Here is a 72,089-nt window from a genome sequence, read left to right on the forward strand (position 1 = left end):
TTATTCAATGATGATAATGGTCTAGTGAAGTGTTTCTTATCAACTTTGTTACTTACATGTAAAAATGACTTTTGTCAATCAACCACACAATTTATTATTCTTTAGTTTAAGACATAGTATTCAGTAATATGTACACCTCAATGAATTTTAAGCATATATATGTCTGTATACTCACCACTTACATCAAAGTACAGAAATGTCAAGCATCTGAAAGCCTGTCTCTTGTTGACTACAAGTTTTCGAAAACTTATGGTGAATACTCATATTGCTTATTTTGTACACTACAATTTGGGCATTTTTTATTGGTCTTTAAGTTCAATACTTTTATGACATATCTACTGCTCTTTAATATACTCATCAAAATTTAATTTCATATAATCAGATGTTGTGGTTATACAATATAGTTATTAAACGCTATAAAATGTGAACTTAAAAAGTTTTGTATTCCTAATTGTTTCTATTCTCCACATTTTCCTCTATTTTTTCCCTATTTGTTCTCTATTTTTCTATATTTAGATTTATTTAAATTTACCTTAACTATTTTGGAAATTTTTGTCTTCTGAGCTATTTGTTGGATCATATGTGGATCTATTATAACTTTTATTATTTCTCTTTGGATTACTGGTCATTTTCTCTTGACCCATTATTATAGCTCATACTTCTTGGCTGAATGCCAGATGTATAAAACATAGAAACTGCACATGATGTAAATTTTTCTAAGAGAAGATTTACTTTTCCCTCTAGGAAGCAGGTAGTTTAAATAGAGATGAGTTACTATTTGAATTAAGGCTGGTTCTTGTCTATTTTTTTTTTTTTTTTTTTGAGTCACTTTTTTTTGTTTCTACTTTTATTTTGATACTAATGTATTTGTGCAGATTCCTTACATGGTAATATTGCATGATGCTGAGGTTTGGAGTACAGAAAATGTCACCCAGGTAGTGAGCATAGTACCAACAGGTACTTTTTTAACTTACCACCCCTCACCTTCTTGAAGTCTACAGTGTCTGTTGTTCTCATACTTATGTCCATGTGTGTTCAATGTTTATCTCCTACTTATAAGTGAGAATATACACGTTTTGTTTTTTCATTCCTTCATTAATTTGCTTAGGATTATGGCCTCCAGCTCATCTCCATCCATGTTGCTGTGAAGGATATGATTCATTCATTTTTATGACTGCATAGTATTCTGTCTTGTATATGTACCACATTTTCTTTATCCAGTCTACCACTGATGGTTGCCTGGGTTGATTCCTTGTCTTTGTTTTTGTGAATAGTGCAGCAATGAACACAAAAGTTTGCGTGTCTTTTTGGTAGCATGACTTATTTTCTTCTGGGTGCATATTTAGTAATGGGATTGCTGGTTTGAATGGTAGGTCTGTTTTAAGTTGTTTGAGAAATATCCTCACTGCTTTCCACAGTGACTGGACTAATTAACATTGCCGCCAACAGCATATGAGCATTCCCTTTTCTCTGCAGCCTTTCCAGCATCTCTTGTTTCTTGACTTTTTAAATAACAGACCTTCCAGCTGGTGTGAGATGGTATCTCATTGTGGTTTTGATTAGCATTTCTCTGATGATTGGTGATGTTGAGCGTTTTTTTCCATATGTTTGTTGGCTGCTTGTATGTCTGTATGTCTGCTTGTAACTTTTCTTTTGAGAAGTGTCTGTTTATTTTCTTTGGCAATTTTTAAAATAGGGCTATTTGGTTTTTGCCTGCTGACATGTTTAAAGTTCCTATATGTTCTGGATATTAGACCTTTGTTGGATGCATAATTTGCAAACATCTTCTTCTGTAGGTTGTCTGTTCTGTCCATAGCTTCTCTTGTGGTTCAGAAGCTCTTCTGTTTAATTGGGTTCCACGTGTCTATTTTTGTTTTTGGTGCAATTGTTTTGGGAAATTAGCCAAAAATTATTTGCCAAGGCCAATGTCAATAAGAGTGTTTTCTAGTTGTCTTCCAGGATTTTTGTACTTTGAATTCTTAAATCTAAATTTTTAATCCATTTAAATCTTGAGGTCATTTTTGTATATGGTGAAACGTAGGGGTCCAGCGTCATACTTCGGCATATGGGTAGCCAGTTATTCCAGCAAAAGTTGTTGAATAGGGAGTCCTTTCCCCATTGCTTGTTTTTGTTAGCCTTGTCGAGGATGAGATAATTGTAGGTATGCAGCTTTATTTATGAGTTTTATATTCTGTTCATTTGTCTATGTGTCTGTTTTTTTGCCATTACCAGGCTGTTTTGTTCACTGTAACCTTATAGTATATTTTGAAGTTGAGTAATGTGATTCCTCTGACTTGTTCTTTTTGCTTAGGATTGCTTTGATTACTTGGGACCTTTTTTGGTTCTATAGAAATAGAACCTAATGTTGGATTGTTGATAGTTTTATAAAAATATCATTGAAAGTATAAATAGCTTTGAGCAATATGTCCATGTTTATGATATTGATTATTCCAATCCATGAGTATGGAATGCTTTTTTGTTCATTTGTGTTATCTTCAAATTTTTCCATGAGTGCATTGTAGTTCTCCTTGTAGAGGTAAAAAGAATAATTGAGGCTGGGCACAGTGACTCATGCCTGTAATCCCAGCACTTTGGGAGGATGAGGCAGGTAGATCACAAGGTCAGGAGATCGAGACCATCCTGGCTAACATGGTGAAACCCCATCTCTACTAAAAATACAAAAAATTAGCTCGGCATGGTGGCAGGCATCTGCAGACCCAGCTACTTGGGAGGCTGAGGCAGGAGAATGGTGTGAACCCAGGAGGCGGAGCTTGCAGTGAGCCGAGATTGTGCCACTGTACTCCAGCCTAGGCGACAGAGCGAGACTCCATCCCAAAATAAAAATAAATTAAAAAAATTAAAACTATACCTAGTACACACTTTGATCACAGCACCATAAAAATATAAATTGATACCAAGAACGCCTCTCAAAACTGCACAAATACATGCAAATTAAGTAATTTGCTCCCAAATAGCTCCTAGTCAAAATCATAATTTAAGCATAAATTTTATAAAAGACAATTGAAATTAATTAAAATAGGGGCACAACCTACCAAAATATCCAGGATGCAGTGAAGGAAATGTTAAGCGGGAAGTATATAGCCCTAAACACCTTTATTAAGAAATTAAAAAGGTCTCAAATTAACCTCCAGGCACTTCCATGCATTTTATGAAATCTAGGTGGAGATTCCCAAACCTCAACTCCTGAGTTCTGCACACCCTTCTGTTGAACCCACAGGCTCAATGCCACATGGTAGCTGCCAAGGTTTTGGGTTTGCACCCTCCGAAATCATGGGCAGAGCTGTACCTCTGCCCCTTTTAAAAATGACTGGAGCAACTGGGACACAAAGCACCAAGTCCCTAGGTTGAACACAGCATAGGAACCCTGGGCCCAACCCATGAAACCATTTTTTTCTCCTAGGGTTCCAGGTCTCTGATGACAGGAGCTACCATGTAGACCTATGACATGCCCTGGAGATATTTTTCCATTGTCTTGGGGATTAACATTTGGCTCCTTGTTACTTATGCAAATTTCTGCAGCCAGCTTGAATTTCTCCTCAGAAAATGCATTTTTCTTTTCTACTGCATCATCAGGCTGCAAATTTTCCAAACTTTTATGCTCTGTTTCCCTTTTAAAATAGAACAGTTTAACAGCACTCAAGTCATTTCTTGAATGCTTTGTTCCTTAGAAATTTCTTCCACCAGATACTCTAAATTATCTGTCTCAAGGTTGAAGTTCCACAGATCTCTGGGGCAGGGTTAAAATGCCACTAGTCCATTTGCTAAAATATAACAAGAGTCAACTTTGCTCCAGTTCCCGACAAGTTCCTCATCTTTATTTGAGACCATCTCAGCCTGGACCTTACTGTTCATATCATTATCAGTATTTTTGTCAAAGCCATTCAACAAATATCTAGGAGCTTCCAAACTTTCCCACACTTTCCTGTCTTCTTCTGAGCACTTTAAATTGTTCCAACCTCTGTCTGTTACCCAGTCCCAAAGCCACTTATATATTTTTGAGTATCTTTTCTGCAACACCCCACCCTACTGGTACCAATTTACTGTATTAATCCATTTTCACACTGCTGATAAAGACATGCCTGAGACTGGGAAGAAAAAGAGGTTTAATTGGACTTAAGGTTCCACGTGGCTGGGGAAAACTCAGAATTATGGTGGGAGGCAAAAGGCACTTTTTACATCGTGGTGGCAAGAGAAAAATGAGGAAGATGCAAAAGTGGAAACCTCTGATAAAACCATCATATCTCATGAGACTTATACACTATCACAAGAAGAATATAAGGGAAACTGCCCCCATGATTCAAATTATCTTGCACCAGTTCCCTCCCACAACATATGGGAATTATGGGAGTACAATTCAAAATGAGATTTGGGTGGGGACAAGAGTCAAACCGTATCATACACCTATTCCAAATGGAAGAAATTAGCCGAAACAAAGGGGCTATAGGCCCCATGCAAATCTGAAATACAATACAGCAGTCATTAAACCTTTAAGTTCAAAAATAATCTTTGACTCCTACTTCCAGGGCATGCTGATGCAAGAGTTCCATGGGCTCCCGTGGCCTTGGGCAGCTCCACCCTTGTGACTTTGTAGGATACAGCCCCCCTCCTGGATATTTTCATGGGCTGGCATTTAGTTTCTGTGGCTTTTCCAGGGACATGGTGCAAGCTATTGGTGGATCTACCATTCTGGGATCTGGAAAACAATGGACTTCTTCTCAAAGCTTCACCTGTCATTACCCCAGTGGCCCCATTAGAGACTCTGTTTGGGGGATCTGACCCTGCATTTGCCTTTTGCACTGTCATAACAGGTTCTCTATGGGGGCTCCACCCCTTTGATAATCTTCTGCCCGGACACCCAGGCATTTTCCTAAATCCTCTGAAATCTAGGCAGAGGTTGCCAAACCTCAATTCTCTCTCTCTCTCTTTTTTTTTTTTTTTTTTTTTTTTTTTTTGAGAGTCTCGATCTGTCACCCAGGCTGGAGTACAGTGGCATGATCTTGGCTCACTGCAACTTCTACCTCCTGGGTTCAGGAGATTCTCCTGATTCAGCCTTCTGAGTAGCTGGGACTACAGGCACACGCCACCACGTCCAGCTAATTTTTGTATTTTTAATAGAGATGGGGTTTCACCATGTTGGTCAGGCCAGTCTCGAACTCCTGACCTGTGATCTGCCCGCCTCAGCCTCCCAGAGTCCTGGGATTACAGGCATGAGCCGCTGCACCTGGCCCCAAACCTTGATTCTTAACTTATCTGCACCCACAGGCCCAACACCATGTGGAAGTTGCCAAGGCTTGGGGCTTGCACCCTCTGAAGCAATGGCCTAAAATGTACATTGACCCATTGTAGTCACAGTTAGAGCTGAATCAGCTGGAATGCAGGACACAATGTCCCAAGGCTGCATAGAGCAGGGGAGCCCTGGCCCGGCTCATGAAACCATTTGTCTCTCCTAGGCCTCCAGGCCTGTGATGGAAGGGATGGCTGTGAAGGTCTCTGACATGCCCTGTATACATTTTCCTTATTGTCTTGGTGAGTAACATTTGGCTGCTTATTACTTAATGCAAATTTCTGCAGCTTGCTTGAATTTCTACCCAGAAAATGGAGTTTTCTTTTCTATCACATCATCTGGGCTGCAAATTTTCCAAACTTTTGTGCTCTGCTTCTTCTTGAATGTTTTACCACTTAGAAATTTCTTCTGCCAGATACCCTAAATCATATCTCTCAAGTTCAGAGTTCCACAGATCTTTAGGGCAGAGGCAAAATTCCACCAGTCTCTTTGCTAAACCTTTGCTCTGGTTCCCAGTAAGTTCCACATCTCCATCTGAGACCACCACAGCCTGGACTGCATTGTCCATATCACTATCAGCATTTGCATCAAAGTCATTCAACAAATCTCTAGGAAGTTTCAAACTTTCCCACATCTTCCTGTCTTCTGAGCCCTCTGAGTCTTTGGGAAGTTCCAAACTTTCCCACATTTTTCTGTCTTCTTCTGATCCCTCCAAAGTGTTCCAACCTCTGCCTGTTACCGAGTTCCAAAGTCGCTTCCACATTTTCAGGTATCTTTATAGCTGCACCTTTCTCTCTGCAGTACAAATTTACTGTATTAGTCTGTTCTCAAGCTGCTACAAGGACATACGTGAGACTGGGTAATTTATAAAGGATAGAGGCTCAATTTACTTACAGTTCCATATGACTGGGGAGGCCTCAGGAAACTTACAATCATGGTAGAAAAAGAATCAAGGTGTGACATGTTCTAGGCTTTGACTTGGGTGGCCAAATATCTTAGGTTTATCTTATACAATAACTCCCCATTACAGCCAGAATAGCTAGCACATCTGAAAATCATTCTACATAACAAAATTGCGCATAACTAAAACCTACCTCAGGGATATACCCTCCCAATACTGGTACATACACCCACAACAAAAAGTCTAGGATTAGCAGTTTCTTATTTACTTGCGGTTAGTCATCTAACAAAATATATGAGCAACTCGATCTGAGAAAGCCTTTTAATTAATTAATTATTTTGTTTATTTATTGAGACAAAGTATCACTCTGTTGCTTAGGCTGGAGTGGTACAAACTTGGCTCAATGCAACCTCCACCTTCTGGGTCCATGCGATTCTCCTGCCTCAGCCTCCCAAGTAGCTGGGTCTACAGATGCACACCACCACACCCAGCTATTTTGTAATTTATTTTTAGTAGAGATGGTGTTTCACCATGTTGGCCAGGCTGGTCTCAAACTCCTGACCTTGAGAGATCCACCTGCCTCGGCCTCCCAAACTGCTGGGATTACAGGCATGAGCCACCATTCCCGGCCCAAGAAAGGCTTCTTAAGTGTTCATATTCAGGTGGAGATTACTCTAATAATTCAGGATCCAAGCAAATATGGCAAAGTCAGTGAAGTGTTAAATAGACTTTGATAAATGGATTACATACAGAGATATAATTAGCCTTTAGAAAACAAAGAAAGATGCTGAGCCGTGCAGAGACCAGTATTAGTGGGAAGACACGACTACCTGTACTAAGCTTAAAAGTTGAAGGAGGTAGAACTCTGTGTGAGCTGGTGCCATGATCAAGGGGCTCCTGACAAGGACCTATGGTCATTAATCAGTGGTTCTCAATCGTGGCACTGTTGCATTAGGATTGGCTAATTCTTCTCTCTCTCTCTCTCTCTCTCTCTCTCTCTCTCTCTCTGTGTGTGTGTGTTTGTGTGTATGTATGGTGTGTTATTTTGGGAGGGGAGTTGTTCTGTACGTTGTAAAATATTTATCAACATCCTTTGTGTCCTCTTACTAGATTTCTGTAGCATCATAGTTGTGACAATCAAAAAGGTCTCTAGCCATTGCCAAATGTCCTCTCTACTAGAGAACTACTTATCATAAAGGAATACATGCCAGCTATAACACAGTGCCAGAGAAAACAGAAAGGAAAGAAGGGTCTTGATCATGCTCTCTCTGGATGCTCAGAAGCCAGAGGGTAAGGGAGACTAGGTAATGTAGTCTCTAATTTTAACACCTTAAAATTGGACATTTTATTGTCGGTGGAGAGAGCAGAAAAGATGCTATAATTGTCTCCAAGTATGACATACAATCTACTAAATCCTATTTTAAGTCTAAATTACACCTTTTTTCTTTTATTATGTCAGTTTTTTCTATTTCTAATACCATACCTCCATATTCTTTTCATTTATTTATTTATTTTGAGATCAAGTCTCCCTCTGTCACCCATTCTTGATGTTCACATGTCTTCGTTAAGTCAACTTTGTCCTCAATTCCTTAAATTAATATTTAAGAAAGGGACTATGTTGGTCAAAATTTATTCCAAAATCCTACGAGTAGTTAATGATGAGACGTCATGCCCACACCACATGTCTACTGCTGATTGTCAGTGAACCCTGCCTATCACAACCACTCAAGGATCCAGGTTGGTGGAGAAGCCATCTCATCACATGCTCCTGTCATTACTGTTGAAAACGATGCAGATGCTTGAAGGCTTCTTCCTGGAGGTGACATGTGGCACTCCTGCCCATAGTTAATTAACTGATAGGTAGCATCTTAGTACCCAGCTTCAGTGCAGGTAGAGGTGTGTGATCACACCACATACCTAAGAAACAACTGAAACTATAGTCAAACAATTATAATAATTACCACAGAGAATGTGTTTTATTTGGCTTTTACTCTCCCTAGAAATAAATTATTTGACCATTTCCCCCCAATCCCCTCTCTAAAAAGTTTCTATAGACTGCAGGCAAACAGTGCTTTTAGTTCACCCAGGAAAGTTTTTGTTATGGTAAATGAGTCAATCACCTCATCTCTGCCCTGCATAAGTATATAGACCAAATATGGGGCTGAATTAAAATCCGCCATATGGCTACTGGACTTCCGTGTGTGCACATGACAAGAGCAGCAACGAATTGCGTTGTAGGAAACAAAAGGTCCTGCCAACTGCTCTCATGTCCGGTCTTGCTATTCAGACCCTTCCAAGTTAGGCAGTGTGATTAAGTTAGGAATTTTCTCTAAGTTTTCTTTAGAAGTAGTCAGGTCATGTTGAAAATTTCAGAAACAAAACAAAACAAAACAGAAGAACTAGATGATGACCACTCTCTTATTAATATAATTTTTTCTGTACTACGTTGTCTAAAATGTTGAAATTCCTTGTATATCAAAAGCATTTCTTGATAATTTCATTGGAAATCAGAAGGAGGGAGGAGTATTTAGGGAGAAAAGCTGATGTCACCCTGTTTCTATAGTTCCTGATTTTAGATACAGCAAGAGAGGTCAGAAGTGACAAGGGAAGGATATAGGTGATGATAAGAACCTGAATTAAGAAATAGCTGAAAACACGGTGAAACCCCGTCTCTACTAAAAAATACGAAAAACTAGCCGGGCGATGTGGCGGACGCCTGTAGTCCCAGCTACTCGGGAGGCTGAGGCAGGAGAATGGCGTGAACCCGGGAGGCAGAGCTTGCAGTGAGCTGAGATCCGGCCACTGCACTCCAGCCTGGGCGACAGAGCGAGACTCCATCTCAAAAAAAAAAAAAAAAAAAAAAAAAGAAATAGCTGAAAAAGGAAGAAGAGACTTTAAAATTGAAGTGCATCTTTAATTTTTCGTAAACATTTCTTTCTTTTCTTTTTTTTTTTTTTTGTTTTTGATAGGTTTGGGGTGTCGTGCAGTAAATAAGTGAGTGAAGAATGACTAACATAGCCATTGAAGGAAAATAGGGCATTAAGTTGCAAAATAGATGGAGATACACTTCCAGTAGAGAAAAAAGTTAATATGCTATACTTATATAAAAATTTGAGAAAAAATGGATGGGTTTTAATTAAAATGTGAAAACAACCACTACACACATATAAAAATGTACTAATGCTTATCATTAGTCAACTAAATGTAAAATATTTTAAATGACATTTTAAACCCATCATATTATACATAGTTAAATGGACTCAACAATGCCCAGTGTCAGCAAAGTTTCAGAGAAATGTTTCTGACTATACATATAAAGTCTTTTTTCTAAGATAATTGTGAGATTTGCATTGAAATTATAAATGCATAAGCCTTTCAACCAGAAATTTCAATTCTCTAATCCTGTCTTCCTAAGGTTATCTATAAAATTATATGCTTAATAATGAGCAATACTACCCAGAAACAACTTACTCTGCATTCCTAGGTAAGAGATAGGGGCATGTGATTTAAGATCAAAGAACTGTTTTAAAAGATGAGAAAGGGATATACTGAGACTAATCAATATCTAAAATTCTAGACGCCTGTGATGTGTATTTCTTGAGGAGAGAAGACTATGTTTCTTGGCATAGAAGCAACAGATGCCGCATGCATATTATGCTGATCGCTGTATTTCTTTCTCCCTTGTTGTCAAAGAAGATAAATGTACCTGGTTCAAATTTGTGAGCAAGTAAAGGTGCTTGTAAGCGTGAATATAAGTTCAATGCCATTTCAAGATGAGATGCGGCTGATCCATCTTCACATCATAAATTCCACTCTCCTGAACTTTCTATTCTTGAATTAAGGATGAATAAATTTGGGTCTTTGCATGACATCGTACATACAAGTCTCATACGGGCAATTCAATATGCTTATCACACAACTGAAAATACAGGTCAGTGGTGAAATATTTAGACAGTAAATTTATTTAATATTTAAGTTTAGGATTTAATGAAATGATAATATTTAGAATATTAGCTACTGATATAAAATTAAGGATCAAACCTAATGTAATTGTGATTTACCTATTTCAGTATTTTTTCCTGAGTGGACAACATCTATTATAATCATTCTTCAAAAGGTTTTTGTGTATTGGTGAAAAATTTTATTTCATGATAATTTTTCTTCTTTTTAAACTCATAACTAATTTAGGTATGAATTTGAGTATCTAGACTAAACACTTGCATAGGTTACAGTTTGGTAACTGAATTTTGGTTTAAAATGCAGCTTACATTATGTGATAACACAGCTTTCAGTTTATAATTATCTCTACTTCAGACATAGTAAATATTATAAAGTTCAAATATCTATCGTTAGGTATATGAATAAATGTATTTAAGCAGTCTACTAATTGATTATGAGGAAAGCATCTAAATATTATTTTTAATGTAAAAACAATTACTACTTTTCCAGAATGTCAGTGGATGTTATATGCTTTCACCATAAATTTTATTATTAATAAAACATGTCATTTTGATGACTATATCATGATAAATGTTTCAATCATCAATCATTGCCATAAAATAGAATGTCCCCTTTAGGGGAAAGGTAAATTGATTCTGAGTGAATAAACATCATGTCTGGTGGTTAGTCTTCATTTCATCAGACTCTTATCCACAATCTATATAATGTTTTGGCAGGATGAAAAATGTCATCTGGAATAAACAAAGAAATTCACCACGTCATCACTAACTCCTACATTGAGGAAGTGCTAATATTTACCTTAAGATGAGAGTAAACTTTATCATTTAATGAGCTTAATGTTATGCTTCATATATACCAAAAGAAGTTAATATACCAAAAGAAGTCCCATGCTTACTCACAAAATAAATTAATTCAGTGATACATTGAGTACCTCTTAATTGAAATCTACCATTTGCCAAGCCTCATAGTACTTGTTGGGTAAAATATTGAACATAATAAAGAAAAGTTCAGTTCATGGAGCTTGCAATCAAGGGAGGAAACACAATATATACGGTAAAAGCCACCTTTGGTGTACCATGCCATGTTCCCACCTGTTGTCAGGACAGCTCTGTTGGATGATTCTGTGCACTTGGTAGTATCCCCCAGCAAGCATGGACAGCTCTGTTGTGGTGCCCTGGGGCTCTTTCCAAAGCTACAGATAATCAGACTTCCTTGCATGGCATAAGTCAGATGCATGGAGATTCATACTCTCTGGGGCAACTAACTCTTAACTGGGGAGGTGTGGATGTCAGTGCATGAGTGTCCAGTGGAATGAGCCCAGCAGAGAGAATGATGGAAAGATTTATTTAAAACTAACCTAAGATGACAGTGTGTGAGGCAACATCTTACAATATTTGGGGCTCTACCCTATGGGGAGTAGTGACCAAACAGCCAATATGTGTTTCTGTGTTGCCAATAGCTTCAGGATCCAAAATGTAGAAAGGGAATTAGACCTTCTCACCATCACTCAGTTACTGACTTGCATAATATATGCTGCTTGTCTTCTGAAATTGAAGTTCCAGCTGGTGTTCTGGTTACTGGGGATGGGGCTGAAACATTTCTGCCGGAGGACACAGGAAGTGCTCTCCAGAAACTAAAGATAGGCCCGCTGGCTTGCTTTGGGCTTCTCATGGTTGTCATGTTTAGAGATGTTTAGGGGCACTCCTGGGTGCTTCACAATGGAAGCCAGAAACCTAGGTCTGGACCTCAGTGGATTAATCTTGTACTCAAGTAAATGAAGCCAGTCACAAAAGATTGTATATTGTTTGATTCCATGTATATGAAATGTATAAAATATGTAGATCTACAGAGACTGAAAGTAGAGTAGTGGTTGTCTAAAGCTTTAATGTAAAGTAACTACTAGTAGGTATGGGGTTTCATTCATATTTTCATGAAAATATTCTAAATTTGATTGTGGTGATGGCTGCACAATTCACCGTGTTTGAATGTAATAATTAGACACTTGAAACAGATAAAGTGTGTGGTAGGTGAATTTTATTTCCATAAACATGTCCAAAAAGGAAATATTTAAAATAAATCTATTTAAATATGAGCACAAAATCAATATTTTAAGATAACAATTATAAACGTTATTAAGACAAATTACAGAATACTTAAGTAAACAGAAGAATATACCATTTTGATGGGTTAGAACACTTGATATTGTAAAGGTGTCCATTCTTCCTAAAGTAATCTATAGATTTCACACTGTCCAAATTTAAATACCAGCTTGTTTTTTGGTAGAAATAGATAACTTTATTCTGAAATTCACATGGAAGAGCAGAGAGGCAAAAATAGGCAATACAAATGAAGAAAAATAAGATTTAAGCTGAAGGCCTTACAAAACAGACTTTAAGTTTTAAAAATAGTTGGAATAGTTAAGAGAGTGAGATATTAGACAAGACAAAGTTTCCAATATAACATAATGTTTTTTTGCTAGTTTGTTTCTGGCCACTGTAGACTAATTTTAAGAATAATAGTAGAGCTTTCACAAGAAAACACATAAAATATTTGTTAGAATAGACAGAAATATAAAGAATGCACAAAAGCACTAAGGACAAAGAAAACATAATAAACCTGACATATTTTACAACATGTTACAAATAAGAAATTCAGTATCAAAGTATACTAGAAGAGATTAAAATGGTAGTCCTCAGAGTACAATATAATATTTATAATACAGATATCTAACAACAGCAAGAAAAATAAACACCTTATGTGTAGACTACATAATGTTAAGAAAGGACAGTCACAACAATAGCAAATAGGCAATTCGACTTCAATAGACATTGCAAAAAAAAAAAAGTATCCAAGTGAGCAATATGTCATGAAAGATTGCTCAGTTTTACAAATCATCAACTGTAAATTGAAACTACAATAAACTTTCACCAAAATGGCTAAAATGAAAACTATGAAAAATGCAAGTGTTATCAAAAACTGTAGTCTTTGGCCCTCTCATATAGTTCTGGTTGGAATGTAAATTGAAATAGTCAATTTGTAAAATCATCACTATTTGTGAAATCTGATGTTATGAATACCATGTAATCAAACAATTCAACCAAACTAGGAACATATCCAACAGATAAATGTTCACAAACATCCGTTTGTTTCAATGTAGTAGGAACCCTATTCTTATTAGACAAAATCTAGGAATTGCCCAGTGGCCCTTCAGGGAAGAATAAATAAAGAAATTGTAACATTTAGTGAATGGATTACAATAGTATTGAATTATCTACACCTATTGACAACCACATGGATTAGTATCACAGATATAATGTTGAATGATGAGTCGTGTCAAACAAAAATGGGCAAATCTAATCCTTGTTTTTAGGCATCTGTATAGTCATTATTTTCAAGGACGTGCCTGGAAAAGTGCACAGATTCTGGATCTGGGGTGATGGCAATTTATTTTGTCGACATGGAGGTGCTGGCTACCTAGGTGTGTATAATGAGAGAGAAAGTGAGAAAGAAAGAGTGTGTGTGTGTATGTAGCCCAGGCCAACCCAAGACTGGTTGAATCAGTAAATCAGATCATCAGATCTTTTTGCAGTGTTGATTTAAGGGGTATGAGAATAATTTTGTTATGTGGATATATTGTATAGTGAAGTCTGGCATTTTAGTGTAACCATAACTGGAATAATGTACACTGTACCCATTAAGTAATTTCTCATGCTTCACACCCCTCCCACCCTTTCAGTCCCCAATGTCTATCATCCTACACTATGTCCATGTGTACACATTGTTTATCTCCTACTTATAAGTGAGAACATGCAGTATTTGTCTTTGTATTTTCGAGGTGTTTCACTTAAGAAAATGGCATCCAGTTCCATCCATGCTAAGCAAAGAATATGATTTGATTTCATTTTTTTATGACTGAATATTATCCCATTGAATGTGTATGTTTGTGTGTGTGTATAAGCATTTTCTTCATCCAATAATGCACTGATGAAGACTTTGATTGATTTCGTATCTTTGGTATTGTGAATAGCACTGTGATAGATGTATGAGAGCAGGTATCTTTTTGATATAATGGCTTATTTTCCCTTGGGTAGATACAAAGTAGTGGGATTCCTGGATCTAATGGTAGTTCTATTTTCAGTTATTCGAGAAATCTCCATACTGTTTTCCATAGAGGTTATACTAATTTACATTTCCACCAGCAGTGTATAAGCGTTCCATTTTCTCTGCATCCTCACCAACATCTGTTATTTTTCAGCTCTGCAAGAATTCTAATGGCAGAGAAAAGGTTGTATTCACTTCTCTACTATAAGGTGGAGATAAACGACAAAAATATCCCACAGCTGTAATTTTGAATCTTGAATAGCTACTATTTCAGTGTTTTCCTTGTACTTCGTATCCATGAATACCTTTAGCACTTATTTCAACCCAGAGAGACATATATTGTTGTTCCTATTAATACTGAGAACACTGAGGCACAGATTATATCTTATCACAAGGTCCAATAGCTAGTAGAGTTGTCAGTGTTACGTTTTAAATGCAATGTCCTTTATACTAAATTCTGTGTTTCACACTATCACTGCCTGCTCAACTTATATTTGAAAAAGCAAATGAAACAAGATGTAAAATTTGAAATTAACATGTTTTTATTTATCTTCAGAGGTCGAATATAAGAATGGCGTTGAATAGTATTTTACAAACCCTTCAAAACTATAAAGTCATTCCCCCTGCCTTTATTTATTGGTGTTGCATTTTGGGCTCCCTCTTGTTTTTCATAACAAATGTGAAAAGTAACATGTATGGTTAGTTTCAGCAAGATTCCTACCCCAGAGAGAGGAGGGCAATATACAGAAGCAGCATTTTACCATTCACTTCAAGTCATTATGCTTCTGTACACCTCTGCATTTGCTGAACTGCTCTTCTAATTTAAAACACTAAGCTTTAATCAGTTACACTGACAAGACTTTTCCTTACAAATAGGCATAGCTTAATAGATCATGGCTCAGTTTCCAAATCTAGTTTTCCTTTTGTTTACTGTCATATTGTAGTAAAATATGTTATCCTTTTAAGCATTCAATCTTCATGTTTGTGCAAGAGTTTAGAAAGGTCAAGACCAGTGGGGAGTGGAGAAAGTAGATTGTTACATTTGTTATTTACAATCTGACCCTTATTGATGGCTGTAAAACCCCTATAACACTTCTCCTCCCAACACACACACACACACACACACACACACACACACACACGCAGGCACACACTGAAAGTAGGGTCCACAGTTCTTATGATTGAGTTTTTGTTTTACCTATTCTCCAATTATGCTAAAATTATCTTTTATCAGTATGAGTTGTGACATATAAAGGACCCTGGGCTGGGAGGAAAGGACTGCTTGTTTGTATAAGTAAAACAGTTTTCAGGAAAGATAGCACATGTAACCCCAATATCCAGATACTCGGATCCTCATATAATTGTTATGACTTATTTTAAAAAGTCATTCTGTCTTCTAAAGAATTAAGTGAAAAACCCAGAAAAATATAGATGTATATATGCACGTATATTAAATATACATTATTGACATATATGTATACATATTTATATATAAACATATCTATCTGTATGTATGTATACATATTTCCCTAAATCAACAATTGTCTTAAAATTATACTTCTACATGAACATAGAAAAGCAGTTTATCTTCAGAAAAGAACAAAAACAAACTTGAATATTTCTTTATTGGTTATTTTTACTTTTTACATAGTCACATCTGTTTCTTTTGACAAAAGAATTATCCCATTATGTTCTTCCATAGACATGGTTAAGAGAACTACCAACCAAAAGCCTATTAAGGACATTAAGACTCCACAAAGAACCCTTTTCTTCAGTTTTATTTAAAAACTCTCTCAAAGATCTGACCTTTTCCTTTTATAAAAAATAGTCTTGTAAGTTGCCACAGCTGGTTCATGAAACAGGTTTGTTGAAACCAAAGTATTAGAAATTTAGCCTCTTATTCGCAAAATTTATATTTTGTTAGTAATTTGAATTGTTTTAATATCTCTCATCTTCATTATCTCTATCACATCCTCAGGTGGCACACAGATTGTCTAGAATTTATGATTTTATTTTCTGGAAGATTATCAGCCAGATGATCCTTGAAAAGCATTGTACTGTGATGACTAATGTCCACACTGTAATCACACATACAAAGATTGTAACTGTACATGTCCAATTACCTATTTGTACTCCCATTCATTCTCCTATGTGTAGGGCAGAAAAGGTATCTAGATCAATAAACTCAGGACATTCCATTAATTCACTCAGTCTTTTTCAGATGCCCTTGTCTTTCAGATTTTCTTTTGTCATCTGTCTCTCTCCAAGGGTACAGGAGTTGGCATTCCTGACCTTGAAAATATTCCTAATTCTCGACTTGCTGCCCTGGCTACAAGATTGCTGATATCCAGCTGCAGCGACCTCCCTGCTCAGCTTACCAGTCAGCACCATCTACAACCTCGTGGTCCTTTCACGGGGTTGGTGGAGGGAAGCTCTTGGACATGGTTGTAGCCACATAGAGCCCACAGGAAATTCTTGGGAACCAAAATGAAGTGCTTCTTCTGTCATATTAGATCAGGCTCAAGGCCAGTTTGATTTTCCTTTATCTGTCTTGGGTAGGTAGAAGGTAGAAAATGTACGTGTGTGAATGGGAGTGGCCTGAAGGGAACAGGGGACTCTTGGACTATCACTTCCTAATTTTTCTGTTTTTCTTCCAAACTCACCTGTACTTTGTCTAGGAACATTGCTTGAAGAGATAAGTTTGCATGCCTGCTGTTCCTGCCACTCTGAGTTTCCCCCTGACACCAGACTCTCTTCTGCTCAGCATGCCATACGCAGCTTCAAGGGGGTGTTTGCTCTCTTTCTTTGACACACCATGTGGAGTGACTGCCCAGGTATCTGCTTCACAATGGAAAGAAATAAAAATATCAGTTTAGTATTTTCAGAAAGTGATCTCTGAAACAGCATGTTGGATTAAATTTATTTTACATCATGGAGTGAGACTGAAATTCTCTCCTGTTATCAACCATGATTTGGGATACAAACACTTGTTCAGGATCAAACTCCACCATTCTAATCTAATTTTTCACAATTCTAGGATAGGGAACATCATCAGAAGCAACCGTATTGGCGTCTGAAATTATGTTTGATGATAGGAGTGGATTTCAGTCCTTCTGGGAGGTATTCTCCTTCCATGAGAAGAAAGAACAAGCTTTGTTTCTCTAAATTAACACCATGATGGGACAACTGACTTTAGCACTTTTTTCTTCTAGTCAGGGCAATTCTAACCTAAGTGCAGAACATCAGTGAATCATGTTACCTGGGAACTGAGAGATGTCTGTTCTAATTGAGTTCTGGTTAGAGTAGAAAAAACAATAAAAAGATTAAATTAAAGGAGGCTTTCCTTAGATCACCAGTACGTTGTAACATATCAAAATCAGAATTAATTGACTTGGTTATTTGAAGCTACACTTTTAATACATCATTTATTTGTGTAACTCAGCCTTTTTTTTTCTTATTTTTATTGTCAGTGACGTTGCTTGTCTTGACACATTAAGATGAAAGGTATCATTTGCTTTTTTCCTCCTCCAATAAACATATATTGATGAGCGTTCGCTTCAGATAAATAACATTCAAAATATTATGTAAAGTAAACAAGTAAAATCCTTAAATGCAATACCTTTAGAAAATTAGAAATCAACAGTTTAAACAAATAACATTTCCAGCACTCCACATTATTGGAAAGGGATGTTTTCTTTTCTTAATGAAATCCTGTAACTTAGAATTATCTGCTGTGAAAGTGACAACTTGTTAATAAAGGTTTACTTTTCCCCAGATTAAAAACACCTTTGAGGTTGTAAAATCAATACAATAAGCAAGTTGCTGTTATGTTCTTTTAAATTTATGGGAAACAAGCCAACGGAATGGAATAAAAATGGCATTTATTTACAGAGTCACAGAGACAGGGACCAATTCCATTTGCCACTGGCTATGCCAGATCTGTAGAGGATAAAACATTACCCTTTTGCGGAGGTGGGGTTCAAATTTTCCTTCAGATAAAATTATATTCAGAATCTTAATAGATTGAACTGGATGGAGTACAGCCCAGAACCTACAGTCCTGATACTCGTTCTCATCCTCATCCAGTGAAGGAAGCTGAAAGGGTTGACCAGATCCCTGGAACTCACAAAGCAGTTGGAAATCATTGATAGAAAAAGCAGTGCTCTACGTTCAGGTCAGCTGTGTAATTGTCTTCTGAGTTCTTTATTATTCTCCTCATATCACTTCAACTTTTCATTGAAGACACAGAAAAATATGGCATTATTTTGATAGTTGAAATGGATTTTTAAAATCTAAAAGTATACGAATTATGGAAAATCTGTTTGACTCTTGAACAACGTGGGAGTGAGGGTCGCTGACCACCTGCACAGTGGAAAATCCACGTATAACTTTTGACTCTCCCAAAACTTAATGATTAACAGACTACTGCTGATCAGAAGCCTTACTGTTAACCTAGTAAATTAACACATATTTTGTATGTTTTATATATTATAAATTGTTATTACTACAGTAAAGTAAGCTAGAGAAAAGAAAATGTTATTTTCAAAACCATAAGGAGAGAAAATATATTTATTATTCATTAAGTGGAAATGGATCATCATAAAGGCCTTCATCCTCATCATCTTCATGTCAAGTAGACTGAGAAGGAGGAGGGAGAGGAGGGGCTGGTCTTGCTTTCTCACGGGTAGCACAGGTGGAAGACGTGGAAGGGCCATACTCAGTGTAACATTGTGGAAGTACGTTGTAGTTTCCTTCTGACCTTTTCATTTCTCTAAAAATGTTTCTGTATGGTACCAATGCTCCTTCCACCATTTGCTTTGATTTCAGTGCCCATATCATAGAGGGGTCCATGTCATAAAAGAGACCAGAAGCTGTCTTGAATAATCGGAACTCTTCCACCAGATTGTCTAAAGACAAATTCTTTTCCTGCCACTGTTTCCTCTGTCTCCTTCCTCATCGCCTGGTGCTGGTTCTGAAACACTTATCTCCATCCGGTTGCCTTCTGTTAATTTCTCTAGTGTGGTGTTTATTAGCTTTTGAATTTACTCAATATCCATATCTCAGAACCCTTCACCCCACCTTTTTGCCATATCCACAGTCTCTTTCATAAGCTCTAGAGCAAATCCTGTCAAGTCACGCACATTATCTGGGCAGTTGCCTATGGCAGGAATTCACTCTTTAGAGCTTGATGGCTTTCACATCCTTTTTTATAACAATGATGGCATCTTCGATAGTATAATCCTCCCTGACTTTCATGATGTTCTCTCTACCAACGTTCTCTTCCATAGCATTGACCATTCTTTCCATATCTTTATAGGAGTTTTTGTTGGAAGTGATATAGACTTTTGTTATGAAGGATGAGATATGTTATTTAACTTAATATATGTTAGATCCTAGAGCTGATACTATGTGCAAAAATTATTTTACTTCAACTAGATACGGATACTTGGATGATATATTTAAGTTCATGGATATTGCTTTGGAAGCTGAGTGAGCAAATGAGCTGCCCTCATTCCTCCCAACTGTAAAGAGATGGCTTCTAACCTGAAAGTTAACATGAGATATATTCTTTGAAAATATTAAAAATTATTTTAATATCAATTAGATAATTCTGAAAATGTTCCAAAATTTATCCAGGCCAGTAAAGAAGCAGATAAGAATTGTGGTGGACTCAAATCATAACACCACCAGTGAAATTTTGCAGAATGTGTGAGTTTATATTTCAGCTTCGCTACTTGCTAGCCCTGTGATTTTAAAGTTCTGTAAATATGAATATGATCTCTTAAAAATAGAAAAATAATGCTGCTTTGACTAACTCACAGGATTATTGTGAAAAATCATTTAAAATATACATTAAAGAACTTTGGATCTGAATATAGATATTAAAAAGCACGTATCTCTGGCTTAGTGTGGGTTAAGCTCAATGAGTCTCTGCTTTATCACTTAAAACTTTAATTCATTGGATTTTTGCATCACTGAAATGTCTATTATTCACATACTGTAGGTCAGGTTGCCTCACTTCGTGAACCACACTCAGAACGCAAATGAATTTGAAAGCCATTCTCCCTCAAAGAGTATTCTTTTTCAACAGGTCTTTGTTCCAAAAATTCTGTCTGAAATGTGGACTTTTGATTCAGCCTATAGTGGGTAGTAATTTCCCCAGTAAAAAGTAAGAGTCAAATCAGGATTCTCTCCTTAAAAATATAAATGAAATATAATTTTTGAAATATAATTAGCAATTTAGAAAGTTAAAAAGAAGCAAGTTAGGCTGCAGATTGAAGGAATGTTATAAAAGGTTGAAGAATAGCAAGTAAAATATATGAGATTTGGTTATAATTAATGAAATTAACAATACAATAAAATTTGAAGAATTGAACAAGATTAGTTAATTTAGTTGGAACCCAATTGTGCCTATTTTCATGTAAAGTAATTCCCATAGGTCTGACTATAGGACTGAAATTATTTACTTACACATTCAATATGGTCACTGAGATTTTTTTAATGTTTTAAGCAGGGATATACAGAATTCTGGTGAAGGATTTCAAAAGGGTGTCATGAATATTTAAATGTACCATATGCAGCTGCTTGATGACCAAATGTAGGCATAACTTTAACACGTCATTCAGTAATACATTATAGGAAAATGCTATAGATCAGGAGTTAGGAAAGTATGACTCATGGGCCAAATGTCACCTGCCACCTGTTTTTTGGTAAATAACATTCTATTGGAAAACAGCCATGCTCATTTATTTCTGTGTTGTCTACAGTTTCTTTCACACTACAACAGCACAGTTGTGTAGTTGCCACAGAGACTGGATGGCTGGAAAATCCTGAAATATTTGCTCTCTGCACCTTTGTAGAAAAAACGTGGTGATTCTTTCTAGAGATCATTTCTTGTGTCAGGAGAAATCATCAATGATTTTAACATGAGCAAAAGATCATTGGTGTCTTTCAATAGAATGTTGATTTTTTTCTGAAAGATTCTTCTGGGTTGTCTTAAAAAGATAAAGGGAAACAATGTTATTTTTCTTTTTTAAAAAATGATATATCTTTTTATGGTTCAAAATATTTTAGACTACTTTGAGCCCTTCATATTTCCTTCTCTGTTAATTCTCTCTACACCTGGTTTTTTTGGCTCATTTTTATATTAAGTTTTGAATATTTTCCCCTTAACTTATAGATTCCCCTTATTTGTTAGAGAAGTTAATAATTTGTCATATAAAATGCCAATAGCTTCCCTACTGGAAACATACTAAATGTTGTGCAAAGATTGGAACGTACTTATTTTTATGTGGTATAAAGTAGAAGTATAGTTTTACTTTTTTTTTAATAACCTACCTGCTTTTCTCAAAAGCAGTTGGTTTGCATATGCAGTTATTTTCAGTTTACATATATTATTTTATGTTATAGATTATATTATGTACCTTATATTTTCTATTTAATAATGTAATTTAATGATTAAGCATATTGCCTAGGTCCACCTATTTTATTGTTTCTTCGCTAAATCTGATGACCAATGACAACCCATCTGTCCTTTGCTGATCCTTTCTGGATACAATGTAATGGACGCTTCCATTTCTCTTTCTCCTGTGTACATTCCATGTCAGTGATTCCCACTGGCAAACTCCAACCCAGGGCACTATGAAGAGAGAAGTTTGGAGGACATAATTCTTGACTTCTCCTATGGAATGAAAAAGACCTTAGAGATCTGAAATAAGATTAATTTCTGAGTCAAGATATAATAATAAAATTGAGTTTTCTTTCAGATTCATTTATTAGATATGTCCCAAACCATATGTTTTTCATAAAAGCATAACTTTTTCAATTAAATTATGAAAATTAGATGCTTATCTATTTACATTTTAACATATCTAAAAGTAGAATTAATTGTTTTTCAGAGTTTATTTGCCTATAGATAGTTTTCTCTTATGTGGGTTCACAAAATACTCTGGATATGAAGGGTAATAAAATGTAGTATATGTAATGCACATAGAAATGGACATGGAATGATTAGTAGTAATGGTTTCTATATCTTGATAAAAATGTTTAGTAGTATGTTCTAAGATTTATTTTGAGAGCTAGAGCAAGGTATTTTGAGATGCAATTTCCTCATCTCTGAAATTACAGAATATTGTGCAATACCTTTCCTCTCCCCACTTCGTTATCTCTTTTCAGCTGAAATACACTTTTGCAGGACAGAAATACACCTAAGTTTTAGCATTGGGTAGATTTATATGGAAGCTAATAGGAAAAAAATAACTACAGTGTCATGTCTTATTAAGTGACATTTGCAACTCTAGTGACTAATGGAATGCTGATAGAATTCTGCAAAAAACTCTGATGGGTTAGATAGTTTTTACAAACTTGCTGATTATGTTGTTTAGAAATTTATAAAACAACTTGCTACTAATACACACTTTTAGAAATCTTACACTAAAGACACTCAGTTGACCAGGAATCCCCTGTCACCCCACTATGACAGAAACCACCTCTCCGTGTCTTACCAGATATTCATCTTCCAAAGAAAAGTGTGGATCACAAATCTTGGGTTACAAATATGTGGTTCTTTAAAGCCTCAATTTTGGTAAATTTAATACAAGGATTCTGTAAAATTAGTACCTTCATTTTTATTCAACAAAGGCTCTGTCCAATATTGGCTTTAAGGAAGATCAAGAGTTGATGATGAACTAGGCACCGTGGTGAGATGACAAATGGAAGATAGCGCAGTGCAGAGAATGTCATGTTAGTGATGACAGATAGGGTTTAAAGCTTGAATATTTCCTATTCAGGAAGATGCTAATACCAGATTCCTACAATGATCTTCCCATAGCCAGGTTAACAGTCTGAATTTTGAGAACCCTTCCAAAGCTTTGAAAACCCAAAAGATGTTGTTACTCTCACTCAACACTTATACTGATAAGGATTAATAATCTTTAATCCCATTTAATGTGAATATTTATATGTTTCTAAGTAGATATAGTAATGTGATTGATTACAGGTGCCATCATAGCCTCTATAAGGGTATTATATATCATATAATTTACAATGAATGCACAATCTTACCTTACATTTGAAACACATCTGGCATTAGATAAGAAAATAAGTACATATATTAAGTATATATAAGGTTACTTATATTTTATTAAATAAAAGTTATATTAAAATTATATCTCTGTACATAATGTTGTATTTGTTAACTTGGGCTGTCATAATAAAATACCACAAACTGTGTGGATTAAATGACAGAAGTTATTTCCTCACAGTTTTGGAGGCTAGGTGTGCAAGTTTAAGATGTATGCAAGGTTGTTGCTTTTGAGGCCTCTTCCCTTGGCTTATAGATGACCATCTTTACATTGTGTCTTCATACCATCTTCCCTCTGTGCTTGTCTGTGTCCTAATTTCCCCTTCTTCTAAGGACACCTGCCATATTGGATTAAGGCCCACCATAATAACATCATTTTATAGTGATGGCCTCTTGAAAGACCTCAGCTCCAAAAGCAATAATATTTTTGGGTACTGACATTAGGACTTCAAGATATAAAATTTGGAGGGACACAGTTCAGCCCATAATAACTGTCTATGTGAAGTCTCTAATGTAATTGGAGCAAAGAACAATGACACAGAAATGAAAAAGGAGGTACAATAAACTCCTACAGAAGAGGAACCCAGGAAGGCCTACTTTCAGCTTATCGATAACAAAGGTTACATTATATTATATCAACAACTATCAATTTTAGCTCTCTTCAGATAAACTCCTTTTTTGGTGTAGAATAAAATGTTAAATAAGCAAAACTAATAGAAAAGGAACAATTACATGACATTCTTGAATTTAGTAAAATATAATCACAACACATATATTACCCTTGAAAAAATGGAAAATCGAGACAATTTAGATTATAAACTGGGTGTCTTTAACAGCTATTCCCCATTAGAATACTATCGTCTTTATCACTTTGTTTGAGAAAGTGATATAAACCATGTTACCTGAAATCTGAAATATTTCTGCTATTACCATTGAGCCTGGGAATATGGTTTGAATTTTTAAATTATTTAAAATGCTTTGAATCATGATACGGTTTGGCTGTGTCCCCACCCAAAATCTCATCTTGAATTGCAATCCCCATAATCCCCATGTGTCAAAGGAGAGACCAGGTGGAGGTGATTGAATCATGGGAGTGATTTCCTCCATGCTGTTCTCATCATAGTGATTGAGTTATCGTGAGATCTGATGGTTTTATAAATGTATGGCAGCTCCTCCTGCATTCAATTCTCCTTCTTGCTGCCTTGTGAAGAAGGTACCTTGCTTTCTCTTCACCGTCCACCATGATTGTAAGTTTCCTGAGGCCTCCACAGGCATGCGGAACTGTTAATCAATTAAACCTCTTTCCTTTATAAATTACTTAGTCCCATGCAGTTCTTTATAGCATTGTGAAAATTGACTAATACAAATCAGTTCATTTAGAATTATTACTTTTGTTATTTCTAAGGACACAGATATGTATTTTTATCTTTGAATATAATGACTCCTCAGGATATTTTAAATGGGCATATAACATCTACTCTTTTTGAACTACATGTTAATTTACTCTCAGGTGTCTCTGAAGTTGTAGTTGTAAAACTGTGTTTTAAGTATGAGTAAACTGAGGTTGTAATCTTAACTGGTTTTACATGACTCTTATGCTTTAGAGATGTATTTTCTCACTGAGGCCACTTTTGCAGGGTACACAGTAGGCCAGAAGTTTTGATGTTTTAAAAAATTCCCATTAAATTCAGAGAAAAATTTGATACCACCTCATTGTCAAATGTTTGTTGGATTCTTGTAATATTCTAAATCACCTTGAAGAGGTCCTTCACATCCCTTGTAAGTTGGATTCCTAGGTATTTTATTCTCTTTGAAGCAATTGTGAATGGGAATTCACTCATGATTTGGCTCTCTGTTTGTCTGTTATTGGTGTACAAGAATGCTTGTGATTTTTGCACATTGATTCTGTATCCTGAGACTTTGCTGAAGTTGCTTATCAGCTTAAGGAGATTTTGGGCTGAGACGATGGGGTTTTCTAAATATACAATCTTGTCATCTGATAACAGGGACAATCTGACTTCCTTTTTTCCTAATTGAATACTCTTTCTTTCTTTCTCCTGCCTGATTGCCCCGGCCAGAACTTCCAACACTATGTGGAATAGGAGTGGTGAGAGAGGGCATCTCTGTCTTGTACCAGTTTTCAAAGGGAATGCTTCCAGTTTTTGCTCATTCAATATGATATTGGCTGTGGGTTTGTCATAAATAGTTCTTATTATTTTGAGATACGTTCCATCAATACCTAGTTTGTTGAGAATTTTTATCATGAAGGGCTGTTGAATTTTGTCAGAGGCCTTTTCTGCATCTATTGAGATAATCATGTGGTTTTTGTGTTTGATTCTGTTTATATGCTGGATTACGTTTATTGATTTGCATATATTGAACCAGCCTTGCATCCCAGGAATGAAGCCAACTTGATCATTTTGGATAAACTTTTTGATGCGCTGCTGGATTCAGTTTGCCAGTATTTTATTGAGGATTTTTGCAAGGGATGTGAAGGACCTCTTCAAGGAGAACTAAAAACCACTGCTCAACGAAATAAAAGAGGACACAAACAAATGGAAGAACATTCCATGCTCATGGATAGGAAGAATCAATACTGTGAAAATGGCCATACTGCACATTTACGCTGTTGGTAGGACTGTAAACTAGTTCAACCATTGTGGAAGACAGTGTGGTGATTCCTCAAGGATCTAGAACTAGAAATACCATTTGACCCAGCAATCCCATTACTGAGTATATACCAAAAGGATTATAAATCATGCTGCTGTAAAGACACATGCACACGAATGTTTACTGTAGCACTATTTTTACGATAGCAAAGACTTGGAACCAACCCAAATGTCCATCAATGGTAGATTGGATTAAGAAAATGTGGCACATGTACACCATGAAATACTATGCAGCCATGAAAAAGGATGAGTTCTTGTCCTTTGTAGGGACATGGATGAAGCTGGAAACCATCATTCTCAGCAAACTATCGCAAAGACAAAAAACCAAACACTGCATGTTCTCACTCATAGGTGGCAATGGAACAATGAGAACACTTGGACACCGGAAAGGGAACATCATACATTGGGGCCTGTCGTGGGGTTGGGGGAGGGGGCAGGGATAGCATTAGGAAATGTACCTAATGTAAATGATGAGTTAATAGGTGCAGCACACCAACATGGCACAGGTATACATATGTAACAAACCTGCACATTGTGCACATGTACCCTAGAACTTAAAGTATATAAAAAAATTCTAAATCATTATTATAATTCAATTTGTTAGTATAGAATGACATTTATTTTTTTGATAGAGTTTTAGCAAAAAGAAAAACTCCTCTAATTTGGGATAAGGAAAACCTGGCACAATATTATCAGAGTTGATTGATATATTTTAACCTTTTTTCTGTTTCAAAATAAGTGGGGAATACATTAGAACTACAAGTTGTATTTCATTTTAGTATTTATGGCAGAGAATAAGAAAGAAAACTGGTTATTGTTTCCAGGGTATAAAGAAGGAGTCACATTATATATCACTATGTCCACAGGGGACATGATTAGACAAAATCCTGGAAACAGAGGAATATATGTTTTAAATGTCTTACTGTGAATTTCATGTAAAAGTAGCTTTCTATATTATATTGTTGTCTTAGTTTTAACTTGGGACCAATATTTCTTTCTCCTAGATTTTGTGGCTCATGTAAACAGCCATTTACCTTTGAAAACTTATAAAGCAAATTTTTCTTTAATAAGCATGATGGTGGAAATGGTAGGGTAGGCTGAATTTTCTTCTTTCTTATGCAAAAGTTATATATCATTATATACTCCAAATGATTATTTCTTTAGAATTGCTGATAGTCTGTTAACCACTCCAAACATAAATTCAATAAAATACATAACTCTTTATGTGTGAGTCCATAGGTTAAAAAACAAGCAAACAATAAAATTCCAATGAAAGAAATAAGTTGAAGCAAAGGAAATAAGGATAAAATGTAGTACATTGGGTAATGGTTGTAAAAAAGTAACTGCCAGAAATATGGAAATTAAAAGCCTGTTCAATTGTATGGAAAAGAAGGCATTGTTCCATTTCTGAGGGAGGAATCCATAGTAGAACTAGTAAAGATATCATCAAATACAGTTTCATAACAAACATAGAGGTGAAATAGACTATTTCCAAACCACTATCATATATGCTGCTTACCATTAATAAGTATGAAATTTTACATTATAAAATCTAACTTTGAAAAAAATTAGTTAAATTTATTTTTGCTTTTCAGAGGTACATATGATGTTTTCAAACATTGTCGATATATTAAAAGTTATTTAAAGTATGCATAATGACACATGTTCTTATTTCCTGAAAAGTATATGTTTTGAAATCATTAGAATGTTATTTGTTTTTGTAGAAGATATACTGTGAAGTTTGATAAGTCTACAATGAGACAGTTTTATAGATAGTGCCTGCTTTTAGAATAATCATGAATGTTCTAGTAAAGATGATCACGGATGGGATGAACACATTTTTCATCATTGATATAGGACCTTGAAAAATTAAAACGCACAAAACCTGCTTATTGACTGAATCCGTGTCTCAACAAATAATGTAAACTTCAGGAACACTTTATATGGTATCCATTTTCTGAAAAATAAATACCAAAGCAATGTAAATGAATTTATAAATGTAAAATAGTCATAATGTTTTATGTGATGTAGTGTATTTTAATAAAATAATAAAAATATTTAAATCAGAGGTGAAGGAGTTTGTATAAAAAAGTAGAAATCAAGTTGTTAAAATGATGTCTCTTATTTTTGACATAATTTTACTGGCCACTATTACATTTCTTCTCCCTATTTCCATGTGAAACAAGAATTATTCTATAAAGTATTATAAAAGGTTATTTTTTAAACTCAGTCAACATTTACTGGTATGTTTCAACAAGAAGACTCGGTGATCACAAAATTGCCCTTCTACTACCCTTAAACTATTTTCACATGAATCTTGTGTTATATAGTATGTGATAAAATAATAAATATAAGGGGTTGGAATAGACATCTAGTCTAATTACCTACCTTATGATCAAACATACTTAACTACCTTTGGTATATTTCCACAGTAATCTTATTTGCTGGAATCTCCGTTATAAAGTCCCACAGTATGAACTAAAGTCTGTTTTGTTAGTCCCTTGTATCTGCACAATTGAATCTGATGGTCTTATGTACTACACTTGTTTTAACTACTTCCAAGCATATATCATAGTGAGTAATTTTGTTTTCTCTGTAATGCCCCTGAAGATTTCAACAAAACTACTATTCCATAAATACACATCTCCTCCTACCCTGCTTGCCCTTTCTAATAGTGAGAATAATGTGGTCCCTGTACCTATTTTCTCATTCTTTTTTGGTAACTGAGCCCTAAATTTATTCAAAACACCATTTTACAAAACTTAAAGACTATTTTGTAAGCTATTTGCAACTAGCAGTGCCCAGTAACATGTGGCGTTGCTTGGGAATTTTAGAGAACTGTCTTTAAAACTGGCTGGTTCAGTTGAGAGGTGCACCTGTTTTCCTAGCCGACTTCTCCCTCGTGCTGCCAGGGACATGAGCAAGCTGGATATCACAATATTGTGATATCCTCAATGTGATGTTTTAGACATAACAATAACTTGACTACACTGAAGGCATTTTGTATACATATTTTCTTGTTCATCTGAATTTATTTAAAAATCATAGAAATGAATTAAAACCTGGTATTGCATGTTCTCAATTTTTCACATTCTAGATTATCTTCTCTGTCCATTTGCAAAACATCAATCAGGAAATAAATCTTACTGTTATTTCATTACATCATACTTTATTATTGAATATGTATATTTTAAATTTTTACTTAGCTCTTCATAAAGTGAGAATTCAGGAATACTATTATTTTAGTAGACTAATGGAAGAATTAGCCACTAATATAAGAAATGTTGTAGATATTTGATAAGAATTCTCTAGTGTTACATGCATTTGTAACAACTACCTCTCATTAACTAAAGTTAAATGTAAAAGTAACTACCAATAAGTAAAGGTAAATATACAAATTTTAAACATGATGCTGAATGAATAGTATATTTTAATATATCAATGAATAATAACTACAATGTTTTATTTGGCAAGGAAGCATCTTGGTGGATGACATTTTTATTTCTACCACGTGTCAAATATTAATACATTCTTGCTGTTCTTCACCTTACAGAGAAAACAGATGGAGTGAGGTTGTTCACATATGAAACATCTGAAGAATAAATTGGTGTTTGTTAATCAGATGCCTTTCTTATGTTGCTTATGGATAGCCATGCAAAACAGAATTTCCCAGGGAAGTGCAGATGTGTGAAAGCAAAGGAGGAATCTGAAAAAACTCAAGTGGTTGATGAACACTATATATCGTGCCTTATCCACCTCATGCAGTGTGCCAATCTGGGCTTAATGTTTTTTTCTTTCTTTTCCTTTTTTTTTTCTGTCACTGGATTCTGGATGTTGTTGTGCCCAGAAATGATGGCTTATGCTCTAAGTGCTCTGTGAATGACCCAACATTAACACTTAAAATGCATAACCACTGCATAAGTCCATTTGGCAGACACTGAGGTTTGATATCCAAATGCTATTCCCCAGCAATTTCTCTTTGGTCTGCCTCCACTTTAGAGACTAAAATACCTAAATAATTGCTTTCTCATGCTCCTTACTAGGTAGTGACATGATATGACAGAACTATAGGCAATGGGTCATGATATACTTTCTACTATTTTGTAGATAAAAGAGATGAATGTGGTTTATTTTGATATGCTCTTCGTCTTGCATGATAGCCTGATCGACAGTAAGTCATTCTCACCATGAGGCAGGTGACTGTCTCAACAGTGAGAATGGTAGAATTTAATGCTAGAAGTGTCTTGAATATTGATTTCTTCAGTGAGTTGCTGCACAACATTTAGTTGCTGCTGGTCTCCAAAACATATTTTTAAGTGAGCAAAATAAATGTAAGCCATTAGCATTCACATATTCTGTTACTTGTGGCTAAAAAACATTTTAAGCTGCTACTTCCCAATATTTTATCTCAGATATGTTAGTTTCCTGGGGTTACTGCAGTGTAGTACCACAGACAGAGTGGCTTCAAAAGAAATTTATTGTTTTATGGTTATGGAAATTGAGGTGCCAATAGAGGTTTTTTTGTTTTTTGTCTTTCTGAAGGTTGTGAGGAATATTCTGTTCTTCTCCCTTAGCTTCCGGTAACCTTGGACATTTCTTGGATCCCATATGGTATTCCTTCCGGGTCTTCACATTTTGTCTATCCCTATGTACACATTTTCCCCTTTTATGAGTACACCAGTGATATTGGATTAGGGTCCACTCTAGTGGACTCATTTTAATTTCAACATCTGCAAAGACTATTTGCAGTAAGGTTGATTTACAGGTACTAAGGTTACAACTTCAACATCTTTTGGGGAAACAATTTCACCCATAACAACAGAGTTCAGCATACAAATATGTTTCATATTGTGGACTGAGTTTAGATTAGCAAATTCAATTTCTCTGTGTGTAATCTATCTTTCCCTCTCTGCATGAACACAGGCTCCGGGGTTTAGTGGCTCTGGAAGGTGATGGCCTATGCCAATAAGTACTCAAAGATTCTACTTTTATTTACCTTGGAAGTTTTCCTCTCTTAATTGGTCGTTAAATGGCTATCTTTTCTAGATTGACATTTAGATTCTCTTAGAAGGGTTTGGATCTTAATATCTAAAGAGACAATTCCAAATGCCATACTTCCAAATGCTGAAATCCCAAAAGGTTAAATTCCTAAAGTCTAAAATTTCTAATGTCTAAAATCCAAGAAATTACAATCACAAGATAGTTGCATCATGTTGGTGAAGAGATTACTTTGTTATTGTTTCTATGTAGAAAAAAATGGATTTCAACGGAATCTCCAAACCATAATGACAAATTTAGAATCAGATGCAATCAGGGCTTCCAAAAGTGAATTTCAAGGTGTTATCAATGAAGTTTCTTTCCTTTTATTTTTATTTTTATTTTTATTTTTTTCCCATTCAGTCCAGTGCATGTGGCAAAAATCTCAGGTGAATGGATTGGTCATACAATATGACAACAATGAAAACTTTTGTTAAAAAGTGTGCGATTTGCCTGCATTGACATTCTTTCCAGCTGTTTAATGAATTAAAGCTACCTTTGCCTGAAGAAGCTAGCTAAATTACTAAATAGCTTAAAAATAATTATGTGCATTGTAGGATAAGGAGACACGTATGCAAAGGTGTAGCAGTTTGATCACCAGTATTGTGGTCTATATATGTGTTCATGCAGAATGGACTTCCGCATAGTTGTTAATGTACACAGTATTTATCCTTGCAAAAATATGCATGTTATTTTATTGTGTATAGTGACCTGTGAAGTGCTCTGTTATGTTTTTATATGTTTCTCCGGCAAATCACCTTTAAGAATGTAAACCAGTATCTTATAGAGCCTTAAAAATTATTTTTCTAGAATTTTACTTTTGAGATTTCGATCTTTCAGGATTGCGATTTTAAGGGTTTTAGACTAGAAATTTTGATCATTCAGAATTTCTACATTTGGGAATATGGTGTTTGGGGTTTTATCTGTTGGAATTTTGATTGACTTTCCTCTAAAATTTTCATATATGTTAGGTCTCATTGCTGTTTTACTGACAGGTTTTCCAGCGTGATCTTTTTGTTTTTCGGGCATTATTTCTTATATGTATATCTACAAAAATAAAATTAGGTGCTGTGGAAAAATAATCAGCATTCAGACACCTGGGCCAAAATTCCCATCAATAAGTTGATGATCATATTTGATAATAAATAATATTTAAATCAATACTATTCTGTATTAAAGAAAACAATATTTTACATGTCCTTTAAGTGAAATCCAAAGTGATTTTCAGGTACACCAACAATTCTACATTTTAAGTCATTGCATTCAAATATGTCTCTTATATTTAGTGAGCATACGGGCCAGATATTATGTATAATATGAGGAAATAAAAATAATAGAAGACCTTTTTAAAGAGTTGGAGATCATTCCGTTTTTTTTCCTATGCGTGCAATAAAATATCTTGCACATCATATATTGGTACGTATGTCTTTTTGAACTCTATTAACCCATTTATGCCAGAGGTTGCAAATTTTTTTTTGTGGAAAATCAGACCTTGTTGATGACCTTGAGCAGTAGGATATAAATAACTCCCACAAGCTTAGCGTTCCAATAATGGAACACTAGGCATAACTGGGTTAACACTTAAATTTTGTCTTCTTATATAAATCTCATTGCTTATAATTATGAAGTATCATTCAATGTGTTTAAAATATCCACAGTGGTTACATTTCTCTAAGTTGGAGGATTATAGCCCTTGCTTTCATCCAATCACTGTGGAGTTAGTTTTTTGAATAAACAAGCTCAAGGATCAATCAACATTGATATTATTAATTATCTCTTTTTGGACTAGAATTAGCACTCTGGAAGAATAAGGATACTTATTTTCTATGTTTACCAATATTTTAATGTATTATACTTTATCACATTTGTTAATTCAGACTTACAAAAATATTTTGCTTTATCTATATAAATGTATATTTACAATGGTGGTTTGCACATTTTAAAGAAAGAGAGAAGTAAAGCTTGCCAAACAGATTTATTTCATAAATATAAGATTGATTTAATATTTGTTATTAATTCAATTTATTAGATTAACATAATTTAAAAGATCATATATCATAACTCAGAAAAATATTATCATAATCAATACAAATTTATAAGACATCTGAGAAAAATAGAGATATATTAGAACTTATTCAAAATGGTTTAAAAATAAAGAAAATCTATGCCAACCCCAAACAAAATTATGCTTAAGCAAACAGTTCAAGATTAAATGCTTTTCCAACAGCACCTGAAAAAGGAAAGGATGTCCACACGTATTCCTTCTATATACCATTGTACTAATGATCCCAGCTAGTGCAGAACATGGTGTTAATATACAATAATCAGATGTAGTGTTATATAACAAGGGAGAATTGAAATAAAGAATACCATTATATTAGAGCAAAAATCCTCAAAATATTTAAAGTTACATTTATAAAAATATGTGCAAGATCTGTACATACAAACTATTGACATTTACTGAGAGTAAGTAAAGATAATCATAAATGGCACAAAATGCCATGTGATGGGTTGGGAGACACAGTGTTGTCAAAATGTCTATTTTCCTCAAATTGACCTATAGATTTATGGTAGTCTTGATAAAAAAACCTCAACAGAATTTTTTTTTAATAGATACTGGCAAGCAAATTCTCATAGACCTAGATTAGGTGCCTGGTACTGAATGTAACGGCTATGACTGTACACCTTGTCACTGAGGAGGGAGATAAGCATAAAGTACATCTGTGAAATGACTGGGGACACTAGAAGATTTAAGTGAGTAAAAACTTTATTACTTGATGTTCAGAAGGCCACCCTGATGAAGAAAATATTTTGATTTCAGGTAAGAGCATTAGCTTGGGCCCAGTGTCCAATAATTCCTATGAAATTTGTACTTTTCCCTTTTTTTCTTTATAGCTGCCCCATATCGAGTATCTGGCTGCTGGTACTCTTGGGGAAATTTAGTTGGGCACATTCTTGTAATGTATTATGAAATTCATCTGCAATTTTTCTTCACTTTTATTCAGTGAGCTCTGGGATTTGCAATTGATGCAAGTATGGGAGTTTATTTAAATCCAATAAATCTTTATTTTGGACAGTCAAGTCTCCAATTAGATTTTAATTCACCAGACCTAGATATCTTTATTGTCTAATAGTCATTAAGCAAGACTTTGCATGACAGGTCATTTATTTTCTTCCAAGAACCTGACAATGTATTTGCTGTTGTCAAAGGCCACTGTGGGTCAGGTTGCTCTAATTAGCAGTTTAGACCTTGTGCCTATCATAATGACCATTGTCACTCATGTTTTCTCTGGCAGGCACTGTTGCAACTTGACCTCTTCCACCCTAGAATACAATTATCTTCATTAAAATAAGTGAGCCCATTTCAAAGCCACTACATCCAAACCAAATTTCTAGTTGAAAACAGAATAACTGCCACAATGACCTTTTAGATATACTGGTTCTCCCCTCCCCAAAGTATTCCTCAATTCATCATCGAAAGAAGAAACTCTAGGAACCTAAAAGAGGAAAGATATGGGTGATGGGCAAGTGAGTTACAAGTAATTAGTTTTGTGCAACGTTTTCATTGGATGCTCTTCTAATGCATTATTCTAATACTTATATTATTCGAATTAATTGCTATCATTTTAACTTGATTTAGTGAGTGAAATGTTAAGTCCAGATTTTAGACAATTAACCTAAGAAATAATACTATATACAGTTTATTAAGCAAGGATGATTAATTTATAATCTCTGGCGTTTGGACTCTCAGTGATAAATTCAACAGAATCCAGATTTTTCTCCCTTCCTCTTCTCTCACAGAATCAATTTCCATATATATGACCTATGTTTTGTTTTGGTTTTTGGCAAATACAAATTAGCAAAATCTTACAATTCTTGTTTGTGAAAGCTTTTCCTTTTCATATTTGACTTTATGATTTTTTCTTTTGAGATGTGCTTAAATATGGATCTGATTAGATATCAAATGTATCCCTTATTCAGCACACACTTTCTCTTCCATCATGGCAGACCTGGTCGAGAATACCGTGGGCTGCAACCAGTTTAGGGAAGCTCTTCCCCTCAGGTTTTAACACTTATTTTGGAGAGTAAGATCTACAAAATCTACAGAATTCACCATTGGTATATTTTGCCCTACTATAATTTGATTGTATATTTGAGGATAAACTCTTGATTTAAATACATGTTATTAAAATATTATATGGGAAAATGACTAATAATACATACAATGAAGATAGTCAAAGATTACAGAATTTTGTGCACGTTTCTAAAATAACAAAGATTGCTCTACTATCATTAACTTCCCGTTTTAAAGTGGTAGAGTAATAACTGTACCTTACCCTTCTTTTATAGGAATGATGGGAAAGTAAGTATAAGGAAAATACATGTACATACCAAATTCAAGGAAACTAAGAAATTATTTAATATGTGATATATGAAGAAGAAAACCAGTGAAGATCAATAAGGTATAGGAATATCTTCTAAAGGGACTATAGGTTTGGGGTCACATTTATTACTTAAACCCAAATATGTGGGTGTGTGTAACTGTGCGCAACTGTCCATCAGGTAGGAGAATCTATCACTCATGATAAATTAACAGTGTTTCTTTCAAATTATTCTTATCAATGAATTTCTGTCACTTCAATCTGAAGTATTCAGGACAATATTTACTATATCTACTTCAACCTGCTTTTCTTTTAAGTTTTTATTTATTGTAGTAGTCTAGAAGCACTGAAAGTCCTTTTGGTTTGTTATTTAAAAATGCAAAGGAAAAGACAAAAAAGTTAATTCTGATCAACTAGATTTAGCCACATTCACACAATAAAGTCCATGTTTAAATTTGACAAGGCTGGGCGCAGTGGCTCACGACTGTAATCCCAGCACTTTGGGAGGCCAAGGCAAGTGGATCATTTGAGGTCAGGAGTTCGAGACCAACCAGGCCAACATGGTGCAACCCATCTCTACTAAAAATAAAAAAATTATCCAGCCCTGGTGGCGCATGCCTGTAATCCCAGCTACTGGGGAGACTAAGGCAGGAGAATGGCTTGAATCTGGGAGGCAGAGTTGCAGTGAGCCAAGATCGTGCCACTGCACTCCAGCCTGGATGACAGAACGAGACTCAGTCTGGAAAAAAAAAAAAATTGACAACCTTTTCTGGATATTTCTGGGATGCATCTCACAGGAATAACATAGAGCTGTACTAAGTTAGCATTCTTTCATTCTCTGCTCACAACCTCCTGCCCCTTTCAACCCACACTCAAGGTGGGTTTTAATAATGGAGAAGCAAAAACAGGAGAGTGTAAAGGAGATGCGTAACACACACTGGTATATTTTAATTTACCTACTAGTACATTTACTAGGTATTCAAAACTTGCTGAAAAATGTGATTGACAGAAAGAAAAAGTATAGCAACTATTTCAAAAAGGCTTACAGCCTGCATAAAGATGAACTCAAAATGGATCAAAACCTAAATGCAAAACCATAACACTTTTAGAAGACAACATAGAAAATATAGATGATCCTGTGTTTGGCAATGACTTTTTAGATAGAACACGAAAGGCATGGTCCATGGAAGAAGTGGTTGATAAGCTCTACTTAATTAGAAATAAAAACTTCTGCTCTGTGGAAAACAGTGTGAAGAGAATGAGATGAGAAGCCACACACTGGGAGAAGATACTTGCAAAAGACATATCTGATAAAGGACTCATTCAAAATATACAAAGAATGCTTAAAACTCAACAATAAGAAAATGAACATTCAATTTAAAAATAAGCAAAGACCTGAACATGCACCCATCAAAGAAGATTTACAGATGACAAATAAGCACATGGAAGCAGACACTTGTCAAAAGAAGACATAAATGCAGCTAACAAACATGAAGAAAAGATCAACATCACTAATCATTAGAGGAATGCAAATCAAAACCACAATGAGATACCATCTCATGCCAGTCAGAATGGTGATTATTAAAACGTCAAGAAACAAGATGCTGACAAGGTTACGGAGAGATAGGAACACTCTTACACTGTTAGTGGGAATGGAAATTAGTTCATCCATTGTGGAAGACAGTGTGGTAATTCCTCTGATTTAGAACTAGAAACACCATTTGACCCAGCAATCCCATTATTGGGTATATACCCAAAGGAATACATATCATTATAAGTATACACACAGACATATGTTCATTGAAGCACTCTTCACAATAGCAAAGACATGGAATCAACCGAAATGCTCATCAACGATAGACTAGAGAAAGAAAATGTGATACATATACACCATGGAATACTATGCAGCCATAAAAAGGAACAAGATCAAGTCCTTTGCAGGGACATGAATGAGGCTAGAAGTCATTATCCTCAGCAAACTGACACAGGAACAGAAAACCAAACACAGTATGTTCTCACTTATAAGAACTGAACAATGAGAACCCATGGACACAGGGAGGAGAACAACATACACTGGGGCATGTCAAGGGAGTGTGGGGGAGAAAAAAGTATCAAGAAAAACAACTAATGCACACCAGGCTTAATACCTAGGTGATGGGTTGATAGGTGCAGCAAACCACCATGGCACATGTTAACTATGTAACATACCTGCACATCTGCACATGTACCCCAGAACCTAAAATAAAATAAAGTAAAAATGCAATACCTGAGAAGTGCAATAAAGCATAGCACGATAAAAGGAGATAGATTGTAAAAAAAAAAAAAAAAAAAAAAAATGCTCAATGTGATATACCATGAGGGAATTGTAAATTTGAACAATGATGGGATTGAATTCCACCTACTAGAACAGCCGAAATTCAAAACACCGACAGTAGGAAGTGCTGGTGAGGATGTAGAGCCAAAGAAACTCTCTTGCATTGCTGATGGAAATGCAAAATAGTGCAATCGCTTTGGAAAATGCCTTAGTGTTTTATTACAAAACTAAAGGGACTCTTGTAATATGATCCACCAATAATGCTAGCTGGTATTTCCCAAACGAACTGAAAAATTATGTCTCCATAAAAAGCTGCATACAGATGTGTGTGTAAGCTTTATTTATAATTGCCAAAGGTTAGAAGCAACTAGGATGTCCTTTAGTAAGCAAATGGATAAACTGTACTACATCCAGACAATGAAATATTATTAATCACTAAAAAGACATGAGCTATCAAACCATGAGTAGACATGAAAGAACCTTAAATATATATTACTAAATAAAAGAAGCTAATCTGGAAATGCTACATACTGCATGATTCCAACATATGACATTCTGGAAAAGGCAAAACTATACAGACATTAAAAAGATCAAGATTTTTCAAGTTTTAGATGGGAGGGAGGGATGGAAAGGTGGAGCACAGAGGATTTTTGGGGCAGTAAAATTATTCTCTGTGATACTGTAATAGTGAGTAGACATTATTATACCTCTGTCAAAACTCAGAGTATGTACAACACAAAGAGTAAACCCTATCCCAAACTATGGACTTTCGGTGATGTGTCAGTTTGGGTTCATAGATTGTAACCCATGCACCGTTGTGGTGAGGGAAGCTGACGGTGGAGGAGATGGTGCCTGAGTGGGGGCAGGGCATATATGGGAAAATCTGTATTTTCTGCTCAATTTTGTTGTGAATCCAAAACTTTTCTAAAAAATAGTCTTTTTTTTTCCTTTTTAAGACTGAGAGTAGATATTAAGCATTCTTCTCTCTATCACTCTTTCTTTCTAAAAAATTTCGAAGTTCCAAGGGAAGAAATTTGGGTCAGAGTAAGTATTGTGGAAAATATGACATTTTGACTAAGTATTAGGCAAGAGGTAGGATTTAGATCTATATTTATTGGTTTGTATACTTGGTGTTAAATACTTCACAAGAAGGATTTTTTTTTTTTTTTTTTTTTGTCATTTTTTTGCCAGCGTCTCCCTCTGTCGCCCAGGTTGGAGTGCAGTGGCACGATCTCGGCTCACTGCAAGCTCCGCCTCCCGGGTTCACGCCATTCTCCTGCCTCAGCCTCCCGAGTAGCTGGGACTACAGGCACCCGCAACCACACCCGGCTAATTTTTTGTGTTTTTTTTAGTAGAGAAGGGGTTTCACAGTGTTAGCCAGGATGGTCTCGATCTCCTGACCTCGTGATCTGCCCGCCTCGGCCTCCCAAAGTGCTGGGATTACAGGCCTGAGCCACCGCACCCCGCCCACAAGAAGGATTTTTAAACTTTATGTGGCATTGGTCCTTTAAAGTCTAGTGAAGCCATGGACTCTTACTCAAATAAATGCACAAAATTTAAAAAATTATATGTAGTGTTTCAAGGAAACCAGTTTCACAGTTATCAAAATATTACTTTTTAAATTGGGCTGTGTGGATGTCTATACTACTTTATTATAGCAGTGAAACAAAGTACTACATTTCAAAAGGAGTGTGCATACATGATATATTGAGATACAATAAATCACATGATCTAAAAGTGTGATTCTACTGGTGGCAATTAATAGTTAACACTGATACTAATGTGAGTTCTTACTGCATTTCAACTTCAAGTAAATGCTAAAATTCAGTTAGAAATTAATGAAACTAAAGCTATTTTTTTTTCCTGTTTTTAATGTAAAGTTATCCAAAATTCTATCTATGAACACTTTATGGCAATCTCTGGAACCCAGGCACAGAACCCTTCCATCACAGTTAACCCCTTTTTGAGCCACTTACTACATTCCAGACTTTGTACTGAATACTTTAACAATGACATTTACTATATAGATTTCTTGCTTCCACTAGTGAACATGCACTGATTTGATTCATATTTTATAAAAATATGAAAATTTATTAGATAAAAAATGATGACCCTTTCTCTTCTAATCAGATATCCTCGATTAAAATTAGCCTATATTCATTTCCTCCTGTTGTAAAGTATCCATCTCCACTAACAAATGCTTTCTTCCCCTTGAAAGACAAAGATACATTAAAATGTTCAAAGTCAGATCTTGAGCAAGATTGAAGGTAACAGATCCTTCTTCCTTTCAATAGTTGCCTCCAAAACAATCAACTGCTAACAGAATACAGTATTACAGAGGTGATATTTTCAATTACTTCACAGCATTTGCACTTACTAGTCTTGCAATTACTTACTGAAAAAGAGATGTTTTTATATGTGAAAATTGAAGAATACCTTACTTGTTAAATCACAACTAGAGTATTTTATAAAATTTGAAGTAATGTATCTTATAATAGATGTTTATAAACTATATTGGAAGAAATGCAGAATGACAACAGGGTCTATAATTAAACTCAACTAAGAAATCAAGCATGGAAATAAATTTATTCAGAGAAAACAATGTTTATTAATTTTCCCATGATGTCCCTTGATATGAACTTGAAGATTAGTCCTAGGGAAGAATAAAACTTAAAATCAATGCGAAGCATATTTAGGCAAAACACTGGGAAATATATTGAAACTAGGAGACATATCTAACAATGGACTATCTCCATAGAAAGTCAGTACTGTTTATAAAACTAATCAAGTGATATATGAGTGACTTACAAGCATGCATTATAAATGATTCTCTATGTAGGAGAATTTAGATTATTTAAAAAGTTATGCACAGCTTTTGATATCAAAGTTTTAATTATTGATTGAAAATACTTTATCTTTTTATATATTTTTTTCAAAATTAAAAATAATGCATCCTTGGTACAGTATATGTAATAATTGGAGAAACACATAACATGTGAACTAATGGTCCCCTAGGTTCCTGCCCTCTCCATGAAAATATGTTTACCTTATGCATATTCCTCTTTCCTTTTTCTTTCTAAACTGTTTAAAATTAAAAGGAACTGGACAGGGTAAAAAAGAAAAGCTTACCCGTTCAGTTAGCATTGTGTAATTTTAAAACTGGAATGTTTATCACCACCTAGCTAAATAGTTTTTCATTGCAATGTTTCAAATAAATACTTGCGTGTTAGAAGGTTTTGTAATTTGTAATCGTGTGTTCATGGCATCTCTATAATTACTGTGGCTCATTTGCTTTGCTGGTGAATGCAGAATATCTCCAGGTATCTGCAACATGGTTCTTCCTTTGCCTAGTTAATTTGAGTAATAAGAAAATTTGTGTTCATTTGTTGGAATTTATTATATTTCAAAAAAAGGATAACTCTTTCAACATCTCCTGATGTCAAACTGAAACCTAGACTTACCCTTCCAGTTTGGAAACACTGCATAGCAAATGGTCATTTTGGAAAATAGATCTACTAGCTTTAATGAAAAAAATAAACTAGTGTCTGCTGTTGAATTACCAAAGGACAGTGAGTCTGAGACTTCTGTTAATATCTAAGGCATCATAATATTATAATGATGTGATACTACTATTATATTGACTGATAAAGGTTTATTTTTAATACTAGCACAGTCTGGCATTAAGATCGAAAAACAGAAAACTAATAGGTAGTTCGACAGAAAACAATTTTATAAGTCTTTTCAAAGCATATCTTATAATGTGTCATGATAACTAAATATTCTATTTTTGTTGTGTTTACTTAAAGAGAGTTGCTTACAGCTTTAATGGATTTTCTAATAGATATGAAGCAAGTCTCTGTAGAAAAATTGTGATAATCTAAAAGTCCATAAAGTGTATATCTGTTTACCAACTATAGAAATGAATTTACATGACAGCATTATTTTCCATAATCATGGAATACGTCTTAAGAAAGTCAATATAACAAAATAATAATGTCTAATATATAACTCAATGGTATTGTTCGTGTCATTTATGTGACTGTTTATTATATGGGTATTACAGTTTTTCCTGATGACCTACTAGGTATAGATTTCTGAATACATCAAGGTGTTCATAGCATACCAATACAAAAACTTCTTTTGGAATGTTGAAATTAATAACATTAAACATATGAAAACTTACATTAGTTTAATTTTAAGGGAAAATATCTTAAATATATAACAATTTTTTGTTTTCTCCTGTGTATAATTTATATGTAAAATTTTCCTTACTGTTTTTATTGATACATATGGTTAAAATTAGTAAAAAAAATTCAATTCAAATTTCAAAGTATATCCTAATTAAAATGCATATTTGACCTGAAGTGTTGAATCAAAATTTGGTTCAGATTGACCTCTTATGTGATAAAGTTTTCCAAATGTATTGTGAAGCCAATTTTGAAATGATTATAAAATTCCTTCTTTAATACAGAGTAATTGTTAAAGTCTTTAATTAGCTGACCTCAAATTTGTATGCCAAAGATAAAACAATATTCAAGATCATCAAATTAATAAAAATTAATAGAAGGGATTGTACTATTGGATAGAAGTCCCACAGCATTGCTAATTATTTTACTTTTGTAAAAATATGTATCACAAAAGTAATAAGTTACCTTAAAATATTTTACAATTTTCAATTTTGAAATGTAACAATATCAGCATTTTAGGTTCAGGGAACTAGCAATATAAAGCCATGTTGGTAAAATGGAAAATGTGTAATACGATTTTAACATTATAGTCATTCCTTTTCCCCAAAACCTCTAGTGTGAACTTTCCTACAGTCTTCTCTCCTACAAAAATGCAAATAGTTTCTTCAAACTGTAGCTAAAAGAAAATTTGTATTATGATGCCTTTACTGAATTTTGTGATAAAGCTCTTTGTCCAAATTTTGCAAACTTGCACTCTGTATTAGTTTGCACATAATGCGATTTATATTCTTTTCTTTTGCCATATTATATATCATATATCCTTACACATTTTACATATATAATATTTAATGTAATTGGTAACCAGGTAACTGCAAATTTAAAAAATAATGAAATATGCTTAAAGTATTCAGATTGCAAGAATTTAAACTATTGTTAATTTATATTGTTGGCTTTAGGGAATTTGGCGTTCTCACATACTCCTACAGAATATACAGTTTGAATTAAATAATGGAGAAAACAAAATTTAAACATGCGTTACTGTCTATCTCATGATTCATCTTCTAGCTAGCTATCTTTCAGAAATATTTACACAGGAAAATGTAAACAGAGATGATCATTTCTGCATATTTTGTAATTGTGAAAAAAAAAACAAGAAAAACCAAAATAGTCATTGAGAAAGTGTTAAATGAATCATTTTATGTTCACATGCTAAAATGCTCAGATGCAAAGAAGGAATGAAAGTGTCTGTACATGTAGACATAAAATTATGTTGACTGTATTTTGTTAACTGAAACTAAATGAGCAAACAACATGGAGAGTCTGATCTGTTCGTGTAAGCATTTTTAAGGATGCAACGCAGTCACTGCAAAGTGGATCAGAGTGGAAAAGTGAAAACTTTCCCTTGGTTCTTTTGTTCACTTTATAAACTTGATTATTTTACCACCACCATTTTCTTATTTTCATATTTTGTGTTATTTTTCTTCCCTTATAATCTAGATTTTGCTAATCAGAGTGATTTTACTGTTCCTTTGTTCTTTTCCAAATATCACTTACGATATTTAGTTTGTTCTGTAATATTTTCTTCATTAACCTATCATTTGACTTTTACAAACTTATTCTTTTTATAGTTTTTAGTATTTGTAACTGAGAAATTCTAGTTTTAGAATCTTATTTCATTCAGTATTATTATGTCATTAATAAAAACAGTTATGTCTGTATATTTTTCTCTTACTATCCATTCACAGATATTCTGATATATAGTAATTTAACGACTGCTATTTTCAAAATAGTCTGCACTTTCAATTTTTATTTTGTCTTTGTGTAAAGATTATCTTTGGAGAAATATGCGTTTATACTTTAGCATTTCTGTGAGGGGTGGATGTGTGTGTGCACTTCTTAACTATTTTTTAAAAGATTAGTATGCTAATTATAGTTTTTATCTAGTCATTGTATTTGTCACAACATTTCCTTTCCTTTTCATTATTATTAATATATAATATATTTTAAGTTGTGATTGTTGCATGTGCATTTGGAAAAGAGGTGCTTCCTATATAAAGTCCTTGATACATAGCAGTGACATCTCGTTAATTTATTACATTGACTAGATTCCCTAAATTATTACTGAATACTTTCTTTGCATTAGCATTAGCCAATAAAAGCTGAAGCATAATTTTTCTTATATTCTGTGTAGTCTTTCCTTTATGAATGTTTATGCTGTTGTTTAATACAAGCATATTCATGACTGTAGGGTATTTCTTGTGAATTTCAACAATTATAGGGCCATTTCCTTTCTCATTTAATGACTTTCCTTAGAATTTAAAGTTCTTGTTGTTAATATTATCATCCATTAGTATTGTATTTGTTTGCTGTTGGTATTTCCATTTTTAAAAAATTTTCAATTATTTCAAAGATTTTTCTTTTAGGTGTAACTTTGACATGTAGCATATAGTTTTGCTGTGTGATTAAAAAATTTAAGACTATTGTACTAATAAATATGCTAGAATTGGCATGAGAACTACGTTTAGTTTCAGAATTAATTTTAAAATATTGCAATATTTTAATAACTATGTTTATTTAAATATAATTTACAATATGAAATATTTTTGTATACACAGGTAATTATTTTTAAAATATGTACTTTTTTCCCTTTGGCTCAAGCTTATACTTGAATAATTTCTTTTGGAGCACACAGATAGCCGATTACTGTTTTTCTTAGATTTACAATGTCGCATTCACTGTGCCGGGTTTTCATTTGTTATTCAATTTTCATTTGTTATTCAACTCGTTTTCTGTGGTATTTATTTATGTTATGACTTTATTATTCATTTTACATCTTTTTTTAGATCAGCCAATTTTTTATTTTCTTCTGTTAAACTTTGTTCATTAATCCTTATAATTTGAACTCAGCATCTAGATATGTAGAGCTTTTGAGATTTTTTAATGCATGTTTTTGAGTCCCTTTTAATTATCATGTTTACCTACTCATAGCAAAAAAAAAATGTTTCTTCTGTTCTAGGTTTACTTTAAATATTCTTTACCACATTATTTTATCCATATTTGGAATGCTGACCTAATTTGTATTCTTCTTTATGTGCATAGATGTCTTCCTGAACCATCTATTTGTAGCAGAATAATTTAGAAAAGAACAAGTAATTCAGGTTATTAAGACGTTACTGTGACTTACTCTGAAGCTCTTGTGTCAAGATGTGCCTGTGTGCCTGTATGTGTATGTGTGTTTGTGTGCACGTGTGGGTACATTGTAGCAATTCGCTGACAACAGTGTTTTACATAAGTCTCTGTCCTTAATAGGCTGTAACTTGCAAAGCAAGCCTGTTGGTCTCCTCTGGGAATAATTCATCTGCTGTTCCATGATTTCAAATGTCATTTAGGGAGGCTCTCAGGGTCAGTGCAATTGTGTTTCAAGCATGGTGTTTTTACCTCCCAGTCTGTTTCCTAATTTGGAAAACGCTGTGCTGTGCAAGATCTGGCTGGGGTTTGGGTGCTCCGATATCCATTCTGTCTGATCTAATGTTCACGGGGCTCGGCAGCCTATCTTCATGCACACTGTGCTTGAGGAATAAAGGGGGTTTTAAAAAATGATTAAAATGATATTTTTCATTCCTGTTGCTAATTTGCTTTCTTTTCCTTCATTTTATATTGGTTTAGAGACTAGAATGAAGGAGAAATAATTTTGTTAGATTATAGTATGAATTACATAATCAATAATTTCTAAATATTTAAGCTTAAACATAAAGTTATATGCTATATATTGAGAGCAAAAATAATCATAAACTTGCTTTTTAAAATTCTATGTATAAAATCCTATGTATAAAATCCTTATAACTGTATATACATTTATAAACAATGATTAAATACATGTTTAATCATGAAATATGTTTTTATTGGATAAAACTGCATTTTATTCAATGTATTTCACAATTCTTAGTCATTGTTTATATTTAAAAAAACTTTCTACTGATTGACCAATTTTTACCATTTTATCACATTTGCCTTATAATTTATTCTTTTTCTACACACACATACACACACACACACTCTCTCTCTCTCTCTCTCTCTCTCTTTGTCTCTCTCTGTCTCTCTCTCTCTCTCCTGAGAGATATTGTGGATTTGGATCCAGATCACCACAGTAAAGCAAATAGAGCCATATAGTGAGTCACATAAATTTTTTGGTTTCCCAGTACATATAAAAGTTTTATTTTCACTCTACAGTAGTCTATTAAGGGTGCAATAGCATTATATCTAAAAAGTGTATATACCTTAATTAAAAATGCTTCTTTGCTAAAAATAGCAAATGATCATCGAACTGTTGAGCTAGAGGCAATCTCTTTTGCTGGTGGTGGCTTCTGCCTCAATGTTGGTGGCTGCTAACTGATCAAGGTGGTGGTTGCTGAAGATTGGGTTGTCTGTGGCAATTTCATTTAAAAAAAATGAAATTTGCTAAATTGATTGACTCTTCCTTCCATGAAAAATGCATCAGTAGCATGTGTTGTCATGTGATAGCATTGTACTTACAGTAGAGCTTCTTTGAAAATTGGAGTCGATTCTTTTCAACCCTGCCACTGTTTTATCAACTAAGTTTTGTAATCTAAATCCTTTGTTGTCATTTCAAACATGTTCATAGCCTCTTCACCAGGAATAGAGCCTGTCTCAAGAAACCACTTTCTTTGCTTATCCACAAGAAGCAACTCCTGTCTATTAAAGTGTTATCATGAGACTGGAGCAATGGCAATGAAGTCACATCTCCATGCTTCCCTTCTAGGTCTAGTTCTTTTGCTATTTCTACCACATCTGCAGTTATTTCTTCCACTGAAGTCTTAACCCCTCAAAGTCACCTGTGAGGATTAGAATTAACTTTCAAACTCCTATTAATGTTGATATTTTGACCTCCTCCCATGAATCCTGAATGTTCTTAGTGGCATCTAGTCTAGTGAATCCTTTCCAAAAGGTTTCAATTTACTTTACCCAGATCCAACAGATAATTCACTCTCGATGGCAGATACAGCCTTATGAAAAGTCTTTCTTAGATGATAAGACTTGAAAGTCAAAATTACTGCTTGATCCATTAGCCACAGAATAGATCTTGTGTCAGCAGGCATAAAAACAGTGTTAATATCTGCGTACACCTTAATCAGAACTCTTAGGGGATTAGGTGCATTGTCAATGAGCAGTAATCTTTTGAAAGGAATCTTGTCCTCTAAGCCGTAGCTCTCAAACAGTAGATTTAAATTTCAGTAAATCCTGCTGTTAAACAGATGTGCTGTCATTCAGGCTTTGTTGTTCCATTTAGAGAGCAGATGAAGAGTAAATTTAACATAATTCTTAAGGGCCCTAGGATTTTCAGCCTAGGTAAATGAGCAATGGCTTCCATTTAAACTCATTGGCACCCAACAAGAGAGTCAACTTGTCCTTTGAAGCCAGGCATTGACTTCTTCATTGTCTCTTTGAAAGTATCATATGGCATCTTATTCCAATATAAGGCTGTTTCATCTACATTGAAAATCTATTCTTTAGGGTACTTCCCTTCATCAATTATTTTGGCTGGATATTCTGAATAACTTGCTGCAGCTTCTCCATCAGCACTTGCTGCCTCACCTTGCACTTTTATGTTATGAAGATGGCATCTCATGAACCAACCTCTTACAACCTTTTTTTATTTTAATTTTATTTTTATTTTTTTTTTAAATAAAAAGTTGAGACATGGTCTCATCATATTGCCCAGGCTGGTCTTGAACTCCTGGGCTTAAGCAACCCTCCCGCCTAGGACTCCCAAAAATGCTGGCATCACAGGCATGACCTACTGCACCCAGCCTATGATTTTAAAATATCTTATTTCTTACTGTATTTGTTGCTACTAGTTTGTTTATTCACTTATTTATTAGCAGGGATCTTGCCAGTTTTGCTTGCCATTGTGTTTGTAACTGCCTGGTTTATGGAAGACACAAAGTATTTGATAAATTATTAAATAAATTACATTGTTGCTTTGATACATATAAAATATAGTAAATACAGTAGATATTTGTGATATATGATACACAATCAAGTATCTAGGGGATTGTGTAGGCACCAACCTCCTACACAATCAAAAGTTCAAATACCTTTAAATTTTTCTTCTGCAACTTCCTTACCTCTCTCGGTCTTCATAGGAATGTAGAGAGTTAAAGACTCACTCTGGATTAGGTTTTGGCTTAAGGGAATGTTGCAGCTGATTTGATCTATTCAGATCACTAACTCTTGCCATATCAGCAATAAGGCTGTTCAGTGGAGCAGCACTTTCAATTTCCTTCAATAACTTTTCCTTTGCATTCTCAACTTGGCTAATTGGCACCAAAAGCCTAGTTTTCAATCTCTCTTGGCTTTCAACATGCCTTTCTCAATAAGCTTAATCATGTCTAGTTTTTATTTAAAGTCAGAGAAACACGTGACTTTTCCTTTCATTTGAGCACTTAAAGGCTCTTTTAGTATTATTAATTTTCCTGATTTTAATATTGTTGTGTCTGAGATAATACAAAGGCCTCAGTAGAGGGACACAGATGGGAAACAAGTGGTCAGTGGAGCAGTCAGAAAACACAGAACATTTATTGATTAAGTTTGCTGTCTTATATTTGCCTGGATTTGTGGTGTCCCAAAACAATTATAATAGTAACACCAAAGATCATTGATTATAGATCGCCATAACAGATATAATAATAATGAAAAAGTTTAAAATATTTCAAGAATTACCAAAATATGACAGAGTCAGAAAGTGAGCATGTGCTTTGGAGAAATGGTGCCAACAGAATTGACTGAAACAGGGTTGCTACAAACTTTCAATATGTAAAAAGACAATATCTATCTGCAAATTTCAATAAAGTGATCTGCAATATAAAATGGTATGCCTGTACATGTAATTTATTTTCCGAATAATTTGGGCCAAACTTAAAATATTATGACCATTTTCTCTAAATAATTTAATGTGTATGTATTTCTTGAGAATACAAGCCCTCCTTCCATCCCACAGTACAATTATCAAATTTAGGATATTCAATATCAATGTAAGATGATTATCGCATCCACAGCCCATATTTCAGGTTTTTACCCACATTCTTACTAATGTCCTGGTAGCATTTTCCCTATTCTAATATGAAATTTCGGTCCACGAGTTACATTCAATTATCAGATATCTTCAAAATATTTCGACATCAATCTATTCTGATCAATGATATTAATTCACATCAATGCCTTTGTAATTTCCTTTGTTAGACTATAACCAATTGTATTTACATTTGTTTGCAAATTTTTGATAATATTACAAAAAATATTGATACAAAAACCTTTCCTAGATGTGGACTGTCACCTGGAAAAGGATGCAATTACAGTGGTCAGTAGTAATATATACACGTATTCACAGTTTTAAATACTAGAATTTTCCCTCTAAAATGTTGACACCAGTTTGTACCTTGATAAAAATTGATATTTTTCTTTTTTCCCGATTCTTTATGCCTACAATTTTTTTCATTCTGCTAATATTATGTCATGAAATGTTATTTTATTTCATTGATTATTGGAGTTGTACCATTTTAGTTTCTGCTATTTTGGATTTTCTATTTATATATTTCGCTTATTTTATTTTTATCCAGTCAAAAGATTGGATTCTTGTTGAATTGAATAATTTCTAGGAGAGGCTAGATGTTAGCCTTTATAAGTATGGAAATATATTTTCCAATTCTGGAGCATACTACATCACAATTTATTCAGGAAATGTTGCTTAATGTGCTTATAGTCAAACTTAATAGTAAATATTTTCCAATTCACAAAGGTGAACCTACTTAGGTATGACTTATTGTAATGTTTTCAAAGTTTTTCTAATAATGTTTGGGGCTTTGAATATGGAAATTTTTATTGTATATGGGTGAAGGTCTAATAATTTTTCCATTTGGATAAAAAAATTGATAAGTCTCATTGTGTTAGCCATGTTTTCTCAAAGATTTAGTAATTTTATTCATGTCATATACAAAATATTCGCATTGATGAGACTATAATGGTCTCACTATATGATTTGATCGTTGTATTTCTCTATTCTACCTAACAAGCATTTTTAATAAAAGCAGTAACAACATACATATCTGTTTTATGTCATTTTTCTATATTACTTGGTAATCTACAGTTGCAAATTTCCAACTGACAACTTCAAATTTAATTCATAAGATATAGTCCTCGTTAAAGTAAATTTAAATAACCCTTAGCTATTTTTGTTACTACAGTATTGCTTTAGACAAGCTCAGTGTTTTTCTTCTCTATAGGTGATTTTGAATGTTATCTTGATGTTTAATATATCATTAATTGTTTTTAACGTAGTGGATGTGATGATATATAAATGAACTATAGTGTCTCCACAGGAATATCTCCATTTCATTTTCCTATCCCTAACTAAATTCAGTTACTATTAAATTGCTTACAGATGATTTCATTTAATTTATCATTGTAAGTTCTCTAAGGGTTGAAACATGCATTATATTTTATTTAGATTTGTAAAGGACCTAGAAAACAAAGGATTTCATAGTAGTCACCAGTAATTATTTGGTGGGCATCTATAAGAGAGTATTTTTATGTAAAACACAGTCATCTATATTTAATTATTCCTGACCAGTATTAAAAATATTAGTTTCTGAAAATTCTAAACAAGCCCTTGAATAGAATTTTATTACCAGTCAGGAGTTTGACCAAGTTGAATAGTACACATACCATGGAGACTTACATGATGACAACTTGGAATATGTCATACTGATATTAACTTGGAAAATCAAAATTGCAGTTAAGTAGAGGCTCGTTTGTTCTCTTCTCTTACTTTCTATCAAACAAACATAGTCTCTCCTTCTGTTTTAAGCCACCTAAAGCTGTGGCTGGAGTGACAACAAGCACTCTTGTGGCTACCAGAAGTACGACTGTGCTGGGTCAGAACTGAAGCTAGCACAACGCTGCATTTTGCCCAAGGCATGCTATAACCAACTCCTTGACTAATGCCTATGTTGGCTCAAGGCCTTGGGGCTCTAGGATCAGAAAGTGGTAAAGCCAGCTATGTCTATGTCTATGTCCTTCCCTTTGGAGCAGAGAGTTCTTCCAGTCCTGAATAGGTCCAGAGATACTGACTGGGAGTCAGGGACTAGAATCAAAACCTTCAGAAGTCCACCTGGTGTTATATTTTATCATGGCTGAACTGGCACTCAAACTACAAAATGCATTCCCTCCCACTCTTCCTGCCCCCTTCCAAGGGCAGAGAAATCTCACCCCATAGCCACCACCAGCACAGCCATGGGGAGTGCTGCCAGACTACTGCTGATGGTCGCTTTAGGCCCAGGGTTCTCAAGTCAACTTGTGGTGAATGCTTCCTGGCTTGAGACTCACTCTTCAGGGCAGTGGCCTCTGCTTTTGTCCAGGGCAGGTCCAGAAATGCCATCCAAGAGTCAAGTCCTGGAATTGCGGATCCCAAGAATCCACCTGGTGCTCTACTTCCTTGTGGCTGTGCTGGTACCTAAAGTGCAAGACAAAGTGGCCTTTACTTTTCCTTCTGCTTTTCTCAAGCAGAAGGAATTCTTCCCCATAGCTACCACGGCTGCTAATATGCTGAGACTCCCCTGAAGCCAGCAATTCTCAGAGGCTCACCCAAGGCCCTTGATTCAGTGGCTGAATATCGCTGCTGATTATTCAGGGCCCAAGGGCTCTATAGTTAGTAGGTCACCAGGTTTGCAGGAACTCAGGTTTGGAGAGTTGGAAGTGTCAATTTCCCTCCGGCTAGGGCTGGTTTAAATGCTCCCTCCAAGGCAGGCATCAGCTGAGTTTGGTCTGGCTTTTCTTTCTGCTCTAACAGGACAGCACTGAGTTCCATGCATCACACTTACTGTGTTCTCTCTGCCCTCAGTGTCCAAGGGATGCTCTCTGTATCATGCTGACAGCTGCTGGGGGTGTGGAGAGGAGGGGCATTTATGATTCAAGACTGTCTTTTCTCTCTCTCCATGCCTCTGTCAGCGATATGAAGTTAAAACAAGGTGCTATGAGTGCTCACCTGATTTTGGCTCTTAGAAAGGTGTTTTTTCTTTGTAGATAGCTGTTCACTTGATGTCCTTGTCAGGGTATGATCAACAGAGCCTTCTATTCTGCCACCTTGCTCCTGAATTTCTGTGTATTTCCTTCCATATCAGCCATTTCAAAAAAAAAAAAATATATATATATATATAGAGAGAGAGAGAGATTTCTTTATGCAGACACCTGTTTGCATCTTATATCATACTTCTTTTTCAGAGAGTACCTTTTAAAATCTTTTGTTGGGTAGTTTTGACAGCAATGAAATCTTTCAGATTGTTTTAGAAAAACTATGTGCTTTCTCTTTCATTTTTGAAAGACTTTTGCTGCCTTCAGAATTTACATAGGCAGTGTTTTGGTTTTTAGAAGGTCTCATCCCATTGTCTTCTGGATTTCTGGTGTCTGACAAGCAATGTGCTTAAAGTCTTCTCTTGTTCCTGTACCGTGTATATTTCTTCATGCTTTTTAATTGTCAAATATTATTTATTTATTTGTTTAAATTTTTATTTAATTGTTAATTTCTGTGTATATGTATGGAGTATATGAGATACTTATACATTTTCTTTATTTTCTGGTTTCATTCAAGATGTTCTGTTTATCTTTGGTTTTGAACAGTTTGAAAATTATGCTTATAGATCTGGGAATATTCCGATTTTTTTTAATTATTTCTTTTTCCATTTATCCTGCTTGGAGTTCTCTGAGATTCTTGTATATCTGGCTTGTTATTTTAAAAATATTTCTGAGAATTCTCAGCAATTATCTCTTCAAATATTTATCTGGTCTTTTTTCTTTCCTCTTGCACTGTAATTCCATTTATATGTATTTTGCAATGTTTGGTTTTGTCTTACAACTATGACAGCGGCTGCTGTTTTTAATTTTTATATTCTTTGTTTTATAGTATTTATACTCTTTGTTTAAAGAATTTCATTTGAGATGATTTCCGTTGACCTATGTCCTAGTTTACTCATCCTTTCCTCAGATATGTAAGGTTAACTGATGCCCACCATGGCATTAATCATCAGCTACCATTTTACTGCTGATGTTGCTTTTATTGTTGCTCTTAGTAGCATTTCCATTTAATTGTTTCTTATACTTCTGGTTCTCCCAGTGAAATCCCCCACATGTTTATGCCTTATTTTCCACCTCATTACTAGAGTCTTTAGCTCATTAATCATAATTAATTTACATTTTCTGTGTGCTCACTCCACCTGTGCGCTTTCTCTGACTCTGCCATTGTTGAATGTTTTGTCTCTTCACAGTGGGTTGTACCTCACCACCAGCACCCTTGCTTTTGTGTGTGTCACTAAATTTTTCATTGAGGGCTAGGTGCCATACATAAAGGGTTAGAGACTGAGGTAAGTAACATTCGTGTCCTGAATTGATCATCGCTTTTCTTATGCTAGGATGCTAGGCCGTTAGTATGAGGGTTGATTCCAGCCTTCATAGTTAGGAGTTGGTGTTTGGTTTTGCAATTGCTATTGTTACCTTCAGTGAATCACCAGCTTTGTAATTCTCTAGGCTTATTTTTGTAGTAGGTGTGGTAACAGAAAGTATCAGCACTCTACCTTCATCTATTCGCTTCACTGCAAGCCTGTATATCAAAAGGAATCTCTAGTCACACTTTTGTTCTTTGTTAGTAGTAGACTGTTGTTGCTGATTACTAGGTACTTCCTATTCTACTTTTGGGTGCTTGGGGTGGATGAGTGGGTGAAAGCTAAGTCTCCTAGGAACACCTTGTATCCATGGGACCAGTTCATAAAGTTTCTTCAGTGATTTGCCCTCTTTCCATGGCAGCCAAACTCTACCTTGTATCTCTAGTGATTATTTTTCTAAAATGGGATTTCTGTTCTTTTAGGAGTATGACACATATCTGTTAGCAAGGTATCTATTGAGCACCCTTTTTTTTTTTTTGCCCAGGACTATTTGTGATCCCTCCCCTGTGTATAAGGAGTTTTTACTTTTTTTTTTTTTTTTCACTTTCCTAGCCACAGTGTATCTTTATCTGTGCCCTGGGGAAGAAAGCATTGCTACCCTTCCTCCATGACTCAAGGCTTTTATTTCATCATGTAGAAGAGTCTAGGTGAGCTTTCTGTCTTTCCTCCCCTGGTACTTTCTTCCTTATCTTTTTGCCTGGACCTTGAAAGGCTTTCTCTGGTTTTACTTCTGACTGAATCGTGCTTCTTTTTTTTTTTTTTTTTTTTTTTTTTTGAGACGGAGTCTCCGCTCTGTCGCCCAGGCTGGAGTGCAGTGGCCGGATCTCAGCTCACTGCAAGCTCCGCCTCCCGAGTTCCCGCCATTCTCCTGCCTCAGCCTCCCGAGTAGCTGGGACTACAGGCGTCCGCCACCTCGCCCGGCTAGTTTTTTGTATTTTTTTTAGTAGAGACGGGGTTTCACCGTGTTAGCCAGGATGGTCTCGATCTCCTGACCTCGTGATCCGCCCGTCTCGGCCTCCCAAAGTGCTGGGATTACAGGCTTGAGCCACCGCGCCTGGCCTGAATCGTGCTCTTAAGCATCCTGCGCAGGCGTATGGAAAAGAGCCCACAATTAGGTGCTTCCAGGAGCCTCTGCATTCCCAGAAAAAAAAAGAAAAAACTAGGTCCAAAACAAAAGTAACAAAGGCCTTTTATTCAACTTGCATCAGAAGAAACCATCTAATCTATCAAAAATGTTCAAAAATATTAGAAAGATGTGTAAGTTTGATAGAGGAAAGGGAGGATACACTGAGACAGTCTGTTAGCAGACATTCCATTCACATAGGGTTTTATAAAGCTAGTGAGACTTTAATGGTCTGTAATGAAGCATGTGGGTAGTTTCAGGATATTTTGAAATAGGAAGGATTGCTGTTACTGCAGGCAAAGGATATCTGTGGCTGCCCATGTCCTGGAACAAGTTGAGAACAATGGAGTTCATTTCTATAGATGGACTCTAATAATGGTCTTTTTGCAGGCTCAGTTCCATGGTAAGTAGCTTCACATTTGCTCACACTCAGTTTTCAACAGGTTGTTGAAGGTTCTTGCTGAGATCTTACCTGTTTGTATAAGTGTAGTCATCACTTCTTGTGATCTCCAGGAGTTGAGCCAGAGACCATTTCTTGTTGCAAGGCCCTTTTTTCTTAGATTTTAAGAAATCTGAAACTAGTTCTTGATGGTCGAAAGAAAATAATAATTATTTACATTACCTGAATTTTTTTTTGTTTTCAGGGTGAAAGCAACACTTTTCTCAGCTTTCTACATTCCAAGTGCAAATGAGACCACACATCTGAAATATAAGCACTACACATAAAATAAGATAACCAAAGTTATATCACAAGTAAATATTCTTAGGATTGAGTTTTACAAAGAAATCTTTGATAGAACATAAAAATAAAAGTGACATAATTTTCTTCTGGATCAGTGAACAGGACGAGTGCCTGACAAAGTGAATTCATATGGATAATTATCCTTTTGTCAAGTTAGGAAAAAGAAAAGTAAAAAACAAAACAAAACCAATATAAACCGTTTCAAGAAAATAGCAGATTTGCACACATCTCATTTATCTTTCTATTTTCAACCAAGAAATGTTAAATAAATGTTGAATGCAAATGTAACTGTAATGTTAAGGAAACGTTATTGTAGGAGAGCTTTGATTAAATATCTACAGTTAAAATTATTCTTCCCCTTTGAGGAGGACATTTTACTAGAAATCTCAGTGACATCAGGACAATAGAAAAATGTCCAAATTATATCTTCATTTTCTACTTTCATAAAAATAATCATTCTCAAATTAGCTCTCTAGATATGAAGTCCTAGAAGGAGAAGGGTCACCACGATAGCACTTAGCTATTAATGTGTTTTTTATTAAAGATTCTGTAGATTTGTTACAGGGTTATTTATCAGCTTCTTAAAGTCATAGCCTATAAAAATAGTGTGGAAAAGCTTTTACTTGTCTGTTGCTATAACATGTGAAAATGGTTAAAAGAACTTTTGGACTTTTGACTATACTTGGTAGGTACGTTTATGGTGATTTGAAACATATCAATGATATTCATGAATGAAAAGGGGAGACACAAACCCACACATACACACTTGGATATATTTTGCTATTAGTGTTTCCAAGTAGCTGTTATCTGTGAGATCAATTAAGAAAAAGAAAACTTATTTATTCTCTGATGCTCTTTATTTATTTATGTGGATCTGAATTTCTGATGTATATCATTTTCTTTCCCTTAAGAGACTTTCATAAATTTCTTTCAAGGCAGGTCTCCTGGTGATGAATTCTGTTTTTATTCATCTGAGAAATGCTTTTCTCTCCATTTTTTAAAGGATAATTTCACAGAATACAGAATTTTAAGTTGATGAGTATTTTTCTCTCAAAAATTGAAATATTTTCTCCACTCTCTTCTTGTTAGTGTGGCTTCAATGGAAAACTCAGATGTAATTTTTATCTTTGTTCATCTATAGGTTAAGGTATTTTTCCCCCTTGTGGCTTCTTTAAAGTTTTCCTTATCTTTTAAGCTTTTTGCATTTTGAATATGACATGCATAAGTAAAATTTTTGACCCTTATTCTGCCTGGTGTTCTTTGATTTTCATGAAACTATGAATTGGTGTCTGAAATTGATTTGGGAAAATTCTCAGTAATTATTGCTTCTAATATTGCTTCTGTTTCCTCTTTTTTCTTATTCTAGTATTTCATTAAATATATGTTACACTTTTTGTAATTGTCACGTACTTTTTGGATATTTTGTTCTATCTGTTTCTTTCTCATTTTTTTTTTGTTTTGCTTTTTTCTGTTAACGTATCTCGAAGCTCAGAGATTCAGTCCTTACTCATATCCAGTGTAAAACTGAGCCCCACCAAAGCCATTCTTCATCTCTGTTACAGTGATTTTTTTTTTACCTCTAGCATTTTATTTTCTTTCTTAGAATTCCCATCTGTTTTCTTCCAATTCCCATGCATTCTTGCATGTTGTCTACTTTTTCCATAACCGTTTTTTGCATATTAATTATAGTTTTTTAAATTTATGGACTGATAATTCCAACATACCTGCCATGTCTGAGTGTGGTTCTGTTGCTTGCCCAGCCTTTCTAAGCTGTGCGCTTTTTTTTTGCCTTTTAGTATGACTTGTAATATTTTGTTGAAAGAGGCGCATGCCATACTGGGTAAAAGGAACTCTGGTAAATAGGTTTTTAGCGATGTGTTGGTAAAATGTGTGGGAACAAGTAGTCTACTATAGTCTTATGACTAGATCTCAGTATTTTATGAGCCTATGCTACTGGGCTATGAACATCACAAGTGATTCCCAACCTCCCCCACTCTCACCCCAACCCTTAGATAGGACAAGATGCCTAGAGTGGGCTTAAGTTGAGTATTTCCTTTCCCCAAGATCAGTTAGATTCTGATAAAACCACAATAGGTTAGCCTCTGGTAGTTTCTTTTTAGAGGAGGCCTTTTCAACAATAATAAACTGTGCGTATGCATTGCATGTCCATATATAGTGATATAAATATATGATATAAATATATATTATGTGTATATATACATATACACCTACTATGTACCCACAAAAATTAAAAATAAAAAAGAATTGCTAAACAAAAGAATAATAAAGTGTCCTGACTTATTTAACAATGATTGCCTTTGGTTTTTCCCCGATGAATACATAACAATTTTTCTTTGATATTTACCTTGGGAAACTGGTAGAGTTGCTGCAGGTCAAACCAAAAGTGTAAGGCCCCTTTTAGCTAGGTTCTCCTGGGGGTTTTAACTCTCTCAGTCTTGTCAACACTAAACTGCCAACAATTCAATTACTATTCCAATTTTCCTAATCCAACCCTGGTTCCCATGGGTATTTCTGCTCAGGTAAGTAATAATCCTCTCAATACAATGGTCTGTCTCTCCAATTTGGGAGCATCAGCTTGCCCTGTGCCCTCATTTGCCCTGCATCTTCATTTCACTGATGGTCCTAGGAAGAATTGTTGATTCGTCAATCTTTCAGCTTTATACCAGTTGCTAGAATGAAGACTTTCAAGCTCCTTGCATGCTGGGCCACAAACCAGAAGTACTATATGATTTTTTAAAGTAAATAAATTCCAAACATTGGGTAGGACAACTTACTAAAAAAATCAAACCAAAACAGACAACAAAAGTCCACAAAATATTTATTGTTTACAATCAAGTGATCTCAGTGAACCAGTTCTTACCTTCTGTCCTGTCTTAGCCAAGCTTTAGTGAGATTTTTCCTCCTCATGGACCCCTGAACTTTGGCTTGCCCACAAGCCTGAGCAAGTCCTAAAAGGCAGAATGCGCCCCCCCTTACCAGCTCATCCCAGAGATTGGCTGGCCACATTGAGATACATTTCCCATCATACAATGGCAACCATGCTGTCTGCTCAGTCTCCATAGATTGACTCTTACAAGTTTTTGTTATCCCTGATAACCCGTCCCAACAGGTTACAATAAAGAAAAAAATTCTCATTGATGTTTCTATGCTTGCAGATTTCAGAGTTTAGAGCATTTTCCCTATTGCAATCATCTTTTTAAGGAAAAAACCCCATCTCCTTTACTAAGTCTAGATTTATGTTTATTGGGCATTTATCTAATTCAAAAAGAACTTAGTGTCTTGTGTTTTAATTGACAACCCCTCACATAGCCAAAATACTAGCTGTGTTTTTCTCAGAAGCTGTGATCAACTTTTATCTTGCCAACTCTTGTATTTATTCCTTTCATGCCTCATTTTTCCTATTCCCTTACCATAGTCAGTCTAGGATTGCATTTTCCTAATTCCCTTATCATTTCCACTTTGTGTCCATTTCTATTTTCCAGATAACTTGGGTTAATCCTCATTCAACCACAAGGAGACAACCACTGAATATTTAAGGAAGTTGCCAAAGCCACATTTTTAATAAATATCAGATTTGAAATAAAAGTCCAGGCCATTTAAATACAGAGCCAGCGACCTAAAATACTATGCTATTTTCAGGCAGCATTTTATTTCCTAAAGCAACAAGTAGGAAAGAAATTCAGTCCTAAGCAACCATACCTCTGTACAACGGGGAAAGAATTCTAAGTTCAAAGTTAGATTCGATCTTTTTACAAATATTCTAAAAGTTTCTCACCACCATTGCTTTGTCTAAGCTTTTTGTTAAGTTTTTCTTGGATTTTATGATTGCCTTTCATGTCTCTCTAGAGATTATATAATCCTTCTTAATCATATCAATTAAAATTCCAGTTATTTTTGTATTTTCTTTTGATGATAATCCATTTGTATTGGTGATATTAATCTGAAAGCTCTGATTTAATCTTAGAATTTGAAAAACAGATTTCAAGGCTAGTTGTACAGGCATATTTTTAAAACTTCTGAGTTAATTCTGTTTCAATCTGCATTACATTTTTTAGGGTTTTTAGTACATGTTCCTTTTTTTTTTTTTTCGTCTTTTCCATTTCACCTCAGGAAAGATCCTATACATGTAAGCTTTATGAATCCATGTATTATTCAGAGGTTATTTATGTTGCATTGACTGGAATTGTTAGGCTGCCTATTTTTTGTAGTGACATAGTCCCCCTCTGTTACCCCCACTAGTCTTAACTCCAGATGTCAAGCTATCCTTTCACCTTAGCCTCTGAAAGTGATGGAGATGTATTAGGCCATGCTTGCACCACTATAAAGAAATACTTGAGACTGGGTAATTTATAAAGAAAAGATGTGTAATTGGCTCACGGTTCTTTAGGCTGTATGAGAAGCATAGTGGTATCCTCAGGAAGCTTACATTTATGGCAGAAGGCAAAGTGGGTGCAAGCATATCACCTGGCAAAAGCAGGAGCAAGAAGCAAGAGAGAGAGAGTAAGGTGTAACGGTGCAACACAGTTTTTTTTTTGTTTGTTTGAGACAGAGTCTTACTCTATCTCCCAGGCTCTATAGTCTTACTCTGTCTCCAGGAGTATAGTGTCATGATCTCAGCTCACTGCAACCTCTGCCTCCAGGGTTCAAGCAATTCTTCTGCCTCAGCCTCCTGAGTAGCTGGGACTACAGGCATATGCCACCATGCCCAGCTAATTTTTGTATTTTTATAGAGATGGGGTTTCACCGTGTTGGCCAGGCTTGTCTTGAACTCCTAACCTCAAGTGATCTTCCCGCCTCAGCCTCCCAAAGTGCTGGGATTACAGGCATGAGCCACTGCCCCCTGGTTGTCACAAGCTTACAAACAGCCAGATCTTAGGAGATGTAATTCACTGTCAGGAGGACAGCACCAAGGGGATGGTGCTAAACCATTTATGAGAAATCCAACCATATGATCCAATTACCTTCCACCAGGCCCCACCTCCAATACTGGGGATTACAGTTCAACGTGAGATTTGTGTGAGGACACATATCCAAACTAGATCACTTTTTAAAATGTTCATCTCTCTAGAGTCTATCATGATGCTCACTTATGGTCTCTGAAGGCAGTCTAATTAGAAATCATTTGTTAAATAATTCACTCCTTGAATGAGAAGTTCATCATAGTTATTCATTTGCCATTATTACCATTTTGGTTGATAAATAAACTTCTGCTTTCCTTTCCTTGTATAAAATGAAGAAAATGGCAGCTTTACCTGGCTGCATACTTTTTGTTTAAAGGATTCTCAGATGTGATTTTTTTCCAAACAAAAACGAATGGCATTAATATGTTGTTAAGAGTTTTAAGATTGTATTTGTATTAAAATTTAAATAATGTCTACATGTTTATAGCTCATTACCCTTGGGTATCCTCGTATCCAGTGTGCTTTAGGAGAGGTTTTTCCTGAAACAGCGTTGGTGTCTGCCCATCTGCATTCAGTTTATGTTCATTTGTTAATGGATTCTTGTTTTTGCACTTTATAGCAAAAGTTAGCTTTCTGCATTTTGTGCTGTAATAATACTTGACTTTTGTAAAAGTTTTTAAATTAAGATCGATTTTCTTACAGCCACCAATAATTAAAAGGAAACAAACCAATAAAACAGATCCAAAGAATTCTAGCATTTCACTTCTCTATTTAATCCCAACCATGGTATGGTTCTAGCTGCTTTGTCTGGAGAAGATTTTTGTTTCCACTTTCCCCAGCTTGGCCTCATTTTCGCAGTTAAATTCACTACCTCAGCGCTGCTGCCACATCCACTTCCAGAGACAATTCCCTGAAACACCAAGGAGTCTGCCTGCTTTGCTAAAAGACAATGCCTTGTTTAGAAATCTGGTCAGGTGCTTCAGCTGCTCCTAATTGATTGAACAACGACCATGTGTAGATAGGGTTCTTATAAAGCTTAGTGAGCTTAAGCCGGGCACACGTTGTTACAAATCAGGCCAATCACATATTTTGGAATTTGTACTTAGGCTCATGTTCTTTGATTTGTCCTAATAAGTAGTAGCCTGAATTGCATTAGTGTTATCCACTGAGCAAAACTGATCCTGTTGCAGACAGGGCTAAGATTTCACATTACTAGATTAAAAAATTGAAGAACAGGCAATAGAGAAAGTCGAGCATCCCACAATTGCAATCACTCATAAGATGCTTTAAAAATCTAAATGTAAAACATTCACAAGTACATTAAAATGGGAGAAAACTTTTCTGCTACCAAATTTCTGGCAGTGATACTGTGAAATAATTAATTAGTGGAAACATTGTTTACCATAAAAGATAAATTTAAAGAGGTCCAGAAAATTACTTATTTTTCTAATTACAAAACTGTTCCTAACTAAATCGAAGCAGTTTTGGATCTATAGAAAATTGAGCAGGCAGTACAGAGAGAGAGTGCCCATATATCATCCCCTGCATACAGTTTGCCTGTTACTAACATCTTGCATTACTATAGTGTATTTACTGCAATTAATGAAACAATAGGGGACACATTATTATTCACTAAAGTCAATACATTACAGTAAAGTTCACATTTGTGCTGTTATCACTTTGGATTTTGACAAATGCGTGGCATGTTGTATCTACCATTACGGTACCGTACAGAATAGTTTCACTACCCTATAAAGCCCTCTTATACTCCAGAACTCAAAGAGAGTTCCTGTTGCTCCACATTCATGTCAGCATTTGATATTTACAGTATTTGTAAAATATATATTACCAATCAAGAGTGTAGCAGTATCAATTTTTTTGTTTTAATTTACAATTCCCTAATGATATGTGATGTTAAATACCTTTTCATGTGTATGTTTACAATCCATGTGTTTTGGTGGGTGTCTATTCAGATTTTTTTTCCATTTTTAAATTGAGATTTTCTTAATTATAGATTTAAGCATTGATGAACAGTTGTTGTTCATTGGTTTAATCATTGTGTAAGAGTTCTTTGTATATTTTGGATATATGTCCCTCATCAGATATATGTTTTGCAAATATTTTATTTTAATTCATAAAATATTTTTTGTTTTCCTAGTGGTGTTTTTGAAGAGAAACTTTTAATGTTTATAAAGTATATCATTTTTTTCTACACCTTGTGCTTTTGACATTGCACCTAAAGCCAAATGCCAAATCCAAGGTTATGTAGGTTTTCTTTCATGTTATCTCCTAGATGTTTTGCATTTTTGCATTTTTCATTGAGGCTTATGGTTCCTTTTGAGTTTTTGGTGTTGGTTTTTTGCATATGAATGTCCAGTTGTTTCAGCACTGCTTGTTGAATAGGGAATGTTGTCACCAGTGAATTATTTTGCTCTTTTATTAAAGCTCAGGTACTGTATTTTAGTGGAATTTGGTGAACTCTATTCTGTTCAACTGATTTGCCTATTCTTTCACTGTGTTAATACAGCATTGCTGGTATAAAGGAAAGAAATGGGCATTTGTATGTTGGCTTTTTATCCTGTAATTGCTTTTAGCTCCATTGTTTTGTCATTGATTTCTTGGAGTTTTTTTGAATTATTATTATTACTGATTCAATATCACTAATTAATGATATGTTAACAATTCTTAATTGTTTCTTGTTCAACCTTGGGGGTTCTGTGTTTCCAGGAATTTATCTATTTCCTCTATGTTTTCTACTTTGTGAGCATATAGTTGTTCATTATAGTCTCTGATGATCTTTTGTATTTCTGTGGTATCAGTTGTAATGTTTTTATTTTCATTTCTGATTTTGATTATTTGGATCGTCTTTCTTCTTCTCAAATTAGTCTAGCTAATTGTTTATCAATCTTGTTTATCCTTTTGAGGACCAGTCTTTCATTTTGCTAATGCTGTGTATTGTTTTTTGGTGTTTATTTCATTTATTTTTGTTCTTATTATTGTTGTGGTTTCTTTTGCCAGCTTAGAGTTTCATTTGTTCTTATTTTTCAGGTTCCTTGAGGAACCTGAAAATTTCTGATCTATTTTTTGATGTACACATTTAATGCTATAAAACTTCCTTTTTAGCACTGTTTTTGTCATATCCCAGAGGTTTTTGTTATGTCATGTTTCCATATTCATTTGTTTCAAAGTTGTTTAAAATTTCTGTCTTAATTTCTTAATTACACAAAGGTTTTTCAGGAGCATTTTGTTTAATGTCCTTGTATGTGCATAGTTTCCAAAGTTCCTCTTGGTATTGATTAGCTATTCTTATAAAAGTTTTGTTTGTTTTGAGAAAGAGACTCACTCTGTCACCCAGGCTGGAGTGCTGAGTGCAGTGGTACGATCTCAGCTCACTGCAACCTCCATCTCCGGGTTCAAGAAATTCTCCTGCCTCAGCCTCTGGAGTAGCTGGGACCACAGGTGTGTGCCACAATGCCCAGATAATTTTTCTACTTTTAGTAGAGAGGAGGTTTCACTTGGTTGCTCAGGCTGGTCTTGAACTCATGGGCTCAAGCAATCCGCCTACCTCAGCCTCCCAAGGTTCTGGGATTGCAGGCATATGAGCCACCACACCTGGCCTCCATATAAACTTTTGAATCAGTGTTTTTCATGTTTACAAGATAACTTGCTAGGATTTTAGAGATTGCATTAAATAGATCAGTTTTAGAACAACTGACATCTGAACAATATTGTCCTCCAATGCATAAACATAGAGTATCTCTCAACTTATTTAGATATTCTATATGATAACTTTCATCAGAATTTTGTAATTTTCTGTGTATAAGTCCTGTACAGGTTAGGTTAGATTTCTTCCTACATATTTCATTTTGTTGCTCGTGTCAAATTGTTTCATGTTTTAATTTTAGATGTCACATTTTTATTTCTGGTATAAAGGAAACAAATGAACATTTTTACATTGGCCTCTTATCCTGTGATCTTGCTGTAATTGCTTTTAGTTTCAAAGTTTTGTTGCTTTCTTGGCATTTTCTACATATACCGACCGGTATGCCATCTTGGGGGAAAAAAGTATTTTTATTTTGTTCATCTGAATCTGTATGTGTAGCATTTATTTTTTCTTATCGGATTTTCTAGGTGTTCTAAGATAATGTTGAATAGGAATGATAACATCCTTGCCTTATTCCTGATGTTAGCGAACATTCATCTGGTTTTTCAACATTAATATGATATAATCTGTAGGGTTTTTTGGTAGGTATAATTATGATGAAGTTCCTTTTCATTGTTAGTTTGGTGAGTGTTTTATCATAAATATGTACTGAATTGTATCAATTATGTTTCTGCATCTGTTTATCTGATTATCTGACTTTTCTTCTTTAGACTATTGCTGCGTTGAATTAATATAGTTGGTTTGAAATCATAAATTGCATACCAGGAAGAAATCCCACTTGGTCTTTATATACCTTGTTGGATTTCATTTGCTAATATTCTATTAAAGATTTTCACATGTATATTCATGAGGGATGTTGGTTTATTGATTTTCTTTCTTTTTATAACTTAATCTTCGTTTTAAGATAATGCTTGTCTCATAGAGCATGTTATAAAGTACTCCCTTTGCTTCTATTTTCTTAGCATGATTGTAGTGAATTTATGGCTTTTACTCTTAAACATTTTGTAGAATTAAGCAGAAACCATCTGGGCCTGGTGCTTCCAGTTTGGGAAAGTTATTAATCATTGATTCAATGTCATGGATAATTTTAGGTCAGTAGAGATTATGGATTTTTCTTTACAAGACTTTTTGTACTTTGTAATTTTAAGCAATTGGTTCTTGGGCTGGATGCAGTGGGTCACGCCTGTAATCCCAGCACTTTGGGAGGCCGAGGGAGGCGACTCATGAAGTCAAGTGATCGAGACCATCCTGGCCACCATGGTGAAACCCCATCTCAAAAACAATACAAAAATTAGCTGGGCATGGTGGCAAGCACCTGTAGTCCCAGCTACTTGGGAGGCTGAGACAGGAGAATTGCTTGAACCCGGCTGGGAGAGGTTGCAGTGAGCCGAGATCGTGCCACTACACTCCAGCCTGGCAACAGAGTGAGATTCCGTCCCAAAAATAAATAAATAAATAAAATAAAGAAAGAAAGAAAAAAAAAGAAAAAAGAAATTGGTCCTTTTTATCTAAGTTATCAAATTATGAAATTTGCAATAATACATCTTTATGATCCCTTTCATTTCCTTGGGATCCATAATGATGACCCCTTTGATTTCTAGAATTAGTCAATAATGTTTTCACCCCTGTCTCTCTTTTTCTGTGTTTTTTTGTTTTCCTGGCTTAGATTTACAAATTTTATTGATATGTTCAAAGAACCAGCTTTAGGTTTTGTTGATTTTTCTCAATTGCTTATCTGTTTTTAATTATATTGATTCATGCTGCTATTTTTAACATTTAATTGTTTTTTCCTACTTGCTTTACTTTTATATTCCTCTTCATTCTGTAGTTTCGTGAGATGAGAGTTTGTTTTCTTGATTTTAGATTTTTTTTTCTTTTAGTGGCTTTGGATCATGGAGATGTGACCTTCTCCTCTCCTATGGAACTGGAAGTCTAGAGGGAGCTGAGATTGTTTTCATAGCCCCTTCCTTGGTCACATAAGGCTTTGCTAAAGTAGTTTCCCTCAGAGGGTTGGCTATTGCTATGAAGAACACTCTGGGCATGTTTCAAAATGGTTTCTGTTCCCAGTATTGTCTGAAACCAGAGGAAATTTTTCTTCCATCTTGACTGACAACTCGGTGGGGCTCTTTTAGGCATGGAGGGTCCCCTAAAATGGGGACCCCAGGCATTCTAAACTCTTAAAGTAACTCACTCTAAGACCCCAGCAATTAATCAAAATTGCCTTCTAACTGTTTATACAGGCCACATCAGGCAACCATCCCACAGTGACACTACCGCAGTGTTGCTCTATATATCATGGTACATTTGTTCTCCCATTAGCCAGCCCCATCCATCCTGGACGCTACGGGCCAGCCAGGCGGCCGGCATGCTGTGGGTTTTGCAACTCCCCTATCCAAAGCTCACATGTTGCATCCCAAGCATTGTCCATGGGACTCCAAGTCTCTAGCCACATCCAGTTCTTCACAGAAGCCCAGGGCAAGCCATCCGCAGCTGCTCATGGAAGGAGGGTGCAGATCCAGCAGCTGGAGATATTGGTCAGCTCAGCATAGGTGTGGACCTAGTCCATGGTGCTGTAGGGGCATGCCAAACTATGGCTGAAATGCCAAAGCAGGCAAGAGTACTAACGGGTAAATCACATTCCTCAGACAAAATACAGGCCAACTTTTCATCTCTGGATAACAATGCGGCCACTAAGGGCTTCTGCCCTGGGCGATGGTACCACACCTTATCAGCTCCCCATGGTTCTTTTGGGTCCTGTATCTGTGCCAAAGTCACAGGGGAGCTCATGATAGGCCACACAGACAATACATGTGTTCCCCAGAGGTGGGTCCCTTCCCTGGCCGTTCTCCTACGAATGGTCAATCATGGAGGTCACACATTAAATACCCAAGGAGTAACATGTCAGTAATACTGCAGGCCCCTGCCCAGGGGGGCTATGATAGCCAACCATCTGCAAGGGGACTTGGAGGGTCCATGGCCACCACCAGGCTTTCTGTTCTCTTGCCTTCAGGAGCACTGGGGCAGGCAACAACAGATTGCCATTCATCCCCATACCTGGTCGGAGACGGACATTCTTCCTTCCATAGGTCTTGCCATGTGACTTGGCCTTATATGGGGTGGTGAGTAATTAGTCAATTCTGTAACTTTTTGGTAATTAACCAAAGCCTCAATAAACTGCCCAGCTGTTGGTAAAGATTACTGTAGGTGTCACCTTCTTGGTGATCACCATTTACATTGCCGAGTTCAGTTCATTAGCCACTTTATCCACACCTGGCATCAAACCATATAGTGTCAGTACTAGGCTGGACTGTGACAGCAGTCCAGGCAGCAGTAGCGCCTCAGCTGGCCCCAACCATTTACCATTCCCCATCAAGAATGGGAGGGGGGCACTCTTGCTTAAATGGTGATGGCTCAGGGTCTAGGGGTGCCTCAGGCCCCATGGCCTTATCTTGCGTTAGGAATACAAGCCCCAAGCCCTCTTGTACCTCTGTTGCTAAGGGACTTGTACTCAGTATACTTTGCTGTTCCAAGTAGGCACCTCACTTTGCTAAAGTGGATATCTGTGCCATTGCAGTGCGGGGAGTTGTTCCCCATGAGTATACCCATCCCGCTAATGGGTAAGTTGTACATATGATGATAGCCTGTCCCATCATTCTCTCACAGACCTGAAGGGCAGCATATACAGCAGCTAATTGCTTTTTAATAATGAATGCCGGAGCTCAGCTCCCTTCCAAAGTTGGAACCAAAAGGCTACTGGCATTCTAAAGCACTTTGTGCACCACTATAGGCCCTAGTCAAAACTATCAGTAGTCACATGTGCATTAGGTTTAAATGGGTGCCTCTGATTAATCACTTATAGGGCTTGTGCCTGCTGCATAGTCTGCTTGGTTGCCAGGAAGGTGGTCTTAGCTGCATCCCAGGCAAAAGGAGTGTTGCTGTTTTTAAATCTGCAAGAGAATTAGAGGTTAATATAATCTCAACAAGACTATGACATATGATGGGGCTAGGCACATAGTCCTGTGGCAACACTATGAAAATCCATTGTTGCCCTCCCATTAAGGCAAACTGTTCCTGGCTCTCTGGAGTGATGTCGACTGAGAAGAATGCATTAGCGAAGTCCGCTATATAGTGGTACTGTTCCTGTTCCTTTGTCAAGCAGTCCATCAAGTCCATGACAGACACACAGCTGCCAAGCTGTGTAAAACATCCACCCCCAGAATGTATTCAGGTATGGGAGAGACATGCACAGTGCATAAGTTAGAGAACTAACCAGCCGATGCCAAAGTACAAAGATACAGGTTTTACTTTCACTGATCGGTCTTCAGAACTGCCTATGCAGCCTTGCCTAGAAACTTATCTGGGTTCAGGGATCAGTGGATTGCCAAGTCACAGGTGGCTTTTGGTTGTCTGGTGTCCCCCTGTGCCAGGCACTTCAGCCAATTCCCTAATTAAACAGTAAAAGCTTTACACACCTACCTGACTGCAACAAGTGTCTTTGAACTGAAGTGCCTGGGAGGGACTGGGTCACTCAGCATTATCCTTCTCCTGAATCACTTGCACCAAGTCTGTACACAACTGTCATCTCCTGACAGTTTCTGGTACTTCACAGTCATCAGTCTACACTGTAATTAGAGCCAGTTTTCCATCTTGGAGGTTGAGCAGAAAATGCGTCCGCAACTTTGTCCCAGAGACAAAGCATTCAGGCCGGGAAGGGCTCCCCTAGGCACTGCCTACACTGCTTGCCTAACTCCCATGACTCAGTGGGGGTGTAGGCACTATATGAAATGTGCTCTACTATGGGAGGGGGTCCCTGGGCTCACCCTTCAGGCTCAATGGCTTTTTATGCTCTACCTTCTCAAGGATCACGGGATAAGCCCACAGTGGAGGAACCTCATCTTCCTCATAATCAGACTGAACAGGAGATTCTGGCTGGGAGGATGGGCTTCAGGTCACACTGATGGTAGTTTCTAACTCCTGTTCCAGGCTGTCTATCTGGGCCTCTAAGTGTCCTGTTTGTGGCTGAAGGTCCTTTACCCCCAGGTTTTTCTCTAAGCTGTGCATTTGGGCCCCCAGGAGCACAGCTTGCGCCTGGAGGTCCCTTACCTATGCAGTGTCCTTAAGGGACTGAACGTGTACTTCCTGAACTGCAGTTAAAAACACCCATCCAACTCTGGAGGCAAAGACACATTCCTTCTCGGTGCTGTGTGTTCCAGGTGCTTCAGTGCTTTCTCCACCCTTGAGGGAGACCAGACCATTGCCTCCTATGCCTCCATTGGGGCCCATCTTAACAGCGCTGCTGCCACTGGGTAGCACAATCCATGCTGCAGCCACATAGCCAACCCAGGAGCCTCAGGGGCTGAATACCTACTCACCTCATCCTGCCAACTATGCCAAACGTCAGGTTCGAGCCCCAGATGAGGTCTGAGGGGAGTGGGTGGATGGGGGGCAGGGAGCTGGAAGTGTTCTTCCAGAACACTCGGAAGACAGGAGGTAGATCCAACATGGCTTTATTCAGCAGTTCTCTCACGATGTCAGTGCTGCATTTATACACCTCACAAACAATAGTGGATCAGAGGCAGGTGATGAGTCTCCCCATGTTATGGCTCCATAACTGTGATTGTATAACACATGGAATTGTGCACCTGCATTCCAATCCTACTGAGTCATGCAGGGTGTTTACCTCAGCCTATGCCTGCCTGGCGGCAGCATAGCCATATTCCTTGCAAATAGGCTCCCACACATCCCAAAACATGCTTTTATAAAAAGTCTCCTTCACATTCAAAAGAACTTAAATAAATAATCATGGTTTGTTCTCTAATTTTGAAATTATATCCTGATTTCAACATAAAAAGATTATGATTCTATAATTTTCTATTGCTTCTGTTACAATTTACCACATTTTAGTGGATTAAAACAACACAAATTTTATTTCCAAGATCAAAAGTCTAACATCATTCTCACTAGGCTAAAGTCAAGGGATTGGCAGGATTTCTTTCTTCTAGAGGCTCTGACAGGAGTCTCAGAGCTTTTCCAAGTTTTAGAGGTCACCATATTCACTGATTTATGGCCCCTTCCTCCATCTTCAAGGCCAACAGTATAGCATATTCTCACCACTTTGACTTTTGTCTCTATCCCTCCACCATTTCTTAACTGTGACCTTCCTGCATTTTCTTTTGAGTAATTTGTAGTTACATTGGGCCCACTTGGATAATGTTTGAATCTGAAATTTTCTAATCACATCTGCACAACTTCCTTTGTCATGTAAGATATCATATTCAGAGGTTCCTGCAATTAGTTTCTGGAAATTAATGGCATCTGCATTCATGGGACCATTACTTAACCTGCCACAATAACCAAGTACTAACCCTTTTTCAAATAAGATTCTTGTTTCTTGAACCTATTGATACCTTTTATATCTGTAGAAACTTTATATCAACTTAGTTGTTTGTCAAGATTCTGAAAATTAATTTTCTTTTCACAACCTTGTTTTCTCTATTATTTTAAAACATACCCTGTGCTTACATATATACATCTTGTTTTAGAGTTATGAAGCATAAAATGGTTAGTAAAAAAATTCAAATTATATTTGGGCATGCTATTTTGTATATGTTGCTTTTAAAATTTCAGTACTTCAGTTACATAACCATTAGCTTTGTTGAGAAAATGAAAACAAATTTAGGTCATGACTATTAGATCAATGAAGATGTGCCATCAAAACCACTGGCCTGAGGAACCACTAGAAATCTTTTGTTGTCATCGTAACTGTACTGTGAGCCCACTATAAGCAGTTACAACAATAAAACGAAACATGGGGAATGAAACCTCTCACAGTTTCCTTATTTCTGTTAAAATTAGTTTATCTTGCTCTCTTGAAATATCTTTTTTATGTAAACTGTGCCCAATTTTATATTGTAAGATACTGTTCTTTATATGATTTGTAAATTGTTCTTTAGATATAAATACACTGCTTCACATACTGCATTTTTTCTTTCATTTTTTCATTTGCCTCTTAATTTTGTTTACTTTTATCATGTAAATGTCATTAATCTGTATTTGGTCAAACTCATCAACATTTCTCTTTTGAATTTTGCACATGAGCATTGCATACATTATTTTCAGTTAGTACATTATGATATTCACTTGTGTTTTCATTTTTTCTGAGATTTTATTTCTTCAATTAATTTTATAAGATTTTAAAATAATGCTGTCTTTTCTGGTATTTGATATAAATAAAAAGTGGTTTTCACATAATTTAATAATTATCTTCACATCATTTAAACATAATATGTCATTTTTCTAGTACCATATTAGACTCAGCTTTATATTTAACAATGCATTTTTTGTAAATGTACTCAGAATCAGTCTAAGGTTACCTGTCTGGGGCTAAATTCGTCATGTATTTATCCTGTCTAAATGTTTCTATTTTTCATATGATTGTTTTTTAAAGTTCAAGATTTTAATCAAAATCTTTGTAAGAATTAATCATTTGCATTAATAATACCTGGGTAATACCTTTGTAAGTCTTTGAAATATAGACACACTCTTTTTCTTCATTTAAGAAAACATTTGTTCTTTTGTATTTGGATTATTGCTTTTGTTTCTTTTATTCTGTAGGTTAAAATTAATTACATTTACTTTCTTAAATATGTTTTTAAATTCTCCAGCATTTTCCTTATATAAAGTACTGATTCGGAGTTTCGCTTATTTTAAATACTAGTAGTCTTTTGTTTGGATTGTTAAGTAGATACTCAAGTATCTTTATATATTTTTTTTCTTTTGGAAAGAAAGTCTTTGTTTTCACAGGTTAAAAAGAATTAGTCATGTAGATGGAGAAAAAATATGGTGTCTAGACAGAATAGCAAGTAAAAATGCCTATAAAAGATTGCCTTTTAGAAATATAGAGAATTCTATTTCTAAAAATGAAGGTGTGGAAAAGAGACATTAGCTGGCACACATGAGATTGGGACCATATCACAAGGAATGATGTATACTAAGCATAATAATTTACTTATTTAAAATGCATTTATTTATTTTACATTAGGCGTATTAGTCAAATTTGGGGAAATTTAATGAAGTGTGTATATTGGGAAGTGGTGGTTAAATTGGAAATAGAAAAAAATCACCAAAGATGCCATTATATCTAGTGAAGTGTTTATTTTATTCACCTAGGTGGGTAAAAGATTGGTTTTA

This window comes from Chlorocebus sabaeus, chromosome 4 (genome assembly GCF_047675955.1).
Source record: "Chlorocebus sabaeus isolate Y175 chromosome 4, mChlSab1.0.hap1, whole genome shotgun sequence".
Classification (NCBI taxonomy): Eukaryota; Metazoa; Chordata; class Mammalia; order Primates; family Cercopithecidae; genus Chlorocebus; species Chlorocebus sabaeus.